This window comes from Cetorhinus maximus, chromosome 7 (assembly GCF_964194155.1).
Source record: "Cetorhinus maximus chromosome 7, sCetMax3.hap1.1, whole genome shotgun sequence".
NCBI classification, from domain to species: Eukaryota; Metazoa; Chordata; class Chondrichthyes; order Lamniformes; family Cetorhinidae; genus Cetorhinus; species Cetorhinus maximus.
In genome coordinates, this window is record NC_135885.1 from 132,560,122 (window position 1) to 132,632,210 (window position 72,089).

The following is a 72,089-nucleotide window of genomic DNA, read 5'->3' on the forward strand; positions in this document are numbered from 1 at the left end:
TTCAAAGGCATCAAGCATCATGGTATTTCTCCTGGAATCTGGGGCACACCTGCAGAGATATCTTCTGGTGGTTGCACAGCAGCTCCATCTTGATGGCTTGGACACCATTGTGGTTTGCAAATACACCTCGTTGATGGCAGGGCGCGCAGATTGCCAAGTGCGTACAGTCAAAGACATCCCGCACGTGTGGGGAAACCAGCCAAAGCCACAAACCCAAGCACCCACTCATTCTGACTGGTGTCATCACAGCTGAAGTTGGTATAACTTCTCAAATACGAACATGCAAACATACAAATTAGGAGCAGGAGTAGTCCACTCGCCCGTTCGAGCCTGCTCCGCCATTCAATAAGATCATGGCTGATCTGACTGTAACCTCCTGTCTACCCCTGATAACCTTTCACCCTGTTGTTTGTCAAGAATCTGTCTACCTCTGCTTGAAAACGTTTGAAGACTCTGCTTCCACTGCCTTTAAAGGAAGGGAGTTCCAAAAACTCAATGCCCTCTGAGAGAAAAAAATTCTTCTCATCTCTGTCTTAAATGGGCGATCCCATAAACAGTGACCCCTAGTTATAGATTCTCCCACAAGTGGAAACATCCTTTCCACATCCATCCTGTCAAGACCCTTCAGGATCTCCAGATGTGGTCTCGCCGGTGTCCTGTACAACTGAAGCATAGCCTCCCTGCTGGCAAACTCTCTATCAATGATTTGCTTTATGCGCCTGCATGCAGCCAGCTGGGAAATACTGGATATGTTTCCAGCAGTGATCACTATCACAGTCACCGGTAATGTGTGGCTACCAGGTCCAGCAGGGAACACATCCTCTCCACAGAGTTTGCCACCACCTGACAGGACAACCAAAGCCTCCAGCAACATTGCTTTTCCATGAAATCTAGAAAGCTGATCTTCTGTGTTCTTACAGTTAGTGCCTCCTGCAACTGTTCCACTCTCTTTGCTATCCTCTCTGTACTCCCTTCTAAGCTCAACAGCTACAAGTCTCTCTATATCAAGCTGTTGCTGCTGTTGATAGTCTCTTTGTTCCTTATCCAAGGTCCAATCTAAGGCTGCCAAGGCACCACCCATCTTTATCTGAGTCTCTAAACATGTGCAAAATCTAACCTCGCACCACATACCCTTTCCCAGTGGCAGGTAAGAAAGCAGCTGTGAGCGCTTTCAGAACTGAGTCAGAATGTTGGTAGGTTCAAGTTTCACTCAAGAGACATGTGCACAAAAATCTGGGCTGATATTCCAACGAAGGACTGAGAGAGTGCTGCACTGCCAAAGGTGCCATCTTTCAGATGAGATATTAAACTAAGGCGCAGTCTGCTCCTTCAGGTCCCACAGGTGAGAGATCCCATAGAACTATTTCAAAGAAGAGCAGGGGAGTTACCAGAGTGTCCTGTCCAATATTTATCCATTAATCAACATTATTGAAAGAAAGGTTATTAGATAATTATCACATTGGTGTTTGTGGAACTTGCTGCACACAAAATGGCTGCCACATTTCCTACATTAGAACAGTGAGTACAGTTCACAAAGTACCTAATTGGTCATAAAGTGCTTTGGTACATCCTGAAACCATGAAAGGTGCCAAATAAATGCAATTTTTGTTTCAATGACTGGTTCCAGGAAGCCCAGGAAATCGATGGATGTGCTGCTAAATTTAAACATAAATTCAGTTCAAATGTTACTGTAATGGAGTGATTAGCATATTTAAATTACTAAACTGACCTCTCCAGAACCTGCCAAGCATGTCTAAGTTAAACCCAGACGTTAGCAAATTGGAACCATCTTCAGGACACAATCTCATTTTCAGCCACATTAACTCCCACCACTACCTCACTGCAACTAAACCTGCATACTGCTTCAGGCTAAAATTCCATCAATGACACCAGCATGGATTCAAGAGAGATATCAACAGAGACAGAGAGAACTTCAATATATATTCCCACTTATGCCTATATGTTATTTCAGATTTCACTAAGTTTCTCTTACCAACTTAATTGCAGCTTCGTTGTCCAGACATGCAGGGCTGAATTATTAGGCCCCAGTGGGATGGGCACAGAATTTTGCACCACTGGCTGACATGCCAGTTCCCTGGCACCCCCCTGTGCCAGGGCATTTTCCTGGAGACAGGGTTACCCACCCACAAGTGGCAGTAGCCATTTCAGTTAGTTAACAGCCTATTAGCCTGTTGTCGCAGGTGACTGGAATTTTCCTGGAATTGGCTTCCAGGTCCCCGGAGGGGCCAGGGAATGGCGTAGCTGCCTGAAGGTGGCTTCCTAGTGGCAGACCGGGAGTGGAGCTCTCCGGGCTTGAGGCCATTGATGCTAGTTTTAAATTTAAATTTTTAGTTTTATTTGTTCCCAGGGTGCAAGCAACACTGACAAGACCATCAGTAATTGCCCTTAAGCAGGTGAGCCATTACAAATGAGGGCAATTAAGCATCAACCACATTGCTGTGGGTCTGGAGTCACATGTAGGCCAGACCAGGTAAAGATGGCATTAGTGAACCAGATGAATTTTTAATGGGTCGTCATTACTGAGACTAGCTTTATATTCCAGATTTATTAATTTAATTTAAATTCTACCAGCTGCCATGGTGGGATCTGAATCCATTTCCCCAGAGTATTAGCCTGGGCCGCTAGGTTATTAGTCCAGTGTCTCCACACCATCTCTCCCTGATTCCAGCCACAGCTGTTTTAAAGTTTAAGCACACCAATCAAACTCCCTTGCATGATGTAGGAAAGGTTTACATCTACAAACTATCACTGAGTTCCTGCAAAAAGACATTAAACTGAAATCCAGTTCTTACCCCTGAGTTTGGAAAGTGGGAGTTATAATTATCCCTGGCTAATTGTGCACATCTTTTAGCATGGATGGCATTATTAGCTGCTATCGGAGCAGTTAATCAAATTTATTTAGTCTGCTGTTGATATGGGACCTGGGGAAGCCCAGGGAGAAAGAAATTAAAGTTGCACAAGTAATGTTTTAAAAATAAATAAAGTACTGCTAAACAGAAGTAATACTACACATTTTGTGACACTTCAATGTGGTTTGTGGCACATAAATGTAGACAAAACAAAATAAAAGAAAGTCTTGCACCTATATAGTACCTTTCACAATCACAGGACGTCCCAAAGCATTTTACAGCCAATAAAATATTTTTTGAAGTGTAGTCATTGTTGTAATGTAGGAAAAACAGCAGCCAATTTGTGCACAGCGAGCTTCCACAAACATCAGTTTGATAAAAACCAGGCAATCTATTTCAATGCTGTTGCCAGAGGGATAAATATTGGCCAGGATTACCATAGATAACTCCCATGCTCTTCTTCAAAATAGTGCTGTGGGATCTTTTCCATCCAGCCTGGAGAACAGACATGACCTCGGTTTAATGCTTCATCCAAAAGCCAGCATTTCTGACACTGCTGTGTTTCCTCAGTATTGCAGTGGAGTGTCAGTTTAGGCATTTAGACTCAAGTCTTTAGAGTGAGATTTGAACCCACAACCTTCCGTTTAAGCTTCAGAAGTGCAGTCAATTAAGCCACAACCAATACTCCTGCCATTTACATTTTGTTTTTAATGTGAGACCATTTTAAGAAAGTACTTTGGTGCCATTTCAACTTCACACCAGATGCAATTTAACTGTATCTGGTGCAAAAAGTAATTTTTATACTTTAAATATTTAAAAAGTTCCACCAGAACAGACTTTGCATTTAGATTTATCTGGGGTTCAGCAGTCAGTTAACAATGGATTAAATATACCGTGGAGTGCTTTTCCTCAATTTGAGAGTGGTCGAATAGTTGTGTCCCCTATACAAATCACTCACAAAGCAGGATCCAGTTTAAAATGAAATAACTTCAATTTGTGGGAGGGCGGGTGGGGTGATGTCGCTTTACACGCTATCTTATCTATGACCGGTTTTACACAATATGAGTTGGTCAAATGGTTGGATGAGTTGCTACAGCCAGTTTTGAACAAGATTTTCACATATACAGCGAAGGATTCCTTCGCCTTTGCAAAGACCATACAGGACTTGCATATCGATAGCGATGCCGTGTCCATGTGCTCAATTGATATTGCAAGCCTATTCACCAATGTACTGCTCAAGAAAGCCATAGCCATTGGCACTGCAGCATCACATCATGGAAACCTAGACCCACAGCCATTGTGTGAATTAGTATTCATCAAACTTATGAGCTCAGCAACTTGCACAGTTGAGTTCAGTTTTAAGGACACCACATGTGCCCAAATAGATGGTGTTGCCATGGGATTCCTCTAAGCTCAGCTCTTGCAAGCATCTTTGCTGGGTTCCAGGGGAAAGTTGTCTTCGATGGAATGACACCTAACCTCCTATCCCTTGCATATTTCTGAAATGTAGATGAAACATTTGCTATATTTGAATTCACAGCTGCATGTAAACATTTCCTTACACACCTTCATGGGTTCCATCCTGTGCTCAAATACATCTTAGAAATGGAGCAGTCAAATGAGCTTCCATTCCTTGGCGTGCTAGTTGAAAAATCTGCCAGGGTCTACCACAAGCCTACCTTCACTGGCCAATGCACACGTTGGGACTCTTACAGTTCCATGCGCTATAAGATTGGCCCCATCAGCAATCTCGTAAATAGTGCGCAAGCCATTTTCTCACTGCGCAAGCTTGACACTGAAATAGGGCGCATCAGAGCTATCCTGTGAGATAACGGCTACCCTGATCAGATCATTGCTCACTGTATATCACACTAACTCATGAATAGGCCTAAAGCCACCACTTTCAGTCACGAAAAATGCCCAATCCACCTCAGATTACCCTGGGGGGATAAGGTATCTCAAACATTTGAGCAACAGGTGAAGCTAGCCACTTCACGCTGCTACTGTGCAGTAGCAACACGAGTGGTGTTCGCCACAAACAGGATGCTGCCATCAAGCCAGAAATACGTTCTGCCTATCACACAGATGAGTAATGTGGTAAATGAATTTCAGTGCCAGTGAGACGCTAGGTTTGTAGGCCCCACGTCCAAAAGACTGGCAGATCATGTCCAACAGCACCAGCCCACTGCAATTCACAGCAGGCAAGGGACTGACCGTACCTAACCAGGCTGTGCTTGCAAAACTCAAAATATAGGGCAGGATTTGCCCCCCGTTGGGGGCTAAGTTGAAGTGCGGGCATGCGGAGGCGCGCCTCTAATCGGTGCCCTCGATCGGGGGCGCAGCGGCATTTTACGTGGGCGGGCCAATTAAGGCCCACCCAACGTGACATCCGTACGGAAGCGCTATGCGCTCCCTGTGCAGGCGGGGGAGAATCCCTAAACCTTAGAGTGGGCTCTTTCACGCATGCGCACAAAAGAGCGCACTCATCTCCCTGAGGCTAAGTGCTGTCTCAGGAAGATTGGCTCTATTGTAAAAAATATTAAAAATAGAGAGAAAAAAACTCCCTGACATGTCCCCCCCATGTGACTCTATCACATGAGTTGGGACATGTCCATAATTTTTTTAAAAACGTTAATTAAATTTTTTAAAACCTACGTGAAACCTCATCCCGCCTGTGGATGAGGTTTCATGCTTTTTCTAATTCCTGCCAGGGCTCCTGGCCTGCCTGCCAACCTTAAGGTTGGACGGGCAGGTCCATTAATTAGTTTAATGACTCTGTCAATGGCTTCAATTGGCCATTGACAGGTCGGCGGGCGCACAGCTGATTTTGCTGCGCCCCCGCCTACCTGAAAATTTAAATGGGGCGCAGGGACAGGGAGTTCCGCCTGACATCATCGCGCGTCATATTACATATTAGCGAGTGGGGGGTGGGGCCCACTCGCCAACGGGAAAATCCTGCCCATTGTGTCCAACGTTAGTTGTGATTCCGCAATTGGACAACATTTGCTAAACAATCCTGAGTGTGCTAAGAATTACACTGACAACCAATTTAAGATTATCAGTTGGGCCTGCAGTGTGGCTCACTTAATGCTACATATAGCTACATATAGAAATAGACAGAGCCCTATCCTTTGTAGACAGAAAGAACATGTACATATATTGCACCTTTTTCAACTAAACAAAATAGACATCAGCCAAGAGGAATGGATTTGGTCCATTCCTCAAGTCAATGCCTTAACCAATCAGAGTCAACCTGCCTGGTTTGAATATCAACAAAGCTTGGCAGTTAACTGACAGTCATCAGTTAAATGGTGCATTCTGCATGACAACACCTCTCCCAATCGGCCCTCTCTTCTCATGCAATATAAATTGTTGTTCCCTTTACAACTTGGTATTTTTATGAATTGTCCTGATGAGTGCAAGATGAAAATCTTCAACAACATGTCTTTTTTCAGCAATGCGCAAGGAAACAAGCAGTTGAACTGCAAAGGATCCTGGTTTTAAACTAGAACTTAAATAAATGCTGTAAATAATTCAAGTTAATTTAATATTTCATGAGGTAAGGCTAGGGTTTTGCTCAGGACACCAAGTATTAAACACATTCCATTTACTGTTGTAAATTCTTATAGGAGGTACTGTGGCCCTGATCTTAACAGGGGCAGGTTACCTGGATAGAGGTAGGGGGGGGGGTTAACTGTACAGCATGCATCATTTTTCTGAAACAGGGTGTCCTCCCAGAAGTCAGCCTGATTGACAGGCTTAACTTCTAGTCAAGCAAGGAGCACTCCGGAGTAGGCCACATCTGCAGGTAGCGACTGTGGGGGTTTTGTGGGGGGGCCCGATCCCAGACCTCAGTGAACTCTTTATTCGGGGCAGAGGAACTGATGAGGAGAAATGGAGGATCCAATCCAAGGAGGGCGAGCTTGGTGGACTAGGGAGAAGCAATTCTGTTCTTTCTGGCCCACAAGCAGTGCTATAAAGGCACTTACATTCTTCCAGAAGCTGTTCCTGCCTCCATTTAGCTCTTGAATTTCCCTTGGCCTGGGAATTTCAGTTGACCAGGGTTAAACCCATGAAACAAGTTAAATCTGAGGCCTCCAGCCTCATTAAAATACTTAAGGATAACCCAATCTCCTGCGAGCAAATTGGCTGCCCACCCCTTTTCCTGCCTCTACTAAATCAGAGGTGGATGGATTGGGGTAAGGGTTCAGATTTTTAAGGTTTTAGCATCTCACCCAACCCCAATCCACATGTTTTTGGGGAGTTAGAAATCAACATTTTTTAACCTCATCAGAATGTTGATTTACATATTCGGACTGGCTTTGCTGCACATTCACCTGCTGCGATAGCCAATCCTGCCCCTATAATAGTTGTTCTTTAATGAGTCACCTGAACTGCCCTTCCCTGAACACTACATGAAATAGCTGTGAGTGGCATAATCCAGGGCAGTAAGATCAGCAATTGTGAGGCCGCTACCTCAATGTTTACTCTAGGGTAGGGCCCAGCAAGTTAAAATTGTCTCCCCATTTCACCCAACACCCCACACCAATCCCCCACCCACTACTACTCCCCAAAATTCATTATCCATTTATTTGTTCCACTTAGTTTACTGATAAACCAGACTTATTGCCTTCATATCCTCCTGCAGCATGGTCAAAGGAATGTCTATAGACAAAAAAAACACTACCAGGAAGTAGATGCCACAATACATCTGCACTGATATTTCAATTATTAACAACAATGTTCCAAACTCCATCCCCTCATCCCTGCCGCAGAACCTTGGCAATGAGTAAGAAAGGGTTGATCAAAACAGGGTGAAGTTCAGTGGAACTCCTTATGTCCTAGGCCGCTTCAGTTACTGTGAAGGCCTGTACTGGAACCCTAGAAATACTCAGGAGATGGGGCTCTGGTAAACAAGTCCTCAAGGGCAGAACAAGCAGAGGAAGATGTGCCATCTGGAACATCTCAACGGCTGTTCTGGTGGATGAAGGCTGCAGCAGAAGACCTTACATATTAAGTGGGTGGACAGAAATGCCAGCATCAGTGTCCACTCACAAGCAGGCACCACAAGCATCAAGGCTAAGATCATCCGCCATCGGCTTCGTTGGGTTAGTCATATAGTTCGGATGCCAGGTACCAGGCTCCCAAAGCAGGTCTTCTCCCAGCTCAGTCAGGGCAGATGCGTCAGAGGACAGAGGAAGCACTTCAAAGATGTGCTGAAAGCCAACATGAAGAAACGCAACATTGACATCAATTCCAGGAAGACCGAAACAGATGGTGGTAGAGTCTGTGGGAAGGATCCCTGCATTTTGCGCCCAACACTGACAAAATGAGCAGAATAGGTGGCGAAAAGAGCACACCATGACCGAACTGATAACACGCAACCAGGCATCCCACATGACAACAAATGCCCTATGTGCCATGGACTCATCAGCCACCTTCGGACTCATGGAAGACAATCATCCTTGCTAGCAAGGGATAGCTAAAAATAATATTAACAAAGGTTTCTTGAGTGCAGCGTCATTTGAATTAATGGTGGAATTTTCCATGCCCGCTGGCATCGGGCATGTTTGGCAGCATGAGCGAACAATATGGCGAGAAGGCCAAAAATCAGTTTCATGACATTGTGAAACCAGATTGCAATCGTCCGCTCTGCCGATCAATGGTGGGCCACATTTCCTGCCGTCAGATGTTGGGAACTAAGCCTAGCTCACCAGAATCATCCCCCACCCCCCCACCACACCAGATCATCCGAGCACATCGGTGCGATTGCACACCGACATCTTTCACAACTGAACATAAGTGACGTGCACCTGGTGAACTGCACTGCACTCGGGACTTCGAGGTTTGTTTGCCTACCTTGCTTTGGGCAGCCCTCGCAGTCATCAGCACCAGGCTTCGTGGGCAGCACCACATCCACTTTAGAGGGGCTCACGGGCAGATCTCTACTCAAGAGACCAGCCGTAAGGCCGGGGTGGCTTTTCAACAGCTGTCAGGCTATGGCTTATTTGGGGAAGGGGGGAGCAGTGGACTCAGGCAAGGGAAGAGGCTGCGGGGTTAGGGCATTACTGGGGAAAGGGGGTATCCCAAGGTTTGTGTAGGGACACATGTTGATATGTGCAAGTGGCCTCAAGAGGGTGAGGGCTGAGGAGGCAGTCTCCAGAGGAGATGAGGCCAGATGGAGATGTGAGGGTGTGTATGAGAGAGTGAGTGGTGATGTCCCTTGAGCTGGCAGTGAGTGAGATGCCAGTGGATGTGCGCTGGACTTGTGAATGTGTGAGTTTAGACTGGTGAGATGGTTGCCCTACCCTGGTGGCACGGATGAGATCATTCATCCTCTTTCTGCACTAGATGACGAACCTCTTCTGTGCAGCATTGGTTCTGACCACCACTGCCACTGCCTCCCATGCTGGAGAGGTGATACTGATGGGCCTCCTGCAGTCAGAGTGTGGTAGGGGACATCACAGCAAACTCCAACAGCGTCCAGAAGATGTCCCAGGTATGTGGCACTGAATCGGGGGGCTGCACTCTTCTTGGATTTTGGGGCCATGTCTTCACTGGTGCCCTCCTGGGCTGGAGGCACTGAGAGGTGTGCGTGCACCTGCACTTTAAATATGGCTCCCGGCATGAGAAAAGAGCGAGGTGACAGTGTGGTGGGCAAATCGGATGCCGCGCTCCAGCTTAAACACCGTGTTTCCCGGGAATGCATGATTAATGAGGCGAGATTGAGACGATAAGGCGCGAAAACCCACTATTGCGGCCGGCAAGTAAAACGACCTTTCTCCCACCCACTACCGCACTTAGTGCAAATCTGGAGTGATTCCACCCAAAGTCGTTTTTCCTAATTTGGGTAAAATAATTGCCATGGTTGCTCAATCTGGAAACCTGTTAAATCCATCAAAAATGTGGACGTTATGATCCACCATCCTCTTCAAAACCAGACTGGAAAGTAGCAGAAAAGGGGAAGAAATTGGGCAGTGACGTGTGAGTTCAGGTGTGCCTGGTGGCCCTGAATTTCCCAACTGCCACGTATAAATGCCAGCAAGGGACAAAAGGCCAACGTTCCAGCCCACTGGCCTTCTGTCTGTCCCAAGATTACCATGGCAACAATGCTGATGGGGCTGGGGAATAACTTCAAATGCATTAAATGAAGGGAGAGGGCCTAGTCAGGGCCTCCTCTCCCTCCGATTGTTCACCTGCTGAAGGCTTCATTCTGTGCAGAAGCCTTGGGCTGGATTTTGGTCTGGTGATGGAGACAGGAATGGGGTCAGGAGTTTCAAATTGGCAATGCCTTCTCGATTCCATGCTATTTTTATATGGCCTTTTCGTGGGCCGGGAAGGCCTTGGGTGGAAATCCACATGTATTCCTTGAGGTCGGGATCACCATTGTGAGCCCTATAGTAAATTTGAACTTTCTTTCCCCCACCCTGTTATTTTCATGTACTGGTACACGTTCTGGAAACCCTAAAAACATCTGCCTCATTGGCGAGATTATTGCCACTGAAGAAAGCCTGCTGAGGAGTCAGGAATGTTCTGACAGGTAAGTGTTAAGTGTTTTGACAACTATTAGATGCTGTTATGTAACGTAAGTGCGCTTTAACTGCAGTGATTCATCATAGGGCGCAGTCCTGAAAAGGTAAGTTGATCATGATATTGACCAGTATCATTTGAGTGTTGAGATGCTCTACAGCACTTTTCCCATTGAGGAATGTGCTCTTACACATTTAAAACTGAAGAAAACATTGTTTGGGGTGTCTAGTGTAATGATATGAAGTTATTTAAATGCCCTGAGCCATTTTAAATTGTAAAAAAAACATTCAGCAGCTTTTACTTGGAGAAAACAAAATGGCCACCTCCTCCTGGAGCACTTTGATTCTAGTGTAGCTTTTTTTTCAATTACAATAGATTCCATTTCTCACATTTCCCAGGTTCTGTTCTGACAACTGTGCACATTATGGCCAGAATTTTTCCATCGGTAAGTTGGGGACGGGGCCCACTCGCCGACGCGAAAATGACGCGGGATGACGTTGGGAGGAACCCCTGATGTCATCCCGTCCCATTTAAATATTCAGGAAGGCGGGCGGACAGCGAAATCAGCTGTCTGCCCGCCGATCTGTCAATGGCTAATTGAGGCCATTGACAGGACAATTAAGGCAATTAAAGGCCCTGCCCTTCCAACCTTAAGGTTGGCGGGCAGGCCAGGTGCCCCAGCGGGCTTCTGAAAAAACATGAAACCTCATCCACTGGCGGGATGAGGTCTCATGTCTGTTTTTTAAAAGTTTAATAAAGTTTCTGTGATATTTATTAATATGTCCCATCTCGAGTGACATTGTCACATGAGGGGGACATGTTATTAATTTTTTTATTTTTCTATTTTTAAAGTTTAGCAAACTGTCATCACTCTCCCTGAGACAGCACTTAGTCTCAGGGAGTAGTATGCGTGCGAAAGAGCGCACTCTGACAGTTGGGGAATCCCTCCCCACCCCGCACAGGAAGCGTATAGCGCTTCCCATCGGGCGGCCCACTAAGCAGGCCTTAATTGGCCCGCCCACTCAAAATGGCGGCAGGGCCCGTTTCGGCAGCGGAGTTCGGCTGCCCGCCCGCTGCAGAGCCGGTGGGGCCCATCCGCCCATTGAGGGCTAAATTCTGCCCAATGAATTTTTGTCTGAGTTTCAAAAGCTGTGTGAACCACTTATCTCAACAGGGGGCTGTATTCGTAGTTTGATTGATAGACCTAACAGGTCATTAAAGGATTAAATGTCTTTGATATGGTAGGTGAATATAGACTTGTTTTTACAACAGATTGACCACGTGAGGGGAATTAAGTTTTTAATGGCTTTTATGAATGAATCTTTTTTCATTATGAAGTGTGTTTGAATGACAGTTCCATGAGATTGTTGGGTTTTTTTTAATGTCCATTTCAAAGGCATGGCTCCTGAGGTCATCCCATAGTGGATACTGGATGAGTGGCTAGAAATGATACATGGGAATCATGGAGGGGGCATGCGGTACCAGGGGGCATGGAGGAAGAATGCGAGTGAGTAGGTGGGGGGGTGAGGTTTAGAGGACATAGGAATAATGTTGGGAGCTGGGCTGTTGTCCTTGAGAAGCGAAGTACGCCTTCTAACCAGCCGGCCTCCAGATCCACACTCCTCCTACACTGCACCACAGCTCGCAAAACCTAGCCCCGCCTCCCCCCACACTCCTTATCCATAACTCTAAGAGACAGAAGTACGGCGGGAATGGGGTTTGGAGGCAGGCTGGGATTGCAAAAGTCGGGAATGGGCCCGATTTGCATTTCCTAAGCCCAAGACGAGAATCCAGGCCCTTGACTCAGCATCCTGATCTAGTTTTCAAGACCCGATGACCCTTTACTGTGGCTTTGACCCCTTCATGAGCTGTGAACCACCATCAATATGTAATAAACCACAGCCCAGGATGTGGGAGAATTATGTATAGCATCCAGAACAGCACTTTGTCCTTATTTTCTGATTGTCTCAAGTGTTTTTTTTTGTAGAACAATTGCAGGAGTACAAAAATTGCTTTAGCAATTCATTTTATAAGTTACTCTGTTTTTGTAGCTTTGCGTGTAAGAATGCCTCATTTTTCTGTTTTAATAAATAAGTCCTGGTACCTCTTTCTTCTCAGCTATAGCCTAACATCATTATAAACGTTAGCTAAAGCTGATTTTGTTGGTATTACTGAATACAGGAGAACAGTGAATGCTGTAAAAACAGCGACACATACCTTCCTCTGAAACCTACATCTATCAACATCATTTTTCAGACCCGTCTGCCTTTTCCCTCTCTCCCAGCAGACTGTGCTTTCATTTGAATAAAAATGAAATAAATCCAGAACATCTAAGGCTCCTCATTTTGGGGTTTCTCTCACATACATAGCTGAAGTGAATTGTGCAAAGAGCAATCAGCAGAATTTTCACCGCTTCTGATCTAAGCTAGATTCCAGGATGTGGCAAGAAATGAAGGTCATTTTTTTTTATTGCTGGCAATTGATGGTCAAGGGATAGACTGCGTCAGGGCAGTTAACAGTTGAGGTCATTACACTGCATGGAGAATGTCATCATTCATCAAAATCCAATAACAGGAGTCCTGCACAAAACAAAGGAAGTGGAACAGTGGAAAAAATGTACGACTGTTAGATCACAGCTCAGACTCCACAATAAATAAGAGCAAAGTTATCTTCTGCCCTGATATCTGAAGGGAATTCCAGTATTAACAGGAATTTTTACCTGCATGCAATGAGGTCCCTTTAACATCACCATCTTGGTCAGCATGTAGGTCTGTTTTATTCTGAATGCAGTATGCGTTGGGTGTCGCAGGCCAAACAAATCCTGCAGTGGGGGCTGCACACTGGTGTTAGGCCCCTTAACTCCATCTGCAAAGGAGCCAACACCTATTGCAAGCATGGTCATCATATGTTTTTTTTTTGGTCTTCATCAATATGGCACCTCTGGCTCATCATAAGCATGTGCTCCCTGACCATCATATTGCGGCTTAGCAGGCCGTTTAATGCCTTAAAAATAACAGGCATCAAGGAGAAAAAGATATGTCCGAGGAGGCTTGATTATATCTTTGAATATCTTGAATCAAAAAATTACACGGGACGTTATAAAATTTATGGTAGCATAGTTTGCACATGCTATGTAAGAGGAATGATTAAAATACCTTGCTTGCTCTATGCCTTTTTCCTCTTCTGTGCTTCCGGTGATTGGGGTACACACAAACCTAACACAACCGCCTGCTTTAGTTCAGACTCTCTCAGAGGGCATCTGCAACAGAGGCTGTTTCCTGCAGATCTGGTTAAGCAGCCTCCATCCTGAGATTTTTCAAGAGGAAGTTCACTTTAATTTGTCTCCATGGTGATTTCCATATTCTTTTGCCAACATCTTGTTAGCGCTTGATCAGTGAGGCTTCCTGAAAGGGACAAGAGCATAGAATTAAATTTTAAGAGCAATCTATTCTGGAGGAAGATTATCGGGTGTTTTATCATGTTATAATCTTGAGGGAGAGAAGAGTATTTAAGAGGTTGGGGCAGGAAGGAAATACTAGAGCGTCAGTTCCCATTCTGAAAATGTGAACCTCCATTTACCGACTTAAAAAACACATTAGTGGTGATCCAAACTCTTCTAGGATTCCTATAATTCACCACAGTGAGACAGATACAGTCAAGCATGTGCATTTCCTCTCAAGATCTCCACTGCTATTTTGTTGTTGCAGCAATTTACCATTGCCTGGTAACATCACTAGAGAGGATGTAGGGTTCTTCCCCAGAAATTCCCGCAGGATCTCCACTCACTGCAGACAAGGTCAGTGGCATCAGATCTGGGATTCCAGGCTGAAAGGTCCCACTTCCCCAGCCCTGGTGGGCCATTGGGGAGCTACGCAAACTCAAAGCTGGTGCACTGACCAGATCCAGCCCTGAGCCTCAGGTAAAATTTTTTTTTGAACTTCTGGATCACATACAGAGGAGGCAAATGGACACCTTTCTCCTCTGACTAGAGAGTCATGGTACCTTCTCCTCACACACCCCACTGCCAACCCCGCACCCCACCCACCCACCCCCACCCGCCAGCATAGTCCATCGCAATTTTTATTTTCCTGCGCTAGGTGCACCATTGACACTTGCCTCTAGTGCTAGATGTGTCGGCTCACAACATTGAAAGTAGGTGCGAGTAATTGAACTTCTTAAATTATTCATCTTATATTACTTTTAAGGCTTGTTTGGATTGCATGTGAGTGCAAGGCCGTACTGCATCCTGGCTGATACTACAGAGATGGCCTGCAGTTGCTTGAAATGAGCCATTGTCATAAACGTGGTGTGGTGGATGCTTTTTGCAGCCACAGAGAGAGCAGTGGGGCCAGATGAGTAAAGCTAGATGTTGTATTGCAGTAGGTTGCAGAGCTACTCTGCATTTTCTCTCTTCGGTGAAGCATACTCTTCATTTGCACCACTCCTGAGCAAAGTCCTCATATCAACTGTGCAGCTGCCACTACATTCTAATGGTGGTGATATCTGGTGGGGTGCATCCTTCCTGAAAAGCTGCCTTTGCTTCCCTTGCTGCATCCTCCCAATGATGGGTAGGGGCTGAAGGTCTGCCTGTGGTCTGATCCTGCAAAAGCCCAGTGAGAAACACGCTCGGGCCTGCGAAGGCCGGATGCCAAGACAAACAAGAAGGAAGACAGGCGAAAGTGTTCCACAGCTGCAAAAATCATTTGTTAAACTCTGGCAGAATCTTCAGGCTCAGAATCCTCGGTCGAGGTTACAGTGAATGCACCACCAGTGTGCAGCCAGGTTTTGGAAGCTGCAGTGTCAATGGCCCTCATTAACATATATTGAAATGGGGGCACCAAGAGTAGGTGGATAACGGAAAGGCCCAAAGAGCGCAAAGAAAGAGAGAGTAGTGATTTAAAGCGGGGAAAGGATTCTGCTCGATTTCCTTCCCCATTTAAACGTGGTGAACAGGTGAGAGATTTCACTCCCCACTTTGTATTTTGAAAGGAGGGAGGGCTGATGGATTTCAGGAGAAGAATGAAAAGCAGGGGAATGAGATTACTTTGATAGCGCTACCATAGAGCCAGAACAGGTATGATGGGCTGAATAGCCTCTTTCTGTTCCCAGAGGCATTGGGGACCAGCCTGGGTCACTTGGAGGCATCCTCCCGGTAACAGGGTCCCAGCACTTCAGGCAGACCTCGAGGTACTTCCTCCCTGCCTGGGCGCTATAGCAGCCACAGGCCACCTAGAGGGACTTCCCCCACACAGTGCGGGTCTGGCTATAAATGCTAATTTTTATTTAAACTTTTTAAAAATTGGAGAGCTTTTTTGAAGCGCTCTCTTTACCTTCCATCACAGGCTGCTGGTCCTTTCCATCTTCGAGAGCACGCACCACCACCGCCCCGCACCCCCCCCTGTCAGATTCAATGGCCTGAATTTTCCCTTCGGCAATTTGGGGGTGGGGGGAGGAACCCCTGACGTCATCCCGGTCCCTTTAAATTTTTAGGAAGGCGGGCGGACAGCGAAATCAGCTGTCCGCCCGCTGACCTGTCAATGGCCAATTAAGGCCATTGACAGGATAATTAAGATAATTAAAGACCTGCCTGTCCAACCTTAAGGTTGTCGGGCAGGCCAGGAGCCCCAGCGGGCTTCTGATAATACATGAAACCTCATCCACTGGCGGGATGAGGTTTCATGTCCATTTTTATAAAGTTTATGTCATTTTTATTAACGTGTCCCATCTCATGTGACATTGTCACATGAGGGGGACATGTTAATAATTTTTTAATTTTTCTATTTTTTGATTATTTTTCTAACCTGTCACTAATCTCTCTGAGACAGGACTTTGTCTCAGGGAGCAGTGCACTCCTTCACGCGTGTGCGCAAAAGAGCACACTTTGACAGATGGGGATTCGCTCCCCCACCCCGTACAGGAAGCGCATAGCGCTTCCTGTCGGGCAGGCCGCTGGGCGGGCCTTAATTGGCCCGCCCACTCAAAATGGCGGCAGGCCCCATTTCGGCGGCGGGGGTTGGCTGTCCGCCTGCCATCCGAGGGCAAAATTCTGCCCAATATCTCTGCTGGGTTGATGAACCCAGATTATGTCAGGCTGCTGCTTCATGTTGAATCTGGAAGGCTTCACATTCTGTTGTAGCATCCTCAACTTTCTTCATGGGGAGGGCTGCTCACGACAGCATATTGTTATGTACATCTGTTTCCCTTGCTTGTATGTCATGTTCAGAAGATATTTCTGTAAAGAAGTAACATTTTTTGCTGACACTTTGGAGCAGATAGTAGCGGTCTGAGAAAAATGCTTTGAAGTGGCTTGTGGTCAGACTCCACTGTTACTTTGTCTCTCCCAAGCAAGTATCAAAGAAAATGCTCACAAGCGAAAACAATAGCCAGGTGCTCTTTTTCAGTCTGAGCGTAGCGTAGTTCAGTTTGCATTAGTACCCAAGATGCAAATGTGACTGGCTGTCCTTGCTGCATTTGGGTGGCTCTAAGCTGGAGCATTACACTGCAAGGTGACTTCATCATTGATGTCATAGTACTTCGGCACTGTCATTGTCATCACTAATGGTTTGATTTTAGTGAACGCTGCTTCTCATTCTGTGTCCCAATACCACTGCGCCTCCTTGGCAGTGAACTTGAGTGATGGTCCGATGACAAATTAAGCAAAGATTTTGCTAAATAGTTCACAAATCCAACAAATCATTGCACTGCTTTCACATCTGTTGGTCGCTGCATCGATGCTACAGCTCTCATCTTGTCAGGATTCAGGCGAAGACCTTTTGCTGTCAGTACATGAGCTATGTTCTTGACTTCAGGCATCTTTCAGATGCAATTTTTTCTTGTTCAGCTTCAGTATCATCTGGCGAGCTCTCTCTAGTATTTGCATTAAATTCTGATTATGGTCAGCTATGGCTTTTTCCATTGTGTCTCCACATCCATAGACTAGTAGATCATCCACTATGGCTTTCACTCCGGGAAGATCACTGACTATCTCATGCTGCCTGCGTTGATACTCTTCTGGAGCTGTGGAAATGCCAAACAGCATCCGCAACTATCTGTATCTCCCAAATGGCATCCAGAATGTAGTTAGAAAGCTACTGCTTTCATCCAGCTTCATTTGCCAGTAACCATTCGTCACATCTTGGGTAGTAAAGAACTTTGCCTTGGCAAGTTGCAACAAAATTCATTTGATGGTTGGCATGGGGTAGTGAGATCTCTTTGGTGCTTTATTTATATCCTATGGCTGCATGCTCGGAGGTGTTTCACTGCTATCATGCTGCTAATCCAGTCTGTAGGAGTTGTCACTTTCTTGATTACTCCCTTCTTTTCCAGCTCTTCTATTGTTATGACTTGACCAACCAGACAGGTTTCTATTTGCAACAGATAACTTAATTACAGAGAGCTCTTCGGAAGCTACATGCTTGAACCATATTCTTGACTAGAAAGCCACACCCCACCCCCCGCCGGATTCCCACGTTTAGGGCTCATTCGTCGGAGTCTCCAAGAACAATCACATGACCCCTGATAGGCAGTAGCAAAGGCTATACCTTCAATCACTACATTTCCCCCCCCTTTAGTGTTTTTTACGTTTCCTATTTACAAAGAACATTTTAATAACCCACAAATATACATATATACAGGTCAGGTTAAGTCTCTGAGTTGGTTTCCTTATTCGTTTAGAGCAGTATAGCTCTACAACTTGAGGTTTACCCCACTGGATTGACATGATCAGGAACTGCAGCATCAGGTACATCATTAGAAAGCGGCACTTCAGGGTTAGGCAACTCTACAGAGACATCGGGCATGTCTATTCTAGGTCGATCTGTTACCTCAAGGATTGATTGTTCGATATTAATCGCAGGCAGGATAGTTAGTTGTTGTAATGTCTCTCTACTCCTAAGATGATCAACATGTTTTCGAACAATTCCGTCTTTCACTTCCATCTGAAAGGACAAGGGACCAGTTTCTGAGACAATTGTACCAGGAACCCAACAAGTTCCACTTTCAAAATTCCGCATGAAAACTGTATCTCCTACAGTAAATCTTTGAGCTTTGCTATGAATATCGTGATTCAATTTTTGATTACTTTGATTCTTCCCTACCTTCCACTTTAAGTTTGGAAACACCAGACTTAACCTTATATGTAGGCAGCATTTCACCAATAATTAAGATGGTGTTGAACCCGTAGTTGAATGTAGCGTTGTACGATAATTGAGAAAAAAGCGGGAAAGTCAAGTTTCTAGAGTAACTTCGGATAACCTCTTCATTCCAGATTTGAAAGTTTGCACAGCTCTTTCAGCTAATCCATTTGATGAGGGATGAAATAGTGCTGTTTTAATATGTCTGATTCCATTTAAACTCACGAATCTCTGAAATTCTGTACTGGTAAAAACAATACCATTATCCGAAACGATGACTTCTGGTAGGACATGTATACTAAAACATTGATGCAGCTTTTCAGAAGTTGCACCCAATGTCGGTGATCTAACATCATACACATCCATCCTCTTAGAATGCACATTGATGATCAATAAAAACATGGTACCTGAGAATGGACCTACATAATTAATATGTAGTCTAACCCAGGGTCGACCAGGTGACTCCCACGGATGCAGTGGAGCTGAAACAGGCAACTTCTGTTGTTGCTGACACAGGAGACGGTGCCTGACCATGCTTTCAATGTCATTGTCTATACCCGGCCACCAGACATAGCTTTGAAATGCCTGGATGTGCACTGTGAGGCTCTGTCAAGAGTGGTTCTCTTCCTTGCAAAGAGACGATAACTCTTGATCCCCATAACAAGATCCTATCTTGTCAACGTAACTCTGTGTTTCGGGCATGGAATGGTCTCATCTCTTCAGACACTGGTGAATTCAACCACATTTGCAATACAAGGCCTCAGACTTTTGACAAAATTGGATCTCTGTTTGTCCAATTCCTTATTTGCTTCGCACACAGAGGCAAAGAGTCCAAGAAATTCAGTACTAGCCCAACCTGTTGCGGGCATTGGAGAATGTACAATGCTATCTGATAATGGGTAACAGCTGAATGTGTCTTCATTTGCATATGCAAACCAGGACAGTGCATAAAGGTATATTCATATGCAGATATCGAAGCACAATGTTGAATTCTTGCTGAGGCTATTGGTTGAATGGCTTTATTGTTACTGAATAAACCCATTAATGGTTTATGGTCCAACACTATGGTGAAATTTCCATGCAGATACAGGTGGAATTTCTTCACTCCAAATATCATCGATAAACCTTCCTTTTCTAGTTGTGAATAACCCTTCTTGGCTGCAGGGAGGGTTCTGGAGACATTGTCGATTGGCCTTTCAGAACTATTTTCCATCCTGTGTCATAACACAGCTCCCACACCATAAGGAGCCGCATCACAGGTTAATATTAATTCTTTTGTTGGGTCATAATGTACCAGTAGACATGATGAATGTAATAGCTTCTTAACTTTCACAAAGGCTTCTTCTCATTTCGAGTTCCATGACCAATGATTATTCTTTTTTACTAACAAGCATAATGGTGCTAACATTGTTGACAAGTTTGGCAAAAAGTGGCTATAATAATTGATCGTGCCCAAAATAGTCTTGAGTTCAGTTACACTGGACGGAGAGAGTGCCTCTTTGATTGCCCTCACTTTCTCCTCTACTGGATGCAACCCCATGGCATCCACCCAGTGACCCAGGTAAGTAACTTCTGGCACTTGGAATGTACATTTCTCTTTCTTTAATTGTACACCAGCTTCCAAGAATCTTCTTAATGCCTCGTCCAGGTTGGTCAATTGTTTGGTTTCAGTTCATCCTGTGATCAGAACATCATCTAGGTACACTACTACTCAGGGAAGTCCTTTGGAACATTGCACATGCAGACGATACTCCAAAGGGTATGTTGATACAGACCCTTGTGCGTGCTGATGGTTACATACCTTCTAGACATCTATCCAGCTCCAACTGTTGGTTTGCATTGCTCATGTCCAGTTTGGTATAGGATTTGCTTTGCAGACAAGTCGTCTCTCCTCGGGATAGGATATTCATCTAGTTTAGCTGCCTTGTTCACGGTCAATTTGGTATCGTTTGATCAGGTTTCACCACAAGGACTATGGGCGCTGCACCTTCCAAAAATTGGACTGGCTGGGTGATGCCTAGCTTTTCTAACCAGCACAATTCTGCATCCACCTTCTCCTTCAGGGCATAAGGCAGGTGTCTGGCCTTACAGGAACGGGGTGTCACCTGAGAATCTACATATCTTTTTGCTTGCAAGCGTTTTAACTTTCCTAATTCGTCACGAAATACACTGTCATATTTCCTTAGCAGCTCAGGAACTCCTCCTGTTCTCAAGTGAAATATTTCAGACCAGTTGAGCTTAATTTTTTGTAACCAGTCTCAGCCCAGAAGACTAGGTCCTTCACCTGTCACTATGATCATCGGAAGCTGGGCTGTCTGTTGCCTAAAAGACACAAGCACTGTGGTGATGCCCTTTACCTGTATGGATTCTCCAGTGTGTGACTTCAATTGAGCTGTGGTTTGCTACAGAATCAGGGGCTGGGTACCTTCATTTAGCTATTTAAATGTGTGCTTTCCCACCACTGTGGTTGAAGCTCCCGTATCTACCTCCGTTACCAATGGCTTCCCATTCACTTGAATTATAATGGTTATAGGTTTAGTTTTTGCTGCTGTGACATTGTACAGGGAATATATATCATTCTTGGCAGCTTCAGGTTCTGTTATATTATTCACGTCAATCATTTCAGTCTGCTGCCTAATGTGCTTTTTCAATTTTGCCCTGCATCGCTTTGTTACATGACCTTTCTTGTGGCAGGACTGGCACTCTGTCTCCTTGAATCTGCAGGTGTCCGGCACGTGTCACCCCCACATCTTTAACAGATTAACTCAGAGTCGCTGCTTCCGCTAGACCTTTATGTTTTTCTAGCAGCAGAGACAGTTTCTCGCTTTGCTGCTGTGTCTCTGGTTTTTGTGCCACACCCGGCGGTAGGTTCCCACCCCACATGAAGAACAGCTCCATGTTCTACATTCTGTAAAGCCTGCGAGTCTCTCGCAGCACTTTCCATGGCTGGCGCTATTTCCTTGGCGTGCTCCAAATTGATGTTGACTTCTGCGAGTAAATGGTGCTGAATGGCGTCGTCGTGAACTCCGCAAACCAACTGGTCCAGCATCATATCATTCAGTGTGTCTCTGAAGTCGCAGTGCTCAGTCAACTGCTTCAACTTCGCTATGTACGTTGCGATGGACTCTCCCGGGGCCCTTACTCTAGAGTTAAACTTAAACGTCTGCATTATTACAGATGGCTTTGGCTGAAAATGCGTCTTCAGGTCTACTAATTCATTAAGAGATTTAGAATTGGGCACATTCGGGGTTGTCAGACTGCAGATGAGATTGTATGTCTTGCTGCCACATATACCAAAGGATTGCTTTCTGTTTCTCTTCCACGGTAACGTTGCTCGCCACGAAATAAAAATCAAGACACTCTACATACTGGCTCCAGTCTCCCATGGTCGCGTCACAAGGATCAATTCTGCTGAAGAGTGGCATGACTGGTGAGTACACTTTTCTTCTTTTCTTAAGATCTGATGTACTCACATTCACAAGGCAGGGTGCAGCATTGGAGCTATTTTATCCTCGTCGCCAAATGTTATGACTTGACCTACCGGACAGTCTTCTACTTGAAACAGATAACTTTGTTACAGAGAGCTCTTTCAGAAGCTATATGTTTGAACCAGATCTCGACTAGAAAGCCACGCACCCCTCCCCACCCCCCACCCCCAGATTACATGCACTTAAGGCTCATTCGTTGGAGTCTACAAGAACAATCACGTGACCCCTGATAGGCAGTAGCAAAGGCTATATCTTCAATCACTACATCTTTTTTTTCTTTTAGGCTTGACTTGAGGGCAGTTGGAACTCTTCCTGGCAGATGCTGAATTAGTCTTACACTCTCATCTACTTCTAGATGATATTCCCCTGGTAGACATCCCAACCCTGTAAACACATCTTTTTATTCCTCTCGTATCTGTTCAGCAGCCAATGGTTTTGTGTGCCGTGACACGTTGTAAATCACTGTTGGCACATTCAGGGTTACCAGCCCAAGCTTTAGTCTTGCTTTAGCTGAGTTGAGTGGCTGCTGCATCTCTTCTGTGATCTGGAACTCTAGATCTTCCTTCTTGCCACTGCATTGGGCTCAGACTAATTTGTCCTCTCGGTATGAGTATCGTGCCATCATATAGCCTCAACCTTACTTCCAAGGGCTTTGTTTTTAGATCATCATGTTGAGCTACTTCACACAGGTCTGTGATGGTCATGATGTTGTATGATGCATCAGTGTCTATCTGACACTTCTTGTTTGCTTATATTCTCCTTCTACGATCATCATTGTAACAGTCACAAATCACTTATCACCTATAGACTTGATGGCACCAACCTGTTGTATGGTGTATAGTGCTTCATCAGACTCTTCTGCTGATATCTCTCCAGTGGCCATCTGTATAGGCTTGTTTTCCTTCTTTCTAGCCAAACACTTGTGTGCGAAATGGTTCAGCTGCTTGCAGTTAAAACACTGCTTTCCCCACGCTGGGCAATCCTTTTTTGCCTTTGTATGATGTCATCTGCAGTATTTGTATCCCGAATGCCTCTCAGCATAATGTATTTCCTGGTCTGCTCTGCCATACATGTGCTGTAGCTGACGTTTTACAAGCTCCACATTTGTACAACGTCTGTCAGGTTCCTGAGCATAGGTTTCTCCTCTTTCAGTAGAATTGCTCTCACTCATGGGTCTCACAGGCCTAAGATTATTCAATCTTTAATCAGGTCATCTTTTAGCTGTCTGAATTCACTTGATTCAGCCAGCTCTGCTACTGCTGTCACATACTGACCTCTGGTTTCCTATCCACCTTGAGCTCTCGTGTTGAATATGTAGCGTTCATAAGTAATGTTCACTCAGGGTTCAAAGCGTTCATTCAAGGCTTTTAAATTCTCTGCTGTCTGGTTTCTTTGTTCATCGGTTAGATTTAAGGTGGAATACAATTTGTAGCAGTCCCCGCCCTAGCAGTGTTACAAGTGTGGCTACTATTATCGGTTCCGGCTTGTTAATTAAATCTGTTGCCAGCTCATAGTTTTGCCATTGCAAGTCGAAAAACAGCCCGTTTTGCTATATATCGCCTTTCATTTCGACAGGAGCTGGGAGGGGGAAGTTTATTTTCATGTTCACTCACCCAGCGTTTTACTTGCAGCCCTGCCTTCAGTGTGTTTGCTTTTCCTTGTCCTTTTTCAGCAGCTTTCAGCAGCTTTGAACATTTTTATGTGCCTTTCTGAGCTGTGTCTTCTCTGCAGCTTTTCCAAAGTTTCCAAACTCTATGTGATCTCCACCTCCTGACACCGTGGACAAAATCGTCCCAGATTTGCACTAAGTGCGGTACCAGACATGAAAAAAGTTGTTTTACCCACTGGCCACAATGATAGGTTTTTGTGCCGTATCATTCCCTTCCTGCCTCATAACTTATGCAGTCATGGGAAACATGCCAGATCGCTGGCAGGCAGCCTCCAATTGGCCTGCCATGCTGTTACCTCGCCGCTTCCTCACTCCGAGCACCACATTTCACATGCAGCCATACGCACACTTCTGAATGCTTTCTGCCCAGGACTGCTTCATTGAAGACATGTTCCTGAGAACCAGGAACATTGCAGCCTCCTGATTTAGTGACACATCCCCGGGACACCTTCTGGACACCGGGAAGGCCCGCCGCAAAGTCATCTACCCCTCTCTGGCTGCAGAAGGCCCAACAGTTTCACCAGTCCATCCAGCTTAGCAGAGGTGGTCAGTGCCAACGCTGTACACAAGAGGTCGGCCATCCAGTGCAGAAAACGGAAGAGTGGTCTCAACCATGCTGCCAGGGTAAGTAAAACATCTCATCACTTTCATTTCACCCACTCACCAGCGCATCACACATTCACTGGCATCTCACTCACTGCCAGATCAAGGGCATCATCCCTCATTCTCACAGACACACGCTCACATCTCTACCTGGTCTTATCTCCTCTGGAGATTGCCTCCTTACCCTGTCCATGGCTTGACTCAGCACACAGGCATGTGTGGCATCCTTCTCATTTGGCTGATCATACGCTTTACTCACACTCTCTCCATCTGTCTTTGTGCAGGACAAGATCACGCACAATCGCCAGGAGAGGTCCCAGACCATGGATGGAATGCTGGACATCAAGGTCCTCGTTCCATTCGAGAGTCGAGCATTAGAGTTGGCAGGAGAGGACATCGACCATTCCTGCAGCGATGGTGAGGTCGGTGGTGAGCACCCACGTGATGATCCTGCACCACATCATCCCTCTGTCAACGCTACTCTGAGTCCACTGTTCCGTGTTCAATGCAGCTGCCAAGTGCTAATAATCTCCACTTTCTCTCTTAGGCATATCTGACAATTTGCCCTCCAGAAACCATGACTCCAACCCCAGCGCCAAGAGCACCTGGGATGAGGACCCTGAGGGCAGCACCATTGAAGAGCCATCACCGCGCTCACCCACGCCCTCTAGCAGCGCAGCGACACACTCCTTGGTGGGATCAAGGTGTACAGTAGCCTCAAGATCACAATCTGGCGAGAACACCACATAATCTGTTCCACAGCAGGCAGAGACAGGGATGTCCAGCACTCAGAGGACTGCTGGAGGCAAGGAATCTGCTGAGTCTGAGTCAGATGATGAGCCTCTGGACTCCGTCCTCAATCAGTTGCTGGAGCTGCAAAGGCAATCATGGGAATATCAGGAAGGGATGTCTGGTGCACTCCTCAGATTGCAAAGGGTGATGGAGGAGTCTGTCCACCTTCAGTCCGAGGTGATAGCGCCAGCATGCCAATGCTGGCAGGATAGCAGCCACCATGGAGATCTTGGTCCAGGACATCGGTCTTGCTCTGCTGCATAGGTTGAACTCCATCGCTGATGCCATAGTTGACCTCCAGCAGTGTCAAACAAGAGGGGTGAAGGGCAGTTCAATCTCTCTCCAGCTTCCCCTTCTCCTCAAGGAATCAGCCAGGGGCTGTCGGGCACCCACAGGGAGGAGTACAAGCAGCTTGACACCCCAGGGCCATCCACCCAGGTAACTCCGGGAATGTCCGGTCGATCCAAATTCCCTTTTCCTGTGACCCTGCAGCTCCAGCTCAACAAAACGGGGAAGGTGCAGCTGGCCCACAGCAGGACACCCAAAGTAGGCTGGGGCCCTCCAAGTCTTGGCCCCCCCCATAAGACCATAAGACATAGGAGCAGAAATTAGGCCATTCGGCCCATCGAGTCTGCTCCGCCATTCAATCATGGCTGATAAGGTTCTCAACCCCATTCTCCCGCCTTCTCCCCGTAACCTTTGATCCCCTTACCAATCAAGAACCTATCTATCTCGGTCTTAAATACACGAGGATGCCCGTCAAGGTCACCACAGACAGGCTATAGCAGTCAGCAGGCTGCCTCCGCCTCTGCTGTGAATGTTGGGGGAGCACCAAGATGTAGCGACAGGGTTAGGAAGGTTAAGAAGATGTAGCTGCACAGCCTGGGCATGGGTGTTAATCACTTGTATATAATGTTCACTATTGCAAATAAACTCCCAAGAATGTCTCCCTGCCTTTGGCTCCTTGATCTGATGAGCAGTGTTCATGTCACTCAGATGTGAAACCTTGGCTTCTGCACAAGATCAAGGTAAGTGTCTCAGTCCAGGGCCTTTTCCTTGTGCAGCGTGTAACCTTCAGACCAAAGTGATGGTCCGGCTTCACACTCACTGGACATATTAGTGATGCCTGCCCCTCGACGGTGCTTGTCATTGCTGTCAGAATGTTGTGGGCAGGCGTCACAGAGTTCCGTCTTTCTCTCTGTGTGCTCTCAGCACCTTTGAGGTGGGGCTGGCCCCCATCTCTTCAGCATCTGCATCCAGTGATGGTGTGGTCCTGAAGGGGACAGGTGCTGAAGGCAGACAAAGGATCAGGTGCAATTAAAGTTTCGCGCCTGCGTCTCCATGATAGGACCCTGATCACAGAGCGCAAGCGAGCTGCCCTCTGCCAAACAGGAGTCAGACATCCACAGGGGCAATGTGAAGATCTATGTCCTCACTGCATGTTATCATCATCCTCCTGGAATCCAGCGATTATTAGGGCCTCCACCGTATCTCCATGACATGAGCCTGAGCACTTAGGGCATGTGTGCTGCCATCAGCCACACAGGAGTCAAACATTCACAGATGCAAGGTGAGAATGTCAGGACTGTCCTCGCTGCATCTCGTCATCATCCCCCATGAATATTGCGACAGTGAGGGCTTCCCGAGCAGACCTGCTTCGTCTGGCCAGTGCGATGGCTTCATCACTGGCATCCTCGCCTTTGAGAACCTACATCAATCCCTTCAACATCCTCCTCACTGGAGGAAACGTGCAGCTCTTCCATCTCCTCCCCAACCAAGTCCTACCCAGGTTGTGTAGTGCACAGTAAGCTACGATAATGCGCTACACCGGTGGACTGTATTGCAACACTCCACTGGACCTGTCGAGGCACTGGAACCTCATTTTCAAAATGCCTATCGTTTGCTCCACCAAAATCCAGGCCACGGCACGAGCCTCGTTACACTGTCGCTGTCCTGCTGTCTGAGGCCACTGCACAGGCCGCATCAGCCACGTCCTCTGTGGGTAGCCCTTGTCCTTGAGCAGCCAACCCTGCAGCCTCTGTGGACCCTGGAAGATGGCAGGAATCTAAGACCTGCTCAGAATGTAGAGTTGTGGACGCTCCCTGGGAATTGTCGGCAGACCTGTAGGATGCATTTGTTGTGGTCACAGGCCAACTGAACATTCGGCGAGTGGAAGCCCTTGCTGTTGACGTAGCTGACTGCTTGTTGCCATGGAGATCTAAGTGCCACATGAGTGCGGTCAATGGCACCCTGCACCTGTGGAAAACCAGAGATCTGCTTAATTCCCAATATTCTTGCTTCCTGGCTTTCCTGAGCCCTGTTGAAATGCACAAAGTTATGTGTCTTTGTGAAGGTTGCATCAGTGACCTCTTGGATACACCTGTGTGTGGAGGCTTACAAGATCCCGCACAGGTCCCCTGTGAAGCCCTGGAAGGAGCCACTGGTGTAAAAATTGAGCGCCATGGTCACTTTCATGGCCACTGGCAGTGGATGCGCTCCATCTCCCTGTGGCATCAAATCCGGTAGCAGGTGGCATATGTGACCAACCAGTTTCTGAGTCATGCGCAGTCTTTGGCAACACTAGTTCTCAGTCATCTTCAGGAATGACAGGTGCCATCTATAGACCCTGGGTCTAGCAAAATGCCTACGAGCGATGGTTCCCTGTGGATCTTCAGCTGTGTGAGCAGCAGGCCCTGCCACCCCTTCATCTTGAGGGAGGTTCTCCTCCCTTTGCTGAGCCAGGCGCCTCTGCCCCACTCTTCTTCTTCTTCTCTGCTCTCTGTAAGCCATGAGGCACACCGCTAAATTGCCAGGCTCCATGATCCTGATGTTCTCCTCCTGCAGGATCAAAGAAAGAGACACGTGGGTTAGCATAAGAACCTAAGAACCTCTCTTGGCTTAGTCTGAAGGCCTCTTCATGCATGCAGGAGTGTGCTGGCCACCACTTGGATGGCCAGTGTGTAGTACACTTCTTGGCTGTCCAAAACCCTACCCACCTCTGCCCCACTCCACTTTACCGATTGGCAGCAGCTTCGGCCTCTGGACTGTATGCTGTGCTCTCAGCTCAGGCATTCTCCTAACCCGCACTGCAAGGCTGCACTGTTAACTTGAAACATAATAGATACTGGTCCAAACCTTAATAAAGACATTGCAAGGAACTCTGAGCACCTCCACCAGCGACTGTGCCATGGCTACCTCTCGCAAGGGGATTCTACATTTTGCCCAGCTGGCTAATTGTTCTACGTCAGAGGGGTGAGAAGTTCTGGAGCATTTGGTGGCACTTTCATTCTTTTGTGTTGCTTGAGTGGGCAGAAAAATTTCAGAGGCCCAACTCCAAGCATGTCAATGGAGCTGTTCCTAAACTGTGTCAGCAACAGGAGAATGCTCACTTTTAACAAGCTTCCCTCACCCCCACCCCTCACCCCAGCATGTGCTTGTGTATTTCCTTCAGTCTGTGCTGCCCTGCCCCTGCACCCCGCCACCCCCACCCCCCAGCCTGTGCTTCACCCACTTTGGAGCCCTTGCACCACACTGAAAGCCAGCCAGGAAAAACCAACTTGCCTGTGCCCCATCCAGCACCCCCCGAATGTATGACACCTCTTCCTTGATGTCCTACAGGTGATGCTCGCGAGCACTGCGCAAGGTTGTGTGCACTCACCTCCAAGTTTCCCTCGAAGTTCAGGTCACCAGGTGCACGCCTTTTAAAGGCAGTCATGAAGCACGCTGTTCTGAAGTCATGGCGATGTGGAAGGTAAATTTGATGCGGGGGGGGATGATTCCAGTGAGCAGGGTTTATAATGAGGTGCTAAGGTATTGAAATTAGGTTCCTGACGTGAGGCAGGAAACGCGACCCACCATTGACGAGTGGAACGGACGATCACAAACTGGTTTCATGATGGCGTAAAACTAATTTTTGGCCTTTTTGGCATGTTGTTCACTCATGCCCACCATGACACCCGCCACCAACAGGACCGGACAATTCCGTCCCGTGCTTTGTGTTCAAAGACAACAGTGCTTTCTCAGTGACAGTCTTTATTGAACTGATTGAAAGATAGCAGCTATCAGAGCTTCCCTCATGGCAGCTGTCACATGACTCCAGCAAGCCAGATAGGACATGTAGTCCTTTCATCTTAAGGGCATGTAGCCCTGTTGTATTTCAAAACCCAAACAGCACATAACAGAGGTTGTTATGCAGTCAGCTAGTGGACAATATGTAACATTAGAAACTTGCATGGAGGGCCATCGGTCAGAAAATAGAACACCACCAAGGTTGAAAATTGTCGAATAAAAAATGAAATAAATCAATTTGGAGTAGTTATGCCAAGCTTGGGTTTCCAAAGTGTATTGTTTATAACAGCAAGGGATATCTTCATCCTATTTGAAACATTTTTCCAACTTTATACCTTAACCTGTGCCCTCTGTTCTTCTGCCCATGGCAAAACCCACTCCTGGCAGACACCCACATTGGGAGCTATTCTTTCACTTGCTAGGCCTCTGGATTTAACTTCCACAATCGCTTTACCTTGCTTGTTCTTTCCCCATTCTGATAAGCCTTCTAAAAGCCTACCTTGCATGTCATCAAGGGCTTTGGGCATAGCATTGAGGTGGATGATCAGCCATGATCTAATTGAATGGCAGAGCAGGCTCGATGGGCCGAATGGCCTACTCCTGCTTTCTCTGTTTCTATATTCCTAAGGTGGCTCGAGCATGGTAGATAGTGCTAATGGGATATGCAATCGACCTCCAGGCATTCTATTGAAATTTATTTGAGGGAGTAATTGTGACAGAATGTCAAAGGGAGATTTACACTTTTCAAACATGTGAGAAAACTGCTGGATAAAGAGTTTTCACAACTATATAAAATTTTATGATGCAATGGTAGCTGACAACAGTCATAACATCACTTCATTAGCATCCTTGGTTGAAAATATATTCAACTCATATATTGCTGTGGGGATGCAAGTGCTTTGACAATGGCAGCTGACAGACTTGCTTTGAAACTATCCATTTGTCTTATTTTATCTGCAAAGTGTGTCCTCCTATTCCCCACATGGGCTAGATTTCCTACCTACCTCACAGCGCTATGGGAGTACCTCACCACACAGAATACAATAGAAGGTGGCTCACCACCACCTTCTCAAGGGAAATTAGGGGCATGCAATAAATGTTGGTATTGTCAGTAACACCCACATCCCATGAACAAATTATTTTAAAAAAATCTCTGGGCTGAATTATACAAGATGCCAGATTCCCAGTCAAGCCCCCCAACAACATCTCCCCCACCCCCCCACCACCCCCGCCCACAGTTAACATGTCAGGGGAGAGGCCGCTGAGGGGAACACTGGCTTCTCCACAGCCGTTTAACAGCCACTAATCGACCCGAGGCAGGACTTTCGCGCCTCAGGAACAGGAAGTCCCACTCCGAGAGCTCTTGGCCAATCAGAGGCCAGCAGCTCTCCAGCAGTTCAGGCTTGCAGTGTTGGATCATTTAGATAGGTTGGAGGGCTCGCCGGCTACCAAGCTGGCAAGCCCCAGCGAGGTGGCTGGGGTTTAAGAGACCATGGGGGGGAGGTGGGGGGGGAATCTGCAGGTGGGGATTAAAGCCCTGGAGGGGACCTCCAACGAGTTCAGGGGGCCCGTTAATGAGAGACACCCCCTGCCCGCCAGTGCTGGCCACTTGAAGTGGGTCTCTCCCACCACTGGTTAAATCCCAGCAACAGCTGGATTTAATTACCCACTTTAGGGCCTCAATTGACCCACTGGCAGGCAGGCTGCCCAACGCCACCCCCCCAGCCTGTGGGGGACCTTAAAATCCAGCCCCCTGTGTTGATTGCACCTGTCAAGAAAGCAACAGCGTACCCTGTGGAGGAGCAGGGTAACACCAAAAGCACCTTTAGAATTTCCAAATTTAACCAAGTTTAACTAGACATGGCTGGGCACCACAAGTTGCTGTCAGTTTTACGCAGTAATGGAGGTGAGGGCTGACAGTTCTGCCATCATTATGACTCCAATTACTGGGGCTTGTCACTGTCCTTCCAAAAATTGCTCGGGTTAGGAAACAAAATAGGGAGCGGGATTTTACTTAAAGAGTTACTTGCAGATCTCCATACATTGGATTTTTGAGATACATCCGTTTTCAGTGAGTTGTAGTGTCTATCCATATTCTGCCTTGAAAGTGGTTTTCAATTTGGTCACACACTCGTAATGGAGGTCCGTTTGTTACCAGGCAGTAAACATGAGAGAGCTTGTGCCATCCATCATCCCAGGGGAAAATGGGAGAAATAACATAGTACATAAGGAGCAGGAGTAGGCCATTCGGCCCTTTGAGCCTGTTCCACCTCCGGTAAGATCATGATTGATCTGGTTGTGGCCTCAACTCCACCTTCCTGTCTGTCCCCCCATAACCCTTGACTCCCTTGTTTATCAAAAATCTATCTAACTCAGCCTTGAATAAATTCAATGGCCCAGCTTCCAGAACATAAGAGCATAAGACATAAGAGCCGGAGGAGACCATAAGGCCCATTAAGCCTAGTCCGCCATTCAATATGATCATAGCTGATCTGTGGCTTCAATTCTACTTTTCTGCCCGCTCCCATAGCCCTTGATTCCCAGACAAAAATCTGTCAATCCCAGCCTTAAATATATTCAATGATAGTGCATCCACAACCCTCTAGGGAAGAGAATTCCAAAGATTTACAAAACTTAAGAACTTTCTCCTTACCTTAGTCTTAAATGATCAGTCCTTTACCCTAAAACATTGCCCCCTTTTTCTAGATTTCCCCACCAGGGGAACATCCTCTCAGCATCTACCCTGTCAAGCCCCTTCATAATCTTGAATGTTTCAATGAGATGACCTCTCATTCTTCTAAACTCCGAAGAATATAAACCCAATTTACTCGCCACTTGTCATAGGGCAACCCTTTCAACCCGGGGACTAATCTAGTGAACATGCACTGTTCTGCCTCCAATGCAAGTATATCCTTCCTCAAATATGGAGATCAAAATTGCACACAGTATTCCAGGTGTGGTCTCACCAAAGCCCCATACAATTATAGCAAGACTTCTTTATTCTTGTCCTCTAACCCCCTTGAAATAAAGGTCAATATGCCATCTGCTTTTCCAATTGCTCGCTGTATCTGCATGCTAACTTGTTGCGTCCCTTCTACGAGTACATCCAAAACTCTCTGAATATCAATAATTTATAATTTTCACCCCTTTTAAAAAATATTATGCTCTTACAATCAAAGTGATTAACCTCACACTCCCCCACAATATATTTAATCTGCCAGCTTACTGCCCACTCATTTAACCTGTAAATATCTCCTTGAAGCCTTTTTGTGTCCTCCTCACAGCTTGCATTCCCACCTAGTTTTGTACTGTCAGCTCACTCAGATGTATCACTCTCTGTCTCTTTGTCTGTCATTAATATAGATTGTAATTAGCTGAGGCCCCAGCACTGATCCTTGCACCTCTCCACTAGTCACAGCCTGACTATGCTTGAAAATGCCTCATTTATCCCTATTCTCTAATTTCTGTCTTAATCAATCCTTTGTCCATGCTAATATATCACCCCAACTCCATGAGCCCCTATTTTGTATATTAACCATTTGTGTGGCAATTTATCAAATTACTTTTGGAAATCCAAGGGCAGAATTTTCTGCCTGTTGGGGGGGTTGTGCGGGTGTGTTTGCGGGTGGGCAGGCTCCCGATTGGCACCCCCAGTCAGGGGCGCGTCACCATTTTACGTGGGTGGGCCAATTAAGGCCCGCCCAGCGTGACGTCCACCCTGAAGCGCTGTGTGCTCCCTGTGCGGGTGGGGCGTGGTTCCCTGAGCAGGTCTGCGTACTCTTCTTGTGCATGCACGAAAGAGCCCACAGATCTTCCTGAGGCAAAGTGCTGCCTCAGGGAGATTGCTTCAATTTTAAAAACAATGCTGAATGGAGAAAAAAAAATTATTGACATGTCCCCTCATGTGACACTGTCACATGAGTTGGGACATGTCAATTATTTGAATGTTAAAACTTAATAAACATTTTTAAAACCCTCATGAAACCTCATCCCGCCTGTGGATGAGGCTTCATGTTTTTTCGGAAGCCCGCCTGGGCTCCCAGCCTGCCCGCCAAACGTAAGGTTGGACGGTAAGCCCTGACATCACCTCAATTAGGTAATTAACAGGCCTTAATAGGCCTTTGACAGTTTGGCGGGAGAGCAGCCGAGCCGAACTGAAAATCTAAATGACATGGGGTGATGTTGGGACGCGCACCCAACGTTACCCCGCATCATTTTACGCGTTGGCGTGTGGGTCCCGCCCCCACACGCCGACTGGGAAATTTTGCCCCAAGTATACTACATCTACTGGTTCCCCTTTATCTACACTATTTGTTACATCCTCAAAAAGCTCTTATAAATTTGTCAAACAGGATTTCCCTTTCATAAAACCATGCTGCCTTGTTCCATCATACTGTGCTGTTCTTAAGTGCATTGTTAAAACTTCCTTAATAATAGGTTCCAGTTCTTTCCCGATGACTGATGTCAGGCTCACTCACCTGAGTTCCCTATATTCTCTCTCCCTCCTTTCTTGAGTAGTGGTGTTAAATTTGCTAACTTCAAATTCGCTGGGACCATTCCAGAATCTGGAGAATTTTGGAAAATTATAACCAGTGCATCCATCATCTCTGCAGCTACCTCTTTTAGAATTCTAGGATATAGATCATCAGGTCCTGGGGATTTGTCAGGTATTAGATCCTTTAGTTTTTCCAGTACATTTTCTATGGTGATATTAATTACCTTAATTCCCTCACTCTACTGGCCTCTAGGTTACTCCCTATTTCTGGTTTGCAACTTATGTCTTCTACTGTGAAGACAGACACAAAATATTTGTTCAAGGTCTCCACCATTTCCTCATTCCTCATGATAATTTGTCTTATCTCTGCTTCTAAGGACCAATATTTAGCTACTCTCTTCCTTTTGAACACTTGTAAAAGCTCTTACAATCTGTTTTTATATTCCTGTCTAGTTCACTCTCACATTCCATTTTTTTCCTTTTTATCAGTATTTGGGTGGCACTTTGTTGGTTTCTAAAACAATCTCTATCCTCAGATTTACCACTATTCTTTGCAACATTATAAGCCTCTTCTTTTCAACTAATACTATCTTCAACCTCCTTAGCAAACCAAGGATGGATCTTTATTGCTGAGTTTTTGTTCTTCAGTAGAATGTATTTTTGTTGAACACTTTGAATTATTCCTTTAAATGTTCCCCACTGTTTACGTACTACCATACCTTTTAGTCTATTTACCCGATCAATCTTAGCCAGCCCTCTCCTCATGCCTAGGTAATTGGCTTTGTTTAAGTTTAGGATTCTTGTTTGTGATTGGAGTACGTCATTTTCAAACTTAAAGTGGAATTCAATTGTACTATGATCACTATTTTCCAGTGGATCTTTTACTGTGACATTACTAATTAACTCTGCCTTATTGCACAATACTAAATCTAAAATTGCTTAAAAGTATTCTATATCTTCCAGACCACTTTTGCCAATCTGATTGGTCCAGTTTATATGGAGATTAAGGTCCTCCACAACTATTGCATTGCCTTTGTTACCAGCTCCAATAATTTCTCCTTTAATACTCTGTCCAATGGTATAGCTACTTTTAAGGGGCCTATTATCTACGTCCCCCAGTGTTTTCTGACCATTGCTATCCAAACCTCCACCCATGATGATTCAACTTACTGATTTTCTGAGCCAAGATCCTTTCTCACTCATGTCCATATATCATCCTTTATTATCAGGGCTAGCCCTCCTCATTTTCTAATTTGCCTGTCTTTTCAAAATGTCGTGTACCCTGGAATATTTATTTCCCAGCCTTAGTCTCCTTGTAACCATGGGCTGGATTATACACTGAGGGTGGGCTCCCCATACCACAGCATAAATTTTGGGGGCTAGCCTGCTTCCACTTGGTCGGGTCACCCTGCTTTAAATGATCAGGTGATAGCCCTTTAATTGGCATGAGGCAGGACTGCTGTCCATCTCCAGGAGGAAGTCCTGACTCTAGAACTGCTGGCCAATCAGAGGCCAGCAACTCTGAACTGCTCCAGGATTGGTGACCATTGCCATTATTGCAGGAGGCCCAGGAGGAAGAGGAACCATGCGTGCCCTGAAACCCAGGTAAGTCTGGGATCTCACTGGAGCTGGGTTGACAGACCCCAGCGAGGGGTGGGGACATGTTGGGCAGGACAAGGTGGGGGGAGGGTGAATTGGGTAGGAAATATTGTGGCAGGGTATACGTTGGGCATATACTTGTCCTGCCACTCAAATCGGAGCAGCGGCAGGATGAGACCCTAATTTGGGCATTAATTGCCAGTTAAAGGGCCCCAATTGGACCACAAATGGGTGGCCCACCTGATGCCTCACCCGCCACTCATAAAATCATGGCAGGGCCAGGGTTGAGGGCAGGCGGGCCAGCAGGGTGGGCACACCCCCAAATGCACAGCGCTCTAATTTAAAGGTCCGCCCACCACAGGTGGCCTGTAAAATTCAGCCCCACAACTCGGAAATGGAGATTAGATCTAAATCATTTATCCCTGTTTGTACCACTAATTCATCTACCTTATTGCAGATTCTCCACAAATTCAGATAAAGTGACTTAAATTTTATTTTTTCTACTATTTCCTGCATGGACCTTAATCCTTTAATCTCTGCTGCACTATTAACGATAAACTCTCTGTCCCTTGCAATCCCACTCAGCTTAACTTTACCCACATTGATATACTTTTCAGCTGCCTCGACTTTTATCTTTGGACTTCTAAATCTCCCTTCACCTGAACCCTCCTCCTCTCTACATTATTTTAAAGACATTTTACCCTTCTCTGACCATATTTGGTTGAACACTCTTATGTTTGTACATTCTGTCCCTTCCTGTCACACTCTGCTGTAAAGCTACCCTGAACTATTTCCTTGTCCTCACTCTTTAACTTCTAAATCGCCCTAACATGAACCCTCCCCACCCACTATTTAGTTTAAAGGCCTCTCTACAGCCCTAGTTAAATGACTGACCAGGAAACTGGTCCCAGCGCAATTCAGATGAAAACCATCCCAATAGTACAGCTATCTCATTCCCCGGTACCAGTACCCTGTCAATCAAAACCCATTTCTCCCACACCAATCTTTGAGCACACAATTCTATGATCTTATTTACCCTGTGCCAATTTGCTCATGGCTCAGGTAGTTATCTAGGGATTATTACCTTAGTGGTTCTGCTTTTTAATTTAGCCCCTACTTGCCCATATTCCTTCAGCAGAATCTCTTTCTTAATCCTTGTGTGATTGGTACCCACGTGAATCATGACAACTGGATCCTTCCCCTCCCACTCTAATTTCCCCTCCGGCCCTGAGGACATGCCCTTAACCCTGGCACCGGACAGTCAACATAGCCTTCAGCACTCACCCTCTCACTGCAGAGAACATTATCGATCCCCCAATTAGACTGTTCCACACCTACAGTTACATTCCTTTTTGCTCCCCCAACCTTGATTGGCTTCCTGCGCAAAGGCGCCAGTGGTAGCCAGTGGCTCATCCTCCTGCCAGTCCCTGCACTCATCCACACAAGCTGCAATGACATAAAATCTGTTGTTCAAGTGCAAGGGCTGGGGCTCCGCCATTGCTACCTTCTGGATCCCCACACCTGCCTCATTTGCAGTCAGACTCTTCTGTCCCTGGCCATGGACCAAATCTGAAGTACCTAACCTAAGGGGTGTGACTACCTCCAGCAACAAAGTGTCGAGGGAACCTTACCCCTCCCTTATGCTTCACTGTATCTGAAACTTGGACTCCAGTTCACCAACTCTGAGCCGAGCTGCAGACACTTAACGCATAGTGGAGCACATAGTTGTTTACCAGCTCCCACATGCTACAGCTGCAACACATCAGCTGCACTGCTATCCTTATTGTGTTTTATTTAACTAGTTACGTTTCAAGTTTAAAATTATTACTCATCAATTATTTGTAGTTAAAGCAAATAGTTTAACTAGTTAAACAATAAATATAATACAATATTTATATCTCCACCATACTAGATAAATCTTCTGTCCCAGTAAGTTAATGCCTCTAGACCTGTTCTGTTCTTATACCCTTATTCATACACTTCCTGTTATAGTCATTCAGTTAGGAGTATAACAGATTGACATCCTCTAGTTTTGAGTTTGCAGTTCTTCAGGACAAGCTGACAGTACAAAATATAGTCCCGCCCCCTCCCCCACCACGTTCCTCCTATATCAACATATCTTTCTTGTGCAATAGTTTATGTTTCACCACAAGCTATTTCTCTATTTCACTCTCATTGGTCATGAGAGAGAGCTGCTCATCTTATTTGAATGGATTTCTGCTGTCTTTTGTTTTGTTTTTATTGTATTTATTTTAGACTCTGTTAAAATGGAGGACGGTGAAATATCTTGAGTGCATGTCAAACATTCCTCTGCTATTACTATTAACAGCATTTTTTCCTCTACTCTATTAAAATAAATCTTTGAAATGCACAGCAGGTGCAAAAATGGAAGAAACAAGATAAATATTTGGATGAAACTTCTGTGGTTTTGTTTCAATAACACCGAATCACCCTCCTCTCTCATGCAGCTTCTTAAAAACTAAAGTTTACGTAGTTATATCAACATATCTTCAGATCACATAATCCTAATGCCTGCCTTTCAGCTGCTGTGAGATGCTGGACAGATGCAGTAATGAGTCAGAAGCCCAGATTTTCGCTCCTGGCTTGGGTGCGCAGAGACAGGAAAATTCCCAGCTCCGTGAACCCAATCTCTAAAAGTGCCTGCCCAGATGTTGGATTTTTCGGTCCAGGGCTGGGTGAGTTGGGGTTGGGGGGTGTGCAGATGGCGGTGCAGGTGAATTAGTAGTCGGGTGGGAGACCCGGAAAGAACTGAGGAGGTTGCTGGGTGCTGAGGTGGACTGGGCGGAAGACCTGACTGGCCCAAAGTTTAAAAATAAAGAATAAAACACAGCCCTCACCTCTCACATCCCTCAACACCCACACACTCTCACCATTCCCCATCCATGTCAACCTATGCCACGACATGCCCCCACCTACCCCCATAACCCCTCACACTTTCCATGCTGCCTCATGCCCCTCCACCCACCCCTATGACCTCTCATACCCTCCATGCCAACCTGTGCTCCTCCATCCAACCCCCATGGCCCTCTATGGCCCTTATGTCAACTTAGTGCCAACTTATGCCAATCCGTGCCTCCACCCACCACCCTTTGCCCTCACACATTCCATACCAACTCACCTAGTATCCACAATGTGCAGGAGCCATGAAGAGATGAGACAAAATAAAGCTCTATAAAACAAAGTTCTAAGGCTGGAATTTTCCAGCGCCCTCCCCTGCAACCCCCCACCCCCCCACCCGCAGCAGGTTTCCCCACAGCAGGGTTGATGAACCATTGAAATCTCATTCACATTGGTGGAATCAGAAGATCCTGCCAGTGTGAGGGGCTGGAAAATTCTAGCTTAAGTATCTGTTGCAGACTTCATTATATTGAAAAAAACACTGTCATTCATAAAATCCATTTAGTACATTTACATTCCTTCAGCTAAGGATTTATTCAAGTGCACAATTCCTACAAGCATTGGATTTCGAAGTTCCACATCGAAGAGTCGATAGTCACTTGTAGTTGTCAATCAACCTATGAAATGGCAGGTACCCTACTGTGATGATAGATGGTTGTGAAAACAGTTATGCAGCACAAATCCAGCAATGGAAGATGTCAGATTCATATAAATAGACAGGGTGAAATAGAAGACATTTTTTGTTAACACTCCAGGCATTTTTTTTCAAAGATTTAAAGGGCAGGATCTTTAAATTCCTTGACAGCAACCTTTGACAGGAGCATTTGACAGTTTTGACAGGTCCCTTTGACAGGTACTTTTGACAAGTCCTTGTGACACTTCTGACAGGTCCCTTTGACGGGTTCTTCTGACAGTTTTGACAGCTGACTTTGACAAGTCTGCTGACAGTTTCAAGGAGCTTGACAGTAATGAGTTTATGCACTTTTTACACACATTTACGCCTAATTTTGACAATTCCAAGGGCACCTTACCTCCAGCAAAGGGAACCTTACTTCCCTGAAAGGTATCCTGGGGCCTGATTCAAGTGGGTACTGTGACTATCCAAACAAATCCATAATGTTCAGACCTGCTCTTACTAGGTCTAATCTGCACACTTTGGGTTTCACTCTCCAAGGCTACCAAAATCTCAGTTCAGTGGAGGCAGCTGCTATGATTTGGAAGATGGTAATTGTTGGTCTGACCCAATTTCAAAGGGAAACTTGGTTAAGATAGCACAATGATTTGCAATTTATATTTTTATCATGAGAAGGTTTGTGTACTGAAGTCCACTATCACTTTTGGGGATTTAAAATATTAAATTAAAATATTTATTAACAAAAGAAAAGAAAACTTAAACACACAAGATTACAGTTACACAGTTAAATTTAATCTTACAGCATTTCCCAAAAAAATTCTACTTAGCTGGACTCACAAATAAACACCCTTTTCTAGGCAACAGTCCCTATCGATTCTTAATCTATAAAAAATCCAGGAATATTACTGCAAGGCACCCACTGTTGCTACAGGGAGGTATTTTACATGGGCTTCTCTCTCTCTCTCTCACTCAACAATGGAAATCCAAGGCTTGTATTAAAACATTGCTTTCTGGAACAAACAAACACTTTTCTGGGGTGGCTAGAGACTGCTTATTGCACATGTCTGTCCTCACATTCTTCAAGATATCACATGGCAACACCACCCATACAACTTTCAATCCTTCCTTAAATATGCTTTTCCCTTTCATCTTTAAACCCATTGTTCTTCATTTTCTTTGGGAGTTACCTTTCCAAGAATATAAAAATCTTTCATGTTGTCTTTATGACCACTACTTTTGGGAAGGATAAACTTAATACTTTGCTTTATTCAGTTATGATCTTTGCCAGTTGTAAAACTTCCTGTTATTTCTCTTTGAAATTCAACAGCTAAAAATTCAACTCCTCATTTATCTCCTAATGCAAATTCCTATTCATGATGTATTTACTTGTAACCCATCTTAGCTTGTCCATCTCCACTTCTTTTACACCTAACCCTTTGATGATTTAAACCTTGCAGTCTGACTGTCTTCCATTTAATTAAATTAGTCACACACACACACACACACACACAAACATGCACACAGTCCCCAAAAGCCTGCTTCACAGTATCCCACAATAATATTGGAAAAAAATGATATTTGCTTTACACAGCTAATGATTTAAATGGCCAGCTGCCTTCGTAAAACACGCATGTAAAAAACAACCCGCACCCATTCCTGTCCCTGCGAAAATGGGGATTGCCGTGTGCGGGAGCAGGACTTAGGATTTTCAACAACTTCCGCTATTTATGCCACAGTGGAGAGACTCTCCGCTGCAGTGAAAATGTGGGCCAGAGTGTTTTATGCATGTAGAATGCTCTGCTGCAAAAGATTATTGTCGGTGGGAACTGTTAATGTTTTCAGTTGACAATTGAACATGATGGCCTAGAAATTTGGTTGTTGGGGTAAAGTAATATGTGAGATGGGTGACTGGGATAAGGGAGCATGAGCGGTGAAGGCAGAGGGGGGGGGGCATCTGGTTATGGGAAGGTGGCAATGATTGGGAGAGGCAGAGGTTGTCACAATCTGGAGAGAGAGGAGGCGGCTATCGGGAAAGGCAGAGGGGCCATGACCAGGAGAGGGAGAAGTGGCCATGATCAAGAGAGGGAGGGGGGCAGTGATCAAGAGAGGGAAGGAAGGTCGCAATCAGGAGCTGGCAATGGTCTTCGGAGCTTGAGTGTAGCCCATGGTGGAGTTTAACAGAGGAGACTTAAGAGGATGGAGATGATAGGAGTTTTGAAAGGGAAAAATCAGTACCTAAGGACAGAGAAGCATTTACAATGTTAACTAAGATGGTTGTAAGGAAGGGAAAATTGGTGATCAGCGGTTTAATGAGAATGAAGTAAAGGGAGCAAGAAATAGGGTTCATGGGCAAGACAAGCTCATTGATCTTCCACATTCACCTATCCAGATGCTAATACCTTGATACCTTCCATTACTAATACACAGACAGAGGGCACCATACCATCACTGTAGTGCTAATACCCAAGGAGGCACCAAAGTCCACATCAGGAATGCACCTTTATAATTACAGGTTTGCACAAAGCTGCTGATGGCAGAAGCACTGACAGAGGCCATACTCTTGATAGCAGAAGAAGTACAATCTTTCTGATTATAGGGTGTCCACTGTCTTTGACCAAAAATGTAATTGGCAGAGCTGAATGGCCCCATCGATATCTTGCAAAGGGGGAATCCACTATTTTGAGTTTGGCTACTCAAGCCCATATATTGAAGCCAGCAATCTGATCTCCATATTATTGGGTTGTGCAGGCTTTCCACAACATCAGAAAAGGATTGGCAAAGTCATGTATGAGACTTTGGAGTGAATACTCAAATGGAGTTTTCTAATATTAGCAAATCAGGGCAGATTTATCCAATAGGAATCAGTGTAATTATTGAAACAGGTGTTGGCACGATTTCTAATTCAGACCAGCAAAGGTAAACATAAATGGTTCCCACAGCAGCAAGACCAGCTATCCCATGGACACCTGTGGGTTGGGTTCTTAGAGAAGATCAGTAACCAGGAACAGAAATATGCAAATGCCACTCGTGAGTTGTACTTATGCTATTTCTTTGCACAGTCAGTTGTTCCAGCGTTGCCATGGTACTCTAAACTTATCCTGCAATATAAACATGCAGAGTACCAGTAGTCTTCCAATAGAAACTCTTCTTCAATATAAATGTGCCAACAGCAACCCCTTAATCCAGTGCTTTCTACTTTGGGAGCAAACATTTTGAATGAAATACCTCCTTGTTGATATTATGGTGTTCCATTCCAAACCATTGGTTTCTCTTTATCCTTTTAATGATAGGAAGTAACGGTCCGGAATTTTCAATCATAATGACAGGGAAACTGTCAGCGTTTGCCATCATTACTCCTTTGAAACTGACAGCAACCTTTGAAGTCCACACGTACGCAGTTATTTGCAGAAATCCAGTCATTGTGGGTGATTTTATGCTTCCTCATAGGGGGTGCTGTTGCAATCCGCCCCACCACCATCCAGTCCACTATCACTGAACTGGTGTAAACTTCCACTTTGATGCTAATAGTCCACTGTTAAAGTCTTTGCAAAAGTCACACCTTGTTAAATGAGGTATAACTGGGGTTTTAATGATGCATTAAGTTAAAAATTGTTGCTGAACAGCCTCACTGGCCTTGAAAAGCTAATTTTATATTTGTGGAATTATGATTTTAAAAATCGCAATGTTTTAAATTATATGTTTTTAAAAGTTCATGATATTTAATTTATTTTCATTCTGTGTGTGTGTGTGTCTCACAATAGTTTATATCACTCTCTGTAAAATTTCAATTGAAAGTGAAAAAAAACTCATTAAAAATCTCAACATCAGGCAAGTGGGGTTTGGGGATGCTGGGGCAGGCCCTGTAATGTTGGGGGTGGGGGGGGGAGGAGTGGTCATTGAGGGCAGGTGGTGCCATTGCTGCCTGGGCACCCCTTTCTTGGCCAGTGTGCTCGAAAGGGAGATCCACCCTGTCACATCAGAGCCTGCTGGAAGGCTGCCAGAGTTTACCTGATGGTCTCCCCACATGGTGGCAAGCCCTCCCATCACAGGAAAATTGCTCATGAAGGTCAGAAGTGGCTTTTAATTGGCTGCTTAAGTGGGTAAATTGGGCTCCCAGTTGACAGTCAATCTGCCACCTTTTCCACCACTGGCAAAACAGCATGGTGGCAGGAGGACATTGGGCACCCCCTTTGACACCTTTCCGTGCCCTTAGGCCACCCTTCTCTCCTCCCAGCTTGTTGCCAATAATCCCAGAAAATTCCAGTCACCAAATACCAATTGAAAAATTCCCCTCACTGGGCCTCTTCTGACCTTGGTGAAGTTCATGGCATCTTCCACCAGGCAGTGAAGCCATCATTGCTCCTTGGCTCCAGGAACGACAACAGTCAGGGCCTCAACAATGTAATTGGAGCCCAATTTACATATTGAAAGCAATGGTCCTTGCTGTCTGCAAATTTAAAAGTGTCTGCCAAATTGAAATGGGAATGGAGTGGGTGAGTCTTCTGCTCCATCTTAATCACCGCCTGCTCAGTTTCATGACTTGAAATCAATTCTAAGGAGATGATTTAAGCTTAACCTGTTGGCAGGAAAACCAGCAAGATCGGGGGGGAATGTCAGTGTTACTCCCCACCCAATATTGACTTCAGTAGAGAGTAAAATCAGGCAGGATGGAATGCCAGCCCTGTCGTCAATCTCATCAGTTTCCTGACAGGAAAGGTAAGGGCTGGAAATTCAGCATATTCTTGTGGCTAAGCATAGTTGAATATTTTGTCAAAACACTGTGTAACTCAAAATCATATTGCCTTTGTATTATCAGTGAGCACATGTCTGTTGCTCTCCTTGGGAAAAGTTTCGTCAGAGGCGTGGATGCTACACAAGACAGAGATGGTTAGATCTCAGCCTCCAAGCTGCCCAAATACACACCCAACTCATCTTTGCATCTACCTTTGCTCAGCTGTGATCTTTCAGTCAGGGATTTTCGACAATGTTATTGTTCTGAGATCATTCCAGACACATTTCTATTTTGGGGAAAGGCTTACAGCTGTTGCCTGCATGAATGTTTATGATTTGAATAACGTCACAAGGGACCAGTAATGTTTTCGTATTATGAAATGGCTTTGAATTGAAACAAAAGTACCCAGGCTGTGTGCTCTATAAATAAGGAGAAAACCACAAGTGCTGTCCATCGTAAACAGATAATGCAGTGATAATGGTTATCTATATTTAATATGAACAATTTTCTATATGTCCAACTTGTGTCTTGTAACAGAACAAATTTTGGACAAAGTTCTGTGTTGTCAGCTCGGGGACAGAATGCTTTGGCAAACAGGGAGCAATTTCAACCACCTCCACCCCATGACGGGTTCGACTGGGTTGGAGGTGGGTCGTGTTAAATTGACAAATTTGCAAATTCTGAGCCCAATTATACCGCAAAAGGGCCTGTTTCCATTTTAACCGGGGGCATATCCCGAGGCAATCCTACTAACCCACTCTGTGTACGATTCGAAACCGTATAGTTACACGGTTCAAAATAGACTCCGTTCCTAATATTTTGGCAACAATTTGAATTTACCATCTCCTGCACAGGATTCCCGGCAGCTAAAATGAGGCAGTTGCAGTTGGATCCAGCAGTTAAGTGTTTTTGTTTAACACCACTCCTTGTGGGTCAAGGGGAGCAGTCGTGTTTCCCCAGTACCCACTGACTGGGCGCTAGGTGGGAAACTTGAGTAGGAAAATGATAATGAGATTCATTGTTAAATTTGGCAGGACTTCTATGCCACCAGGTTTTCCATGTTTCCCCTTCTCCTCTTGAAAACATGCTCCTTTACTTCCTCCCCATAAATACTGGAGTCATTGTAACTACAGGCAATAGGGCTCTGGAATGAGGCAAGCAACTGTTAATTTTTTATAACGCTTTCATGGGATGTGGGCATCACTGGCTAGGCCAGCGGTTATTGCGCATCCCTAATTGCCCTTGAGAAGGTGCAGCCCAGGTGGTGTAAGTAGACCCAAATGGTACAGGGCCAGGCCAAGATAATATTTAATGGGAAGGCAGGAAATGTAGGAAGTGCATATAATTGTCCTTTACTGTCCATTTTTATCACGGATTATGTGGACCAGCCACAGGTCTGTTGTCTTCGGGGGATGGGCGGGATGAGGAAATCCTAGCCGTGGGATCTAGATTAAAAACTGATGTGTTGTATTTGGGACCACAAAGCAGAAGGATGTTTTAAAAAAGGGATAAAAAAAAAATGAAAGTGTCTTCATCAACTTAATTATGTGCTTTAATTAATAACTACATTTACTGCTTGTCAGTTTCTCTAACCTAAAAGCTAGTGGGTGTAATTTTCACATCAATGCAATGCACACACAGTTTTATAGCAAGTGAATTATTGAAAAGAAGCCAGGTTTATTTATTCAGGCTGTGACCATTATTTATTACACAAATGCCTCACCATAACAATCTCCGCATTCAGTCCTTGACACAATACTCTTTGTTGACGGTCCTCATCTTAACTAGAAAATATAAATGGAAATAGGACATTAGGTTCAACCAGACCATGTTTGTGTTTATGTGTTCTTTACCAGCCTTAGTTCCAATCCTATGTTCCATTATCCAATTCTCCCCCGTCCTTCAATCACCTATCAAATTAATTCTTAAAAGTTTACATGATTTCTGCTTCAATCACTGATTTTTTTTCTACAGCTTCACAAACCACTGCATAAAAGAGTTTCTCCTGCTCAATCGCTTAAATTTCTTAGGTTTCATCTTATTTTTATGTCCTCTCATTTTAGATTCTTCAACCACTGGGAACAGTCTGCTTTTATTTATCCTATCTCTTCATAGTTTTAAACACTCCTAACCATACGTCCCAGTAATTTCCTTCTAACAAATACAGTCTCAGTTTTACAAGTGCTTCTTTGATATTTGTGTTACCTCATACATCTGGTAAATCTGTGTAACACATCTTGTGTTACATGAGCATCCTTCCAATTAGTTGGGAACCCAAAACTGCATTTAATATTCCAACTGTGTTCTGACTAAAGTTTTATATCGATTCACAGTTACATCTCAACTTTTACATTCTAATCTCTTGCCATAAAACCTGATGTTCCATTAGCTTTTTAGGACCTTTTCCACTTAAGTAGGTGAATTTTATGGCCTGTCATTGGGTGTGCTTTTGGTGGAGGGGCATGCAAGATATGGCAGGTGGATAGCCCATTGCCTCCCCGCCCACCCCCAACCAGTACCCCATGATATAATGGGTGGGTAAGACGGCCACTAACCCACCCACCCTTAAGCCTATTGAGGTCCTTAACTGCCCAATTAAAGGGAAATTAAAGGCCTAATTCTGCCTCCGTCAATACAGTTGGCGGTGGAAGTCAGATGAGAGGGGGAAGGTGATTTTGCACAAACTGTGGTGAAAAAATGGAAAAGAAAGGAAGTGTCTCCTTTGGGGGGGTTGCCTTGTTCACATTGGGAGCACCTCCCTCAAGATGGTACCTTTGTGCCTCTCTCCCCCTGGCCTCCAAAACCTGACACCTACACACCTCCCATCTTTCCCTAGGGTGCCCGATCCCTCTCCGCCCAAAAATTCCGGACAAACTTGAGTCCGGAATCCACGCTGTACTCTTTGTAGGATTGCTTGCAGCCTCAGCAGTGCCCACTACTGAATTCAGATTGTCCGGCAGCTCTCGAGAGCAGGACTCCCTTCCACCTGAGGGACTGAAGTCCCATGCTGAGCTTATTATGGCTGCCCGCAGTGTAATATCACAGCAGGGCAGTCTTTCTTAAAGTCAGTCAGTTCATGACCAATTTTTCTAACAGGGCAAACAATATCCCCTACTATGGAACTAGGGGGATAACAAAAATATCAGAGTTATAGCTTACCAAATATTTGTTCATCCAATCCTAGAGTATGCAAGTTGTGTGTGGGATCCTTATATGGCAAGAGATATAAATAAGGTTGAAGCTATCCAAAGACAAGCTGCACGATTCTGCATGAATCAGTCCGGGAAATATACCAGTGTCACATGCTTGATCAAAAATTCAGAATGGGAATCACTACAGCAAAGGAAGGAAAAAAAATAGACTGACCATGTTCTATAAAATAGACTGGAATGGACTGGTGGGAATTAACAGACACAAGTACCTGGTGCCCTCAGGCAATGGCAAAACATGAGGTAGTGATCTACACAATCCCACAATGGAACAAGCTGCCAGAGGAAATGGTCACAGCCCCATATTATGACCACAGCCGATGTTAATTGCTGAGCAAACCAAATCCCAGAGGGAATCTTGGCTTACCCTCCTTTTTGTATTCTGAAAACAAGAAGAGTATGTACTGATCTCAGCAGTAAGAAGTCCACTTTTGGGATTTTAAAAATTAAAAGTGAAGGTTTATTAACAAGAATAAAAGAAAATTTAAGCACACAAGATTATAGATACACAGTTAAACTTAGTCTTACTAAACATTCATCCAAAAACACTCTCTATTTGGACAGACCCACAAATAAACACCTTCCAGGCAACACTCCATTATGGATGTTTAACTATAAAAAAAAATAATAATATTACCCAAGGCAAACTGCTGTAGCTCCAATAAAGGCATACCACATGACTTGTAACTCTCTTCCCCTCTGCTGTGAAAGTCCAAATTTCAGAAAAAAACTGCTTTTTGCAGTCCAAGACTTTTCTGGCTTGACTGGATGGTTGATTCAAACTTCTCTCTCAGCCACAGCTCCAGCTATAGCTCTAGCTGTTACATTTCACATCTCCAGCTCTACAGCCAACAGCTCAAACAGCTACAGCCAACCTAAGCTCTCCCCAGTAACTCTAAAATAGCTTTTTGTTCCCTTTCATCTCAGGTTCCATTGTTATCACACCTATTTGAAGCTCAAATCCTTCCAAATATAAGATCTTTCATGTTTCCATCTTGTCTTTGCTTTTGGGTCAATAAAGTATAATAACCCCCTTTCTATTTACCTATGGAAATCCTGAAAGTTACAAACATGTTTATTCATACCTCTGACTCCCCTTTGATATTCAAACAAACTCTCCACTTATCAAAAAATGCAAATGTTAGATCTAACCTATTTACTTGTACCTCAAACCTAACACTGCTATCCTTTTCATGTTTTAAACCCCCCGGACAACCTGTCTTCTATTAATCTCTGCCTATCTTAATTAAATCACACACACACATACACAAACACACAGACTTTTCACAGAATCACACAATATTCCCCAAAAATATTTTTAAAAGCCATCCATTTCCCACAGCCCCATCACTTGAAATCTTCAAGACCCATCTTTAGATTATTTCCATTTATATGTTTTCATTATCAGGACTACCATCTCAGCAGGTTGTGCCTGGTTTGGCTAGTGCTACACATATAAATGTTAGTGGAATACAGATATTAGTCTGTGATGCTAACACAACTAAAGCAGAAGCAGACGTGAGAGAGACAGATTAAGGAGGAAACGATGGCTGTGAGAGGTTCAGGTTGAGAAAGACATTGATCAGTAGTTGAAAAAATGGAGCAATATAATGGAGAATGGCAGCAAAGGGGTAGCCCATGCAAAAGAACAGGGGCAGTAGAAAGAAACTTGAGTGAACAGATTTGGATCAAGAGTGGGCATAACAGCAGTGAGAGGAATTGAAGGGAGGGGGTATCTAAAACTTCACCTAAATCTTTGTGGGCAATTTTAACTTAACTTGCCCATCAGGAAACTGACAAGATCAAGTGCTGCAAAGGTTTTACATCCCACCCGATTTTAGTCAGTGGAGAATAATAACGGGTGTGGTGCCAAACTAACGTTCCTCCCAATCCTGTAGGTTTCCCACCCAGAAAGTCTGGTTAAAATTACCCTGTTTAACTCTTAACAGCATCACAATCAACAATCTGGCAAGGCTGAAAATACAGATTTATAAGGTGACCTTGCCCCCTTCTAAATTGCTAAGTTTTCGGAATTTAGCAGAAAGTTAACTCTCATTCCTTTTACAAGTGAGTGATTCGTACTTGTGTATTACCAGGGCACAGCAAAGCATGTCAGTAAGGCATGATACAAAATGGAAACTGAATGGTGGTAAGACATTGTAATGTATTGATGTGCTACACCTGGCCTTTCACACAGCGACTGCTTCAGAGCTGACTGAGCAGAGCTGGAATGGTTCCCTCCCTGGGGAAATATGAACATTTTGGGTGAAGTTATACTATGCCATTCAGCTTATTCGTGCAACCTGGAGTTTCTATTTTTCTGCGCAGGGTCTTCTGGCTTTAGTCAAGGAATATCAAATGGGATTAAAGGATTTTAAGGGAGAGAGAGAGCAGGGAAAAGAAGAGCTAGGTGTCGAGATTAGATCAAACAAAACAGAAGCAATGCCCGGTGATGGACTCTTCACATAATATTTCTGCTTGGTTCTGTAAGCTGTCTCTGTCCTTAACATTATTCTGCTTTCTCACCTTTTACAGACAGTGACAACTTACACAAATGAATACTACACTCCCACCTCCGATTTGTTACCATCACTTCCTTTTATCACCCTCACGGGTGTCATAATTTTCCTATCGAATACAATAAGTTAGCAGGGCAAATACTTTGGGGTACATCTGTGTCAACAATGGCACTCCCTGACTATCAGTGGATGAATCACCTTTTGCCAGTTTGCCTTCCCCAAGATAGTTCATCTCATTGCAATATGAAGCACCATCAAGCAGCCTATATTAAATTAATAAAGTATCCTACTGAACCTGAGTAATAAGCACCCATTGTACTCAAAGTCAGAGCATTCTGGTTGCAATTTAAGTATTCTACCATTCTAAGCACAGATAAATCATTTAAAAAATAATAACCTGAAACTTGACATGTTAGACCACAGAAAGCTCAAGAGATTTCTAATCGCCACAGTTACCGGTATTAGCTGCAGTCATAGTCATCAAAACCACAAGTAAACTTTATAAAGATGCAGATCTTGATTCTCTGAAACACATTTACTAGCAGCTTGGGACATTTCTGTTAGTGGCCGTGAGGAGGTCAGATGCTATTAATAGTTGAAAAATGTTTCCCACATGACAGGCTGTACATCGCAATGTCTTCATTAATAGAGGAAAATGGGGGAATAGGTGTAAAGTGGCTCAAGACCAACTCTTACTGATCATTCACAGGTAGGTTTTTGAAAGAATGACCAAATCACGCGCGTCCCTGAGATTTTGGAAAATCAGGTCCTAAGCTTTTTATTTCCAGCCCAATTTCTTCTCTCCTCTTCAGAAAGCAATGGCTCATGCTGGCATATGTTTAATAGACTCTCAAATCCCTCCGTAACTTCTCTCAACTAATCATGCTTCATCTGAAACATTTAAAATTTGAACTTCTGCAGTCAACTCAACTATGTATGGAGGAGGGAGTCAGGGGCATCACAGCTGACTCTATTCTACTTATTCGGGAACAATCTTAACCTAACTCACTGGATGGGAATCCCACAAGGTTAGATGGAACACCGGTTTACCCTCCCTCCCAATATTACTGTCCACTCAATACAATGGAGACTAAAATTGGGCAGGTGTAAACCCAACTTAGCACCTGCTCTCATCAGTTTTACGATGGGTGGCTTAGGTTCAAACTGCCCCCTTATCTATACTGAGACCCAATTAAAACTCTGACCCCCTGATGGGAATGAAGTGGGCGAGTGGTCACGAAATGGCAGAATACTCATTGCTGCATTTCCTGTGTGGTTCTGCCTGCCGCCATTTTGAACACATATTTATTCTGAGGCGGCTCTCCATCTTATGATTATGTTGAAGTTGGAGGCGGTGAAATTGGGCTCTGTGGCACTGCCGATGCTAAAGAAAAGCCAAGGAATGTGGCCCGGAATGCTTTCGGCCACTTCCCACAGGGTCCCTGCAACACATCCAGGCCGCAGGCTCTCGAGTGCAGGCGTGCCATGCGTGCAGCGGAGGCAGGCAGAGGGGGCGGATTGCGACATCCAACAGCCTCAAACTCCGAGTCGGCACACAATCTGCCCTTTTGAATTGTAGAGATCCAGCTTCCCTCGGTGCACGATGGAACCCCCTCCCCCTCTCCCCCCCCCCCACCCCCGCCACCCCCCCAGCAGCCACTCGACACTAATGCTATTTAAAACATTAACCATGCAGGTTTCAGGTGAGGAGCTTTAGACTTTCTTTTGCTGGTGTAAAGTTGGTGAAAGTACCGTGTAAAGTGTCATTGGAGGGGTTTTGCAGACGTTTTGGATTTACAAGGAAGCGGTGCTGGATTTTGACAAGGAGGTCAGAGCAGTTGTCAGGAGAAAGTCTGCTTCAGTAATACAGGGCTATAGTATCAGGTCCTCTTGGGCTGAGCATGACTTGGAAATGAAGCACAGGCAGTAGAGAAGGGAAGCAGTACACGAGGGTGGAGGGGGGAGGGCTCTCAGTAGAAGGCCGCCCCACTGAGAGTTTTGAGGAAGCACTTCTCATACCTCCACCTCCAGGAATAGTGTCTGAGGTGCCTGCAATTCAACAAGGTGGTGGTGATTGAACTGTGTCGCCTCTTGCGCTCAGATCTACAGTGACACAGCAGAGTGAGGACAGTACAAAAAATAAAAAATACCTGGAAAAACTCAGCAGGTCTGGCAGCATCGGCGGAGAAGAGTACAGTTGACATTTCGAGTCCTCATGACCCTTCAACAGAACTAAGTAAAAATAGGAGAGGGGTGAAATATAAGCTGGTTTAAGGGGGTGGGGGATGGAGAGAGAAGTGGGGGGGGGTGGTTGTTGGGACAAGCAAGCAATGATAGAAGGAGATAACCAAAAGATGTCACAGACAAAAGGACAAAGAGGTGTTGAAGGTGGTGATATTATCTAAAAGAATGTGCTAATTAAGAATGGATAGCAGGACAAGCAAGGTAGCTCTAGTGAGGGTGGGGTAAAATAAGACTAAAAGGGCTTAAAAGGTATAGATAAATGATCGGTGGAATACATTAAAAATAATGGAAATAGGTGGGAAAAGAAAAATCTATATAAATTATTGGAAAAAACAAGGAGGAGGGGGAAGAAACGGAAAGGGGGTGGGGATGGAGGAGAGAGTTCATGATCTAAAATTGTTGAACTCAATATTCAGTCCGGAAAGCTGTAAAGTGCCTAATCGGAAGATGAGGTGCCGTTCCTCCAGTTTGCGTTGAGCTTCACTGGAACAATGCAGCAAGCCAAGGTCAGACTTTTAGATAATATCACCACCTTCAACACTTCTTTGATCTTTTGTCTGTGACATCTTTTGGTTATCTCCTTCTATCAGTGCTTGCTTGTCCCAACAACCATCCCACCCCCCTTCTCTCTCCACTCCCCCCTTAAACCAGCTTATATTTCACCCCTCTCCTATTTGTACTTAGTTCTGTTGAAGGGTCATGAGGACTCGAAACGTCAACTGTACTCTTCTCCGCCGATGCTGCCAGACCTGCTGAGTTTTTCCAGGTATTTTTTATTTTTTGTTTTGGATTTCCAGCATCCGCAGTTTTTTTGTTTTTATTTTTTGTTTTTATAAGAGTGAGGACAGTCTTGTCAGTGGCACTGAAGGTCACCGTGATCCTAAATTTCTACACCAGTAGATTCTTCCAGGAGAGAGCAGTCGACATTGTAACGTTCCACAGTTCACTGTCCATCGCTGCATCAGGAAGGTGACAGAGGCCCTGTATAGAAGTGGGGGTTTCATCATCTAACCAGCCAGAGAGAAGCAGGAGGAGAGAGCACTGGGCTGAACACTGCAATCATGTTGATGAGCAGGTAGCACAAAGTTTTCATGCTGCCTGTGTCAGCCGGAACGAGCGGGTTATGATCATGCATCACGGCGCATCGCGGCGCAGCACCCAATATCTGGTCTCACCCAATTTCCCCCAGCCACCACCCCCCTCCCCACCGAGGCCTTTTGCTGCAGTTAGCACCCTGCACCCTGATACAATGTGAAATAATAGTTGAGGTAGTCCCTTCGTGTCAGTCCCACCAGTAAGTGAATTCACAGCCAAAAGAGCCACAGGGGAATTTTTGACCTCTCCTGACCAAATTTCTGCTCCTGCTCTCCTGACTATATTTGCCCCTCCCCACCCCCGCTACATTAATGAATTACCTGACTGTCAGTGTCCACCTACCACTCAAGTTCCTATTCCCGCTTGCCAGCGAGCTGGCTTCCCGTTACGTTTGAGGGCGAGATGGAAATCTCCCGAGCCTCATTAGCAAAGAGTGGGGATGCAGGGAGGGGCAACAGTTCCCCATCTGCTTTCGCTACCCCGACCAGCACCACACCCCTGCCTGACACCCTGCCCCAACATGGCTCTCTGTATCCCCAGCACACTAATGTCCCTTCCAGTGCTCTCTGAACCGACATCAGTTAACTTACCACAAACCAGCGATCACACAGGGATAATCCAACCTTCTGGTTCAGCATCGCATGAAGTGGCGCGTTTACTCACTGGAAGTTCAGTTTTCAATCCCTCATTAGGAATAACAATTACATCTGGGTTCCCGACATTTGGCCAAAATGATTGGGAAACAGTGTACTCAAAGTTTTCAGCCATATCTCTATTGTGAGAATTGGAAACAATTCCAGCAGCAAATGAGAAAACAGGAGTAATTGCTCTTGACACGTGTTCAATTTCAGCAACAATGAATCATCAAAAGATGAAGGAAGCAGTCACTGTGGACTTTGAAAATCCCCAAATGTCACAGTTATAAGATTTCAGTTACGGTGAGTCACTGCATTTATGCTTACTCATTGTAACCATTTGCATCGTGTGTTTAATAATAGGACGTGACTTTGTACTGCAGGGTAAAGATGGAATATGGTACTCTCATTTTATTCCATTGACCAGGTGACCTCTAAGATAAGATTTCAGCTTTAAAAACATCCCCACTTGCTCCTTAGGCCAACTGGGTTGGACAAGAAGTGTTGTTTAATCCTATTATCTGATTGGCTGGCAGAACGTACTCATTTTGGATAATGCAAAACAATTGGCTGTGTGTCAAACTTGTTTCATCTGCAGATAATGTGTACAAGCCAAGTTGTCTGGGCAGCATACCATCATATTTTACCAACCACTTGTTTCACTAAATTAATCTTTTGCAAACCAAAGGAATACTTACTTGTTATTTCCAAAAGAAAATATATGTGCAATGCATGTGCTTTCTCTCACAAAATCACAGAAAAGGTTACAGCACAGAAGGAGGCCATTCAGCCCGTCGTGCCTGTGCTAGCTCTCCGAATGAGCAATGCATTTGTACCATTCCTCAGCCTTCTCCCCGTAACCCTGCACATCCTTCCTTTTCAGATAATGATTCAATTCCCTCTCAAATTCCTCAATTGAACCTGCCTCCTCCACGGTCTCAGGCAGTGCATACCAAATGTTCACCACCCACTGCGTGAAAAAGTTTCTCCTCATGTCCCCATTGCTTCCTTTGCCAATTACCATAAGTCTGTGCCCTCTAATTCTCAATCCTTCCACCAGTGGGAATAGTTTCTCCCTACATACTCTGTCCAGACCCTTCTTGATTTTGAATACCTCTATCAAATCTTCTCTCCTCCAAGGAAAACAGTCCCAACAGCTCCAATCTATCAACACAACTGAAGTTCTACATTGATATTGTTTGAAAATGATTTTTATGTTCGGTGAAGGATTTGATGCCTTGGCCTCTGCGATGGTGGTGAACTCTGGTGAATGTATTCCTGCAGATTTCAAAGATCTACTGCTTTCAACTGCACCCCAATTCTTCCACACTACAGCATTGATCACCCAATCACAGAGATGGCTGCCAGAGTTCAGTGCTTCTGGTGAGGAGAGATTGAGGTGGGGAGAGGTGCTTCTGATCATGGGGATAGGGAGCAGATTGTGCTTTGTTGAGGTCTGGGGGTTTGTATCAGACAGTGTCTGGTGGGGTCCAATCACAGACAAATAGTGGGATGGGGACGTGCCGGTTAGGATATGTTCGGGGAGAGTCAATGGTGGTGGGGTTCTTTGGACCAGGGATGAGGGGTGGAGCAGACAAATTGCAGAGGATTTGGTTAACAGTCAAGCCTGTGGGGCCTGGAAAAAACCTCCTTCTCCTCCTAGCCCCCAAGGAGTGCTGCAAAGACACTTACCTTACAAATACAGCCCTTCAAATCTCCTTTTCCCTGTCAGATTTCCCAAGGCCTGGAAAACCTGCCTTACTGTGGTTAAAGATAGAACTGCTATTAAAATGGAGGTACACTGCCTCCTCAAAAGGCTTTGATGACCAATCCGCCTCCAACGAGTGCATTTATTGCCTGCTTCTTGTCCCACATCCATGAAAACCGGAATTGGGAGAGTTCGGGTCTGTTCCAGATTTTTAATTTTTTTAACCTCCCACACAAAACAAACCCAAGCATTTTTTGGAGTGAAACTTACCCGCTTTGTCGCCCGATTGGATGATATTTGACGGTCAGTCAAGCAACCTTTATTCACCATGTTCAAGAAATTGATAAAAGCACACAATTTCTTCAAAGCCACTCTGCTTTTGTTCCAGGTTTGCCCACAGCAGTGTCCTGGAGATTTATCTACTATCCCTGGAGGCTCCAAGCCAATGCCAGAGGGTTGGGAACCCTAGCGTGTGCTGAGGTGCTGAGTCATCCAGGATAACTACTAGGGTGCTAAAAATGGGATCATTGTCCCTGGGCTAAGAATGAGGTAGAAGATATTGGATCACAACAATTTTGGGGAAGGGGTTATGGGGGCAGATGCAATATGGCCCATGTGAATGATGAGGCCTGAGGCTCAGAGAAAACAAAACCTAAAGAAGAGGTCTCAAACAGACAAGAGGTCTCTTAGGCCATATGTAAATAGTTTAATGTTTGCTTTTGGCATGGGTAAAGGATGACCCTTGATTATCCTTACCCAATATGGTGGGTGGCGCACTTCTGGCTGAAATGTCTGCATGTTTCCTGTCTGCCACATTGACGCCTTAGTAGTCCCAGCAGTGCCCGAAAAATGGGTGCTTTAGAGACCAAATTCTAGGCCACAAAATCTAATTAGGGTTCTCACTTCTAATCACAATAGCTAAAGGTACAGGTGGATGGATATCAGGTGAGGACAGAATGTAGCATCCCTGGCCTCTCCTTACAATTGACTAACATGCCAGCATTAACTCCAAAGGCTCAAACCTGGGTGAAATACTAAGGGGTGGCCAGTACCCATGGAACCAAAAACCAGAAAGCTGTCAACTCCTGTAGGAAATGGGCAAATATTTGGAATAAAAGGATTTTTTAAAGAAAGATTGTCCCATCTTAGATTATCTGCCTCATTTCATTTGAAAGGGCATAATTTGAATAAATTAGCCTAAAAATTCCACTGCACAGCATTAGAAAGTACATTCACATCAAATTTTGACAGGTAAAAGGAGGCGAGAAGGCTTGGTTCTACACTGGTTACCTAATAGTTGTTTGCTATTTTAATAGAGGATTTATCTGACCACAAGTAATTTAATTGGTGTTATAATGAATGATAGGTTTGTTGCCATTGAGTGTTGACCTGTAACACAAGAGCAATGCTGGCGTGTGTTGGAAGGCAACTTTTCATAAAAAGCAGAAGAATGATTGGAATGTAAGCTTCTTTTATATTGATTCAAGTGGGAAATTAGTCTCTCGGGTTTTTACTGGGTGTACCCAATGTCTGGCCTTATCATATCTGTACAGGTTGCTGCCGGCTTTATGAGACTGGCTCTTATCAGTTGTATGAGCCAGCTGTTCGACTAACCAAGCCAAATAAGAGCAGCTTTGGTGCTACAGAGGGCAGATTAGCTTTATGGAGTACAGAAATCCTCAGCAATTTCATAGAAGAGCCACATTCTCATGGGGTGACATGGCTGAGGACAGCACTTAGTGATTGAAGAACACAGTAACAAAGTAGAAAATTTGCAGTGAAATCCTGTAATGTTCTGCGCTGCTCCAAAGCTATTCACTGAACAAAAATTTGGATATTCATCCAAAGGTCAATATAAATAGATTTAGATTGACTGACCCCTTCATCTAAATGACAGAAATTTGCCTGGGGACCAATATCGCTTTAAGACAGAATATGCTAACGAGTAAGTAGCCAGTGTTGTAGGGTGTTGGATACCATTTCACAGAATCACAGAATAACACAGTGCAGAAGAGGCCCTTCGGCCCATCGAGTCTGCATCGACACGTGAGGAACACCTGACCTACCTACCTAATCCCATTTACCAGCACTTGGCCCATAGCCTTGAATGTTATGACGTGCCAAGCGCTCATCCAGGTACTTTTTAAAGGATGTGAGGCAACCCGCCTCCACCACCCTCCCAGGCAGCACATTCCAGACTGTCACCACCCTCTGGGTAAAAAGGTTTTTCCTCATATCCCCCCGAAACCTCCTGCCCCTCACCTTGAACTTGTGTCCCCTTGTGACTGACCCTTCAACTAAGGGGAACAGCTGCTTCCCATCCAACCTGTCCATGCCCCTCGTAATCTTGTAAACCTCGTTCAGGTCGCCCCTCAGCCTTCTCTGCTCCAAGGAAAACAACACAAGTCTATCCAACCTCTCTTCATAACTTAAACGTTTCATTCCAAGCAACATCCTGGTGAATCTCCTCTGCACCCCCTCCAGTACAATCACATCCTTCCTATAATGTGGTGACCAGAACTGTACACAGTACTCCAGCTGTGGCCTCACCACATTTGGTAGGTCTTAATGAAGTCTTTGTAGTCTTAAGCTGGTTTATCAACTACAAGAACTATGTACGTATAAACAGTAAAGGGCTCAAGTTGGAGCTGTCTCCATGCTTGCTTATGCACATGGTTCTGTCCAAAGCTGTGCGGATCATGTGCTCTCTTGCATCCCATGTTAACCCTATATGGGCCAGACCCTTATACTCCAATCGGGATATAAATGATGTGACCAGAAGACATTGTTCAGCGGAGCTTTCAGTTTAGCTAACAGCATGCGGTGTGAAGGAGTTGCAGCTGTACTTTCATGTTAACAATAGCTGTTGAATCTTTATAGTAAATCTGTTCAGTAACCCTGTACTACATTTTTAAATAAACCTACATTTAGTTTACGACTTGTCATGCCCAGAAGACATGACATATATTTATTTATTATATATCATCCTGGCTACTTCATAAAATTATTACTTTTTTAAAAAATAGACAATGACTTTACACTGACTGAAGCCTGACTAGCTATGACTCACTCAAATAGAATCCCTAGCCTTCAGAAAACAGCAAGGAACTCGTTATCTCTAAAGAGGTGCTACTGCACCCTGTGACTGCAGAAATCAAATTCCAAGGAAATGCACAATGACCTTGTACATTTCTAAGGCAGAGCTCTGGCCAACAGAGACAATATGAGCACATTTGTACGTCAACACAGTGCACAATCAGAGCATCAAAATCTATGTCTGACACATTACCAAGCACTGGACAGGTACATAGGTAGGATTTTCCCCTTGGGCTTTGGGATCCCGACATCAGGGTCAAATGGGGGTATGAAGCCCGTGCAGTGTGGAAAACATTCACCCGGCTGTGATATTGCCCATGTTCACCAATTAATGGCCATGGATTGGACTTTTCATACAATTAAGGAAGGCAAGCAGACTCTCAAAGTTAGAGGGCCAATAGGAGGCTCTTGAGCACTGAAAAAGCAGATTTTGATGTAAGAGAGAGAGAGAGGGTGTCCAAAGATGGAGGTGCCCTGTCTTCAAATTTTCTAACTTTAAAATTAAAAAATACTCTTAGCTGCCAGGCCAGCAGCCTTCAGACAGATACACCGGGCAGGATTTCCTGGTTGGCATGCGGGGACGGGACCCGCACACTGATGCGTAAAGTGACGCGGGATGATGTCAGACGGAACTCCCGACGTCACCCCGCCTCATTTCAATTTTCAGGTCGGCGGGGGCTCAGCCAAATTAGCTGTGCACCCGCCAACCTGTCAACAGCCAATTGAGGCCATTTGCAGGAGACGCAGTGTCAGATGGATCTACTTCAGATCCTGAAGCAGTCCATCCAGTTTCTAAGCCCCATAGCAGGTGGGCAGTCCGCAGATGGGAAGGGAGGGGAGGCTGGGGTTCCTTCCCAGCAACAGGCCCAGGTGAATGGGAAAAAGCTCCGGAACGGAAGATTCAGAAACTGTGGGGAGGCCACTCCCTGACTGCCCCCCCTCCCCCGCACCGCTGCAGGGCTCAGACACTGGGGGAATGGCTTCAGGATCACAGGACAAGTGGGCCTCTGGTTCCCACCTGTCTGTCCCATGTGGCCTGAAAACTCAGCTTTCCTTTCTATTGGGTTGGGTAACCGTCGCCAACCCCCAGCCACACCCGCCAGATCCCAAGCACCTCAGCATACTGGCCTTCAGAGAAATACTGGGTCTGGAATGAGCCAGGCTAATGGAAACTTACCCATTACCCAGAGCCTTTTGGCTCTGCCCTAATGACAAACAAAAGCTGTGTATCTTTACTGCTTCCTTTATTTGAGTATTTGACTGTTTGACTGTCTAAGCCACTGCACAAGAGGTGCAACTTCTGGCTGTTTGATAAGCATCTCTGTTCCTGGCCTCTGCCAACCCCATTGTTTGCAATGATGTCATGGACTAAAGCTGTGCAACCATTCATGTGTGGCTTTGGCAACAAATGCATTCTTGTCAATTCAGCTGGGTGTCCATAGCTATGGACCCTCGACACGTGGACTAATAGGAAGTCTTATGGCTCAGTCAGTAGCATCTCTGCCCCTGAGCCTGAAGCTCCAGTTCACGTCCAATTTTAAGTCTTGGTGGCCATGGAAGGAGCATCCAGGATCTGTTTCAAACAAGTTGATAATCAACCTGGTAATCCTTCCAACACTTCTCCACTATTTCCCAAAGAGAAATAATCTGTGTGAAGACATGAAACAGCAAACAAACACGTACCGGTGCCGGTAAGATCCAAAGATGGCAAGACTTTCCTCAAAGTTATTGGTAGTATCAACATCCAGTGTAAAGAGCACTTTGTACAACTACTCAGTCAGAACTCCACGGTGCACATGCACCTACTGGAGAAGTTCCCACAACATACAGTCAGAAATCAGAGAGACAATGATTCAACGCTCAACAAATTGATAACTGCTGTCAGCCAGATGAAAAACAACAACGCTTCTGGTACTTACAATATCCCCGTGGAAGAAACGAAACATGGAGCAGACATACTGATTGCTCAGATATTGTAAAGCTCTGGCAGAATGGAGAAATTCCAAGTGACTTTCGAGGTCTCATGATGATTACAATCTTCAAGAAAGGAGACAAGTCAAACTGTCGAAGTACAGGGGCATAGCATTGCTCTCAACTCTTGGCACATTCCTAACTCAGTTGCTTCTTAATCACCACTCACCAATTGCTCAGGAGGTCCTTCCAGAGTCCCAATGTGGATTCTGACCCGCCAGAGGAACAGCCGACATGACCTTCATAGCATAGGTACATAGGAGCAGGAGTAGGCCATTCAGCCTGTCAAGCCTGCTCTGCCATTCAAGTAGATCATGGCTGATCATCTACTGCTAAAATTGGTGCTATGATAGATTTTTATTATTAGAGAGGTAAAGTCCAAAGACATAGTGAAACAATAGGAATTTGCATTCAAAGGGGAAAATATGTATAAAGGAGAGAAGACTATCTGCAAGGAAAGGCATTCTAAGATCTAACAAGTGTGAAAAACCTCCAGTCTCTAAGCCTCAAGTTGCTGTCTACACGAACTGAAGTAAAGAAAACTCACTTTGAATTTGACTGTTCAGGGTATTGTGTTACTTTGCCTGGGTCTTCTTCTATGTGTTTTACTGTTGCCTTAGCAGAGGTGTAACTGGGAGTTAAATTAACTAGAGGAGCTTGGAGTTATCATAGTAGTAATTTGTAAATCTATGTATGTGCTTTTTTTTTATGCAATGAAGGTTTAATTTAGTTTTGTAAAAAACCTATAAGTCTCAGTGGTCTTAGTGTACTACTGGATTCAAATTATCTCGAAATAAATACAAATTGCAAAACAGTTGTGGCCAGTTGTTCAAGTTTCCCATTGGGGTTTGAGCAGCTCAGCATGTACCATCCGCCTGCCATAACAATTTCCACATTATCTTGGGAGGAATAAACTTAAGCTATGGTATTTTCCACACACCCCTCTTTGTATCTGGGCTCTGAGCCAAAATTAATGTGCTCTGTAATTAAGATCTAAGCTGCTTGGTTCATGCACTGCTCTCTGGGCCCAAGTTGGTAACTTTGTTTCACGTACACACCATCAAGGACAGGGGTTCCCAGATTGTGGGTTCCAACCCCCAGTCGTGTCACAGGATGAGCAATTGGTGTTGCGAGCTCTGAGGCAGCAATGGTGGCTGTGGAGCGAAGATTCAGCTTTGACAGCCCTGGGGTCAGCTGCAAGGCCCCTTTAAATGCACGTGTTTATTTGCCAGCGAGCGTGGCCTAACGAAAGGAGCTCTGAGGCCCAATAGCTGCCACCAACAGTGTGTGCAAAATGGTAGGTGTCCAAGTATTTTTTGTGCCTGTCCCCCTGACTTTTGAACTCCCCATCCCCCAACACCTCTTTCTCCCCACCACCCCCCCGCACCTTAGTCAACAACTCTTCCCCCTCCCCCCACCAATTTTCACACAAGCTACACCAAGCATGAGGCATTAAGTGGGATCACAGCAGGAAAAAGTTTGGGAAGCACTGGTTAAGACTAATGATGAGAAACTTGACAGAAAACTAGAGATTTTGAGTGTTGCACATGACTATTGCCTATATGCAATCTGATTTATTTGCTGCATGACGATAATTAAGCCCTGCTGGGAAGTAATGGTGATTGAGGCCCTCATTAACAGCTTGGAAAGTGTGACACTGAGCATCTGTGTAGGTACTCATTGATTGGCTGGTGCCTCTGAGTTTCTGAGTGAGTGGGGAATATTCTGCAGTATCTTTTCAGGTGATTTTTATTTTTGTTTGTGAGGCATGGATCTGACTGGAGAAAAAAAATCCAGATGCCAATTCGGTTTAATGGGCAAGTGCAAAGGTACAAACAGGAACTGCGAATTTTAGTCATTATTTCAAAAAGAGAATATGTGTGCCTCGGTGTAAAAATAAAGTTTCGCGCACACCTCTTTGGATTTCTCCTGCCATTCAAGGTAATTGACACATGCAAACTATGATTTTTATTTTTCGGCTGTACGAATTGTCAATTCACAGGGAAGACAGCCCACAGAGGAAAAACCTTTAATCAGTTCTAAACAGGGGCCTTGAGGCGCAATTCACCAGGCAGTGTGAAGCAATGTTTGACACCGCTGAATAAATATTCTGGACCCTGCTCCTATTCGGTTCTGCTGCCGTTTCTTGTCAGCGCACTGAAACTCCATGTCAGTATCAATCAGAGGATATAACTTCACACTGTGGCACTTGCCTCCAGACGGTGAAAATGTGGTCGATTTGTTTTTAAAAGTGCTCCAATCTAATGGCAAAGTGAATGGTGCCAGTAAGTGTAGCTCATCTCTGGACCATTACACATTAATCATACCTGGTGCAGCATCTGGGCATTTCGTTCCTATTGGTTCTAGCTGCTTCTTCACATTGTACCTCTAAGAAATGTGCTGCATTAAATGGGGAGGGCAGCAGCAGTACTGTAGATAGAAGCATTTGCACTCGAGCAAAATATTTTTGTAGTGTGCAATGGAAAGCAAATGCAAGCTAAATAAAACCATAGATTTAACAACAATTTGTATTTATATAATGCCTTCAACATAATAAAACATGCCAAGGTTTTACCAAAATGACTATCAAACAAAGTTGAACACAGCACAATATAAGGAGACAACAGGAGAGCTTGACCAAAAACTTGGTTAACGATTTAGACATCCTTTGGGCTAATGCTGGTTATAATGGGGGGTGAATCTCTCATATTGGAAATATGGCCCTGTAATGATTATTTGCCATCAGATGTGAAAAAATATATGATTCTGATTAATTGGTGAAGTTTTCTCACAGTATTCTTCTACTACCCAGTATTTAGCAAGCTTCGCAAATTGATTTGAACCAATTATAGCAGAGCAGGAATGTCCTTGGCCCAATAAGTGAGATAAAAGCAAAAAACTGCGGATGCTGGAAATCCAAAACAAAAATAAAAATACCTGGAAAAACTCAGCAGGTCTGGCAGCATTTGCGGAGAGGAACACAGTTAACGTTTCGAGTAATAAGTGAGCATTGTTTCCTGGTGATTATTGAAACTTTAAAGCCAAATGCAAGAAGCAATCCAAATATTAGCAGTGATGAATATAATTGCGCAAGAGTTGCTGGCTGGAGGATAATAATATTTAGCTCTAAAAATGATACCCTTTACACACACACAAAAGTCAGCCTGCCAGGAAATCACCAGCTGAATCAGCACCAAGCCTATTATCCATTGAAGGTGATAGGAGGTCATGGAAGAGATTTCATGGTATAAGGAGAATAAGCAAATGCTAGCCTTTGATTGACTGGCACACAAGTTGTTAGACCCAAAGCAACCAGGTGCTGATACTATGCAAGGAAGATGCGCGGGCCTCCTTTGCTTGGAGTGCCTGGAGTAGGTGACAGAATCTGACAGTGATCCCGCTATGTGAAGGTAGTTTGGTGGGTCCAGTGAGAGCTTAGAGATGCCCTTAATCCAAGATCCATACATAGCGATCTACCTTCGCACTGAGTTAGTGTAACAACAGGATATAGCTGTATGCGCTGCTCTAGGTTTTCAGCTCTTCTGAAGGAGTACAACCCAAAATATCAATCACCTGTTTTCTGCTTAAGGATACTTATGTCCAGTTCAGTTGTGCGTTCCCAGCATGTTCTGCTAAGATCGCTAACATTTTCAATTTTTCCTTTTTGTTACACTAGCAGGATGGAGGCATTCATCTCAAGGACCTTTATGTCTTAGCTTAATACCGCTTGTCAGTGATGGGTATGTCTGACAACAAGATTGTGCTGGAATAATAGTTTCTGAACTGGAATCCTCACTGACCTTGGGATGAAACAATATGGAGCCATTACTACACACTGTCCTTGTTATGTCTTCTGGTTCCCACAAGCTTGAAATAATCACACTTTTAAATTCAAAATGCTGGAGCTTCATTGAGTGTAATTCTAACAAACAGACCTCCAAGTGGCTGGTGGACTGATACATTGTTGCTCAGCATCTTACTGCAGTGCAGCGAAATGTGGCACCCTGGATGTACATTCGCATAACAATTTGTTCCGAACTCTTTATGAATAATATAACTATAACATGCCTCTTTCTTTAAAAAATAGTGTTTCTATATCAATGTTCATCAACTTTTTTATACTAAAATAAAAGTAAAATGCTGCGAATGTTGGAAATCTGAAATAAAAACAGAAAATGCTGGAAAAACTCAGTAGGTCTGGCAGCATCCGTGGAGAAAGAAACAGAGTTAACTTTTCAAGTCTGTTTGACTCTTCTTCAGTCGCTTGGCAGTACTTCTCTTCAAGCACTCCGTTACAATTCTGCAGCATATGTTTCTCTTCCAATGATGCTATGTGCCTGTCTTCTACCAGTTTTTCAGATTCTCGCAGTGTCTGCTCTGCTTGGCTTCTTGCATCTTGTATTTCCTCTTTCCTCTTTTAAACTCTCCAGCATTGCTCACAGTTTGTTCTTGGTCTAGCAAATCATTCTGTCTGTGAGAGAGTGTGATGCTGCATTTGCAGTTTGCTAACTTGCTGTCTGAACTCAGCACTGTCATTCTTTCCTTTTTCAAGTTCTTCTATTTGAAGAATGTACTGTTGAAGTTTTGACCTAAGGTTCAGAATCTCCCTCTTTGATGCCTCCTCTGTTAACTGTACAGCTTGCAGTTTCTCTTCTATGCTTCTTTTCAGCTTGTCACACTATGTCCTGCTCAGCCTTCAGTCTTCCCAGGTAGGCGATCTTATTCGCTTTTCTAATTTTCATCTTGGAATGCCTGCACGTTTCTGGAAATCTCCTTCTTTAGCTGCCTGCACTTTCCAAAGTAGCTTTCTTTTTCCATCAAGAGCACTTTGTGTCTTTCAATATTGGCCTTGAGAATTTCAATAGCCGACTGCAACCCATTCATTTGGTTTTGCACATTGTCTCTCATTGTTTACCCAATCTGTAGGTTCTGTGACTCTGGCAATCACTTTCATGCTTCAGATTGGAAGGCGCTTTTCAATGGGTGTACTACATTCAACCCTCAGTGTCACCTCTTTCATCTCCTGATTTACTGAGATAAGCTGCAGCTCTTTGGAACTGCTCAACCCCAGGTTAGCCGGATCATCTGTTCCAGTGACGTAGAAGATGTAGTTAACACATTTTCCTTTGTATGTTCCTCTTGTTCCTAGCTTGTATGGCTTGTTCCTAGCTGTTGAATCTCAGTTCTCTCAAATGCTGTTTGGATAACATTGCTCAGTCTCAGAACACCTTTCCTTGGATATCCATTTTCTTTCAAATTTTCAGCAAAGATCTTCTGGGATAAACTGAGTGGAATGATGTTACTCTGTGCTCCGGTATTAATCTTTAGCTTCAGATTTATGGATGTGGGCTTATTTCTCACCCTCTTCCTGATCTGAATGGTTGTGTGAATTTATTTTCTCTGGGAACTGTTGCATCCAACCATTTCATGCAGTTGTATGATTCCTATCTCTATGGTGTTCTCAAACTCATTGTCATCTTCCAGAGTATCAATGTTTTGGCTTCTTTTCCTTCTCATTCGTCCTGTTTCTTTGCTTCTGATAATTCCCTTACCATCTCCTCTCTTTGTCCTGCACATCTGTTACCAGTGATTGGGCTTTCCACAAACTCTGAGGTGTGATCCAGATGCGGGACATTTAGTTCTGTCTGTGTACTTGTGCTTGTCCACAGCTCCTGCACATCTTCCTTTCTGTCTAGTGTGCATTCTTTGTTGCTGTTTCACTGCATCAGCCCTGCTGCCTTTCTCTTGACTTAACTGAATGGTGGCCCTTTTCTGAGTTTAAACCTGAGTGCTCAGGCAGTGTCAACTACCTGCAATATTGTCAGCTTGTCCTTTTCAATCAAATCTTTTTGTACTTCAGGGTGTGCAGAGCTCCAAATGAGCTGATCTTTTCATCCTTTCATCTGTCGCCTTGAATTTACATTTTCTGGTTGCATTTTTCAATCTTGTTAGGAAACTATCAACAGGCTCACCCGGTTCCTACCTCAGGCTTTGAAACTCATATCAGTAGATCTGATGATTTGACTTTGGCTGCAGATATGTGTTGAGTTTTTCAAAAATGTTGTCTAGGTTTTTACGTCGGCCTTATTCGTCTCGCAGCTATTAAACAAATTTAACATTTTCTCTCCTGCTCACAAAACGATGTAGCTGACTCTCTCCTCTTCATTAGTGCCTCTTAGAAAGCTACTGAATGTCAGTATGCAGTTTTGTTTGAAATTGTCAAATGCTTCTATGAGATCTTCAGTTTCCCAATTCATCATGGGCTGGAGCTGCGCATTCACTGCTGCTTGAGCAACCCTTGCACGTTTACACAATTTACTCAGTTTCTCTCCCTCTCTCTCTGGTACTAACTTGGTTGATTTTTCTCAATTTAATACGAACATACGAACAAGGAGCAGGAGTAGGCCATTCGGCCCCTTGAGCCTGCTCTGCCATTGAATAGGATCATGGCCGATCTGATAGTAACCTCAAATCTGCATTCCGCCTACCCCCGATAACCTATCAGGCCCTTGCTTACCAAGTATCTATCCACCTCTGCCTTAAAAATATTCAAAGGCTCTGTTTCCACTGCCTTTTCAGGAAGAGAGTTCCAAAGACTCACAACCCTCTCAGAGAAAAAAATTTCACCTCATCTCCATTTTAAATGGACGACCCCTTATTTTTAAAGAGTAACCCCTAGTTCTAGATTCTCCTACAAGAAGAAGCATCCTCTCCACATTCACCTTGTCAAGCCCCCTCAGTGTCTTCTATGTTTCAATCAATTCACCTCTTACTCTTCTAAGCTCCAGTGGATATAAGCCTAGCCTGTCCAACCTTTCCTCATAAGACAACCTGCCCATTCCAGGTATTAGTCTGGTAAACCTTCTCTGAACTGCTTCCAATGCATTTTCATCCTTCCTTAAATAAGGTGACCAATACTGTACACAGTACTCCAGATGTGATCTCACCAATGCCCTGTATAACTGAAGCATAAGCTCACTACTTTTGTATTCAATTCCCCTCGCAATAAATGACAACATTCTTTTAGCTTTCCTAATTATTTACTGTACCTGCATACTAGCCTTTGCAATTCATGCATTAAGGCACCCAGAATCCCTCTGCATCTCAGAGCTCTGCAAACTCTCACCATTTAGATAATATACTTCTCTTTTATTTTTCCTGCCAAACTGGACAGTTTCACATTTTCCCACATTATACTCTATTTGCCAGATCTTTGCCCACTCACTTAACCTATCTATATCTTTTCATAGCCTCCTTATGTACTCTTCACAAATTACTTTCCTACCTATCTTTGTGTCATCAGCAAATTTGGCAACTATCCCATTCATCCCTTCATCCAAGTCATTTATATAAATTGTAAACAGTTGAGGTCCTAGCACTGATCCATGTGGCACACCATTCATTACATCTTGCCAATCTGAAAAAGACCCATTTATGCCTACTATGTGTTCTCTGTAGCCAGCTGATCTTCTATCCACGCCAATATGTCACCTCCTATACCATGAACTTTTATTTTACACAATAACCTTTGATGTGGTGCTTTGTCAAAAGCCTTCTGGAAATCTAAGTACAATACATCCACCGGTCTCTTTTATCCACAGCACATGTTACCTCCTCAAAAAACTCCAATAAGTTGGTTGAACATGATTTCCCTTTCACAAAACCATGTTGACCCTGCATGATGACCTTGAGACTATCCAAGTGTCCTGCTACGGCTTCTTTAATAATAGATTCTAACATTTTCCCTATGACAGATGTTAAGCTAACTGGCCTGTAGTTTCCCGCTTTCTGTCTCTCTCCCTTTTTGAATAATGGGGTTACATTTGTTATCTTCCAATCTAATTGGACCTTCCCCAAAACTAGGGAGTTTCGGAAAATTAAAACCAATGCATCAAATATCTCACTAGCCACTTATTTTAAGACCCTAGGGTGAAGTCCATCAGGACATGGGCACTTGTCAGCTCACAGCTCCAACAATTTACTCAGTACCACTTCTCTGGCGATTATAATTTTCCTGAGTTTTTCCCTCCCTTCCATTTCTTGATTTATAGCTGCTCCTGGGATGTTGCTTGTATCCTCTATGGTGAAGACTGATGCAAAATACCTGTTCAATTCACCTGCCATTTCCTTGTTTCCCATTATCAATTCTCCAGTCTCAATTTCTATAGAACAAACGCTCGCTTTATTAACTTGTTTCTTTCTTAAATATTTCAGAAACTCTTTTCTGTTTTTATATTTCTGGCTGGCTTTCTCTCGTACTCTAATTTTTCCCTCCTTATTAATCTTTTAGTCATCCTTTGCTGTTCCTTATATTCTGTCCAATCTTCTGGCCTTCCACCTATCTTCGCACAATTATATACCTTTTCTTTAAGTTTGACACTATCTTTAAGCTTTCTAGTTAACCACGGATGGTGTGTCCATCCCTTGGACTTTTTCTTACTCTTTGGAATGTATCTATTTTCATGTTCTGAAATATCCCCTTAAATGTTTCATGCATTCCTATTAATACATTTTTTATTGTCCTATCTCTTAACCTAATTTGCCAATTCACTTTAGCCAGCTCTGCTTTCATGCCCTCATAATTGCCCTTATTTAAGTTTCAAAACATAGGACAGAATCATCCTTGATTTGCACTAAGTGTGGTAGCGGGTGGGTAAAACAATGTTTTACCCGCTGGCCACGATGGCGAGTTTTCACGCTGTATTGTCCCAAACCTGCTACATTAATTATGCATTCCCGGGATACACGCCGTTTCCATGGTGGGCAGGCTCCGATTCGCCTGCCACGCCATCACCTCCCCGCTTCATCACACCAGGCACCACATTTAAAGTTCAGGCGCACTCAGTGCTTCCAGCCCAGGACTGCAGCAAAGAAGACATGGCCCCGAAAGGCAAGAAGGCTGCAGCCCTGGAGCACCCTTTGGCGCCGTGGAGACCCGCCGTGATGTCCTCTACCCCCGCTCTGGGCCTAGGAGCGGCAGCAACATTACCACTCTGGCTTGGTAGGTGATGGCAGTGGGGATCAGTGCCAGTGCTGCACAGAAGAGGTTAACCATCCAATGCAGATAGAGGATGAATGATCTCATCCATGCCACTAGGGTATGGCAACCATCTCATCACCCTAAACTCACACACTCAAGCCCATCACACATTCACTGGCATCTCACTCACTGCAGCTCAAGGGACATCACCATCCATTCTCACACACATACCGTCACATCTCCATCTAGCCTCATCTCCTCTGGAGACTGCCTCCTCAGGCATCGCCATCAAGGCCACTTGCACAGATGAACATATGCCCCCACACACACCCTGGAATACCCCCCTTCCCCATTACAGCCCTCATCCTGCAGCCTCTTCCCTTGCCTGAGGCCACTTCTCCTCCATCGCCAAGCAAGCCCTAGCTCTGCAGCTATTGAAAAGCCACCCGGATGATATGGTTGATCTGGTAGGTAGAGACCTACCTGTGAACCCCCCTAAAAGTGATGTGGTGCTGTCTCTGAAGTCTGGCACTGACGACTGCGAGTGCTGCCTGAAGCAAGATAGGCAAACAAAACTTGAAGTCCCGAGCGAAATGCAGCCTGCCAGGTGCGCGTCGCTTATGTGCTGTTGTGAAACACGTCGGCGTGTTTTCCCGCTGACGTGGGCAAACAATCCAGCGGGGTGGTGGGGGGAAGGTGCGAGGATAAGTCCAGCAGGCAAGCCTAATAATGATATGCAGATATATTACAATGAGGTTCCCAACATCCAATGGCAGGCATGGAAAATCCCGGCCGCAGTCTTGGATCCACTCCTCTCTCCCTCAAACTGAATGTAAAATTCAAACATATTATGTTCGCTGCTACCTAATTCAACATTAAATCCATTTAAAATATGTGGGTCTTACTCACAGACACCTGCTGTCACCATGTTATGTCTTCTGGTTCCAATAAATTTAAAATAATCACTTTTAAATTCAAAATGCTAGAGCTTCGTTGAGTGTATTTCTTACAGCTCTCCATGTGGCTGGTTATCCGATGCATTGTTGCCTGGCACCTGGCTATGGTGCTGCAGTAAATGTGGCACCCTGGATGTACATTTGCATAATGATTAATTCCTAACTCTTTACGAATAAGATAACAATATAACAGCCTCGAATGCTGCTCTGTCTGACATAGGGTCAACTATTCCAGGAAAATTAGAGTTCGGCCTAGACAGTCTTGGAGAAAGACTTTTGTCGATCATAAGTCATAAGGGCTGACGTGTGCAAACCGCTGGAGGAGCACAACTGAAGTGTGTGATAGGCCTGAGTTCCTAATTACATTCCTGTCTGCTCAATGCAATTGTCTGGAACAAGTTTATTCACTGCCAGTTCAGAACACATTTGGGCTAAAATGACAAACCCTCGGCATCATTTTGCATGTAAAGAAATGTCACTTCATAGAATCATAGAATGATACAGCAAAGGAGGAGCCCATTTGGCTCATTATGCCTATGCTGGTTTTGTGGTAGAATTATACAATTAATTTCACCATGCCCTGCTCTTTCCCCATAGCCTGTAAATATTTTTTCTTCGATTATTTATCCAATTCGCTTTTAAATGCCGCGATTGAATCTGCTTCCACCACCTTTCCAGGTAGTGCATTCCAGATCACTATAACTCACTGTGTAAAAAAAAAGTTCCCTCACATCACCTTTGGTTCTTTTCCAAATACCTTAAACTTGTGTCCTCTGGTCATTTACCCTTCTGCCACTGGAAACTGTTTCTCAATATTTTCTCTGTCAAATCCATTCATCATTTTGAACACCTCCATTAAATTTCCTCTTAACCTCCTCGGTTCTGAGGAGAACAACCCAAAATTCTTCAGTCTGTCCACATAACTGAAAACCTATATTCCTGGTTACGTACTGGTAAACCTCTTCTGCACCTTCTCTAAAACCTTGACAGCCTTCCTGAACTGTAGTGTCTAGGAATTGAACACTATACTCTAACTGAGACCTAACCAGTGTTTTATACATGTTTAGCATTACTTTCCTGCTTTTGCACTCTACTTGCGCTGATGCTTTTGTGCAGTTCATTCACTGTCGCTGGGTCAAATTCCTGGAACTCCCTTCCTAACAGCACTGTGGGTGTACCTATACCACATGGCCTGCAGTGCTTCAAGGCGGTGGCTCACCACCACCTTGTCAAGCCAGTTACCATTTGGGCAATAAATGCTGGCCTTGCCAGTGATGCCCACATCCCATGAATGAATATATTTTTTAAAAAACCTCTAGTAAAAAAGCCAAAGATCCACATGTTCTTTTAACAACCATCTCAACTTATCCTGCCACTCTCAAAGATTTGCATACATAAATAGGCAAGTCTCTCTGTTCTTACACCACCTTTAAAAGTTTGCCATTTAGTTCGTGTTGCTTCTCCTCATTCTCCTACCAAAGTGCAGCACTTCTCTACATTAAATTCATCTGCCACTTGTCTCCCCATTTTACTAGTCTGCCTATGCCCTCTTAAAGTTTGTTACAACACCCCTGTTTGCTATATTTCCAATCTTGAATCATCTGCCTACTTTAGAATTATGTCCTGCATGCCCAGGTCCAGGTCAGTAGTATATATCTAAAAGAGCAGTGGTTCTAACACTGACCCCTGAGGAACTCTACTGCATACTCCCTCCAGTCTGAGAAATAACCATTCACCACTGCTGTCTGCCCTCTATCCCTTAGCCAAATTTGGATTCATGATCCCACTGTTCCATGGGCTTTAATTTTGCTAGCAAGTCTTTGGTACTTTGTCAAACATCTTTTCAAAGTTCATATACACAACATCAACCACACCAAGCTCATCAACTCTCTCTGTTCATCAAAGAATTCAATCAAGTTAGCCAAACATGATTTGACTTTAACAAATCCACGCTAACTTTCATTTATTAACCCATACTTTTCCAAATGCCAAGTCATTTTGACATAGTTCCTCATTGCTCTCCATAGCAATACCTCGGCCAATCTGAGTCAATTTGTCAACCATTTGGCACCCTTTTCCCCAGTAGCATAAATTGTTGTGATCGTTTGAAATTTGGCATTTTTGCATTTGTCCTGATGAGTGCGA

General features: G+C 44.6%; 1 long non-coding RNA gene across 1 annotated transcript; it reads right to left on the reverse strand.

Moving 5' to 3' along the window:
- Window positions 1-12,776: 12,776 nt before the first annotated feature.
- LOC144682507 (uncharacterized) lies at window positions 12,777-53,307 on the reverse strand. Its single transcript, XR_013577061.1, has 3 exons — window positions 53,189-53,307; window positions 13,556-13,804; window positions 12,777-12,979 (listed from the first exon to the last, which is right to left on the reverse strand). It is a non-coding gene; the product is annotated as an uncharacterized LOC144682507 (long non-coding RNA).
- Window positions 53,308-72,089: the final 18,782 nt, after the last annotated feature.